Genomic DNA, 53,549 nt, shown 5'->3' on the forward strand with positions numbered 1-53,549 from the left:
TGGCTAATAGGGTGCTGATACAGGCTTCACAGGTCAGGGTAACAAGGGACCTGGAACAGGGTGAGTTGGGCAAGGCCAGGTCGCAGGAAGGTGCTCTTGGAGGGGCCTGGTGTATGTCAGTTTTCACTTCCCTTCCCACTGAAGGCAGGGTTGGAGGAATCTTGCTTGGGCAAGCTTGGGTCAGATGGCCGGAGTTCCCTCCAGCACAGACACCTGGGAACATTCATCAATGGAGAAGCCTGAGGCCCTAATCAGTAGTTAGACCAAAAAGGGACTATCATCAGTTTAAGCTGAAAGCCTCAGAAGGATTTTCAGGTAGTAGGCTCTCTCTACGCTGGAGGCTAGGAGGGGTTTGGGGACCTGTTTGAGCTCCACAAGGCCCTGACAGACAAGGACTGGGACTGGCTGACAGCATTTGGACTGCGCACGCACATGCAGGCTGCAAAGGTCAGTGTCCAGGGACCTGAAATGGGTAGGGCCAGGTCACAGCAGGGGGCTTTGGGTATCCTGGCATTTAATGCCTAGGCTTAACCCACAGAAACAAGCATATTCTCCCTGGAGACAGGGCTGGAGGAATCTGGACTGCTGGGCAGGACTGGGAGGGATGTCTCCTCTAATAAGAGACACGAGGAGTCTTAATTGCTGGAGATGGCTGACATCCCATCACGCAGCCAGTGGGGACAGACTGTCACCACGTTAAAGCTGCCACCTCAAAACTTTTCAAAGGGTGAGCTCCTTCCACTCTGAGGCCATTGAGGTGGTTGGATTCCAGGCAGAGTTCCATAGACCTAGAGATCTCTCTATAGTCGGAAGCCCTCTGATGGGTATGAAGTATGCACGCACAGGCTTTCAAGTCAAGATTAGCCAGCTGTCCCTGCACTCGGCAATGCCAGTGGGTCACAGGAGGCGGACCTTTGGGTTACAAGGCATCTGCCTAATTTCAAGCCCTAACCTACACAAATGAGCATATTTTCACTGAAGGCAGAACTGGAGTCATCTGAACTGCCTTTCTGGGGCTGGATCAGGAAGGCTGGCCTGCGTATCTTCCAATAAGAGACATCCGGGAAACTTGATGGCTGCTAAAGCTTGAGACAATAGCAGACAGTAAGTTTACATGGGGACTGTCTATGGCCCATTGAGGTGGCTGCTTCAGAATAATTTGGGGGGGGGGGTGGCTCCCTCCACCCTTGAGGCTACGTAGGTGATTGGGAGTGGGCTATAGATCCACAGACTTGGGGGACCATACTTTTGGACAGCTTTTGAAGTATTAACCATCCGTGGGACGAGTTGGTCAGGGTAGCCAGGCACCTGGAACAGGCGTGTCAGGAGAGTCCGGGTCACAAGAGCGGGCTTTTGGGGACACCTGGCATCTGCCTAATTATAAAGATTAACTTACATAAATGTACATATTCCCCTGGAGGCAGAGGTGAAGGAATCTGGATTGCCTTGCCAGTGAGGGGCCGGGAAGGCTTGCCAGTATATCTTTTAAAAAGAGACACCTGGAACCCCTATTCCTGGAGATCCCTGGGGCCTCATCAGGCAGCCAGTACAAATGGAGACAGCTATGTTCACATTAAAGCTGATGCCACAGAAAGATGTATGAAAGTGGGGACCCTCCCCCGCTGAGGCCATACAGATGGTTGGGGTCCAGAGCTTTTGGTCCTGTAGCACCAAAGCCAGGCGTCAGGGTAAGGATTATACATTTGTGAGCCGTGTAGGTCAAAGTTGACAGGGACCTTAAACAGGGCAATTAGGGGCAAGGTCAGGTCACAGGAGGGAGCTACTGGGAGTGGCTGTTATGTGCCTAATTCCAGGGCTTAACCTCCACAAAGGCATGTATTTTCCCTGAAGGCAGAGCTGGAAGAATCTGTACTGCCTTGCCAGGGCAGGGGTAAGTGGGATGGCTGGGGCACCCTCAGTAAGAGACACCTGGGTGCCCGGATGTTTGGAGAAGCCCAGGACACCATTAGGTAGCCGGTCTAAATGGGGACTGAGAGTTGCCAGCTTACGTTGGAGTATCAGGGATTTTCAGGAGGGGGGTGTGGGCTCAAGGTGGTGGGTGTTTGGCTGGAGCTTCATAGGAATGGAACACCTCCTTCGCCCATGCTGGGTGGCAGGTTGTGGACTGCACATGTGTGGGCCATGTAGATCAGGGTATCCAGTGACCTGGAATAAGACGATGTCACAGGAGGATGCTATTGGGGATACAGTACAAAGTCCTAATGTGCATGGCCCACCTACCTATTGTGGAATACTCTCTCCGAAGGCAGTGCTGGAGTGTTTCAATGGCTCTTCCAGATAGAGGGTGCCTGGCAGGACAGGCCATCCCTCCATTTGTAGAAACCTGGAAGTTCTGGTTCCTAGAGAAGCCTGGGACCACTCAGGCAGCAAGTCAATATGGGGACTAAGTGTCACCAGTTTAAAACTGCCACCTCAGAACAATTGGGGGTGGGGGGTTGGGCAGCCTTCACACTGGAGGCTATGCATTTGGAGACGTGTCTGAGCTCCACAGGACTGGAGTACCAGGCAGGCCAAGGACAGCTGGGGTGCTCATGCATAGGCTGCATACTTCAGGGTACCCAGTATCCTGGAACTGGGCAAAGTCAGGAGAATCCAGATTTTAAGAGCAGATTGTTGGAGTCCATGGCATCAGACTCATTCCAAATCCTAACCTACACTAATGAACATATTCACCTGAGGGTAGAGCTGGAGGAGTCTGGGCTGCCTTTCCAGGGTGGGACCAGCAGGTTCGGCCGGGGTATCCGGGGATAGGTACCTGGGTGCCTCCATTGCTGGGGAAGTCTGGACCCAATCAAGCAGCAGGTCCAAATGGGGACTGACCGTCATCAGTTAAAAGTTTTAGCTTCAGAAAGATTTTTGGGTGTGAGCTCTCTCTATCCCAGAAGGTAAGCATGTGGTTGGGAAAAGCCTGAGCTCTGCAGACCTGAAGGACCCCCTCAACCAAAGACTGGCTGACTAGGTATGGGCTGTGCATATGTGGGAGGCACAGGGCACGGGTATCAGGGACCTGGAACAGGTCAGTGTCTACTGCAGCCAGGTCATGGGGGGCCTATTGGGGGTACCAGGCATCTGCCTAACTATAAACCCTAACCTATATAAATGCCACATATAAATGCCCATGTTCCCCCTAAGGCAGATCTGGAAGACTCCGTATTGCCTTACTATGGCTGGGTCCAGAAGCTGGCTGAGGTGTATGCTAATAAGAAACACGTGGGAGTCTTGATTGCTGCAGAAGCCTGGGACCTCAGCAGACAGTAAGTAAATATGGGGACTGACTATCCCTTATTTTAGTGGTTCCCTCAGAGTGGGCTCTCTCTACCTTTGATGCAATGCGTTTGGTTGAAGATAGGCTTTAACTCCACAGGCCTGGAGGGTCCCAGCTGGCCAAGGTGGCTGACAGAGTGAGGATGGCTCATATGGGTGTACAGATCTGGGTAGCCAAAGACTTGCAATAGGGCAACGGCAGGCAAGACCAGGTCCCAGGGACAGGTTATTGTTAGTACCTGGCATCTGCTGATTCCAAACCCTAGTCTAAGCAAATGCACATAGTCACCCTGTAGGCTGTTTTGTTTGGGGAGGCAAATAATGCTCAGGGACTGCTTTTGTCTTTTTCTTTTTTTTTTTTAAGATTTAAAAAGTTTTTAAGTAATCTGTATACCCAACGTGGGGCTCGAACCCACAGCCCTGAGATCAAGAGTTGCATGCTGCACCAACTGGGACACTCAGGCACCCCATGATTTTGTCTTTGCCAGCAATGTAGTTGGGTTGGTTCACTGTGCGAATTTTGCAAGCCAACAGCACACAGAACAATTTCTGTTAATTAGTAATTAAAGAAATGACATACCCCAAAACATTGTTAATCACACGATCGCTCCAGGCAAGGGGAGATGAAAGGAATGGTGTAAATTTAGTTGATGTGTATATTTATATGAGTTGCTGCTTGGGATTATGGCTTAGCCAACTGAGAGCTGATGTCCAGCTGCCAGTGCAAAAGTGCAAGTCTCATGTCGCTAGAGCACGTTGCTAGCAGTGACAGTCCTGGTATTGATGGGCAAGATAATCATCCTCGAGGGGTGACTGCACAGCTCTGGCCACCGCAGGTGTAGAAGTGTTGTCTTTACCAGGCAGGAGCTAATTGCCCCACGGTCCTCAGAGAGCTATTTTACGTCAGAAAAGCGTAGCCTTGTGCAGACCGAGCACTCTCTTCTCTTCCTCAGAAATGCTCTGTATTTGCAGTCTCGTAGCCCCTTGCCACAGTTCCTTCTTCATACATTTTTATTAATAAGCCTCCAGCAAGGCCCCTCATGAGCTGAGCTCTCGAGTTCATATGGGTGAGGACAGATGAACTAACATCTTGACACCACTTACTTCATTCTTATATCAAAACAACTTTCTAACCAACTTTTTCTTGGTCTTTGTTTATGACAAGTGGATTTGAAATAGTATCAAGCCAATACACAACCTCTACCCGGTGATTTCAAATCACTTCCACACTAATACTAAGGGCCTAATGCCCAGTACAAATCTAAGCTCACAAAAATATCAGTCCACTCTGTGATTCACATATGAACTTAATCACACTCATTCATCTTTTGGGGTTATTTTTACTCAGTGCACATTCTTGTACACCATAGTTTAATGACCAGTTTAAGCAACCACATTCCTAATATTATCAATAGAAACGTAAAGAACTCTCTACCATGGTACCATATCCAACTGCCAAATGAGTAAAAAACTTTCTTAAACCACTCAACTTCCTTGACAAGCACATTTCCAAGTAGAGATTATTTTTATAAAGCTCCAGGGGGCACAAGCTTGCATAGTACTGTCAATTGCTGTAACATCAGAATTCAAACCTGTCATTATTTTAGGGATGCACATTTTTGTTCTTTTCAATTCCTGCAAAGTTATTTTGACTTTAGTAGTCTCATCTTCCAAATGTGCCATATTTGTTTTAAGTTTTCTAACGTATGATTTCCATTTATTTATTTTAGTAATATACTTAGTAATTTAGTGTGAAATATTTCCCTGGTTATTTTAATAGTTCTCTTCTTTTTTTTAAAAAAATTACTGTTTGTTTATTTTTGAGAGAGAGAGAGAGAGAGTGTGTGTGTGTGTGTGTGTGTGTGTGTGTGTGAGTGGGGCAGGGGCAGGGGCAGAGATAGAGGGAGACACAGAATCCACAGCAGGCTCCAGGCTCCAAGCTATCAGCAGAGTCTGATGCAGGGCTTGAACCCACCAACCCACGTGAAATCATGACCTGAGCCAAGGTCGGACACTTAACCAACTGAGCCACCCAGGCACCCCTAGTTCTCTTATCTTCTATTGACTATAGTTACATCTTTTTCCTTCTGTTTTTACATTCATTACCTGTTCTCATTTTACACATCTCAGCATGTTTCATGTTCCTTATTTCCCCCTTAACTCCAGTAAGTTAGGGTGAGGTTTGCCTTAGAGTGTATTATCCTGGTCCAGTTTCCCATATTATATATAACTGGTAGAGGAAGTGTCAAGGCCATAGCCACAGGTACTTGTACCATAGGTATATCCAAAGTCTAGTAATAATAAAGGTATTTTTGTTTCATTCCAACAAATATCCCTAGGAATGTGTTTTCCTTCTATCATAAGGGGGCTTTCTATGTTCTCTAGGCTCCAATCTCCCTTTTGATATTGGGGATCTGTAAAAGTGTCATAATCTAATGTCACGTTCCCTCCTTTAAGTGCCAAGAGTCTCATTTCACAGTTGCCCAGAAATCACAGCCATTAGGATTTGCCATTAGTTGCCCAGAAGTCCAGCCATTTCTGGTTGGATTGTGTTATGTCAGACACATAACAGTGTTCCAGGTGTACGATTTAGTGTTTCAGGTGTACAACAGTTCTATACATTACTTAGTGCTCATCATAAATGCCCTCTTAATATTCTTTACCTGTTTCACCCATCCTCCCACCCACCTCCCGTCTCCATAGTTAAGGGTCTGTTTTTGGTTTGTCTCCTTTCTTCTCTGTTTTGTTTCTTAAATTCCACATATGAGTGAAATCACATGACATTTGTCTTTCTCTGATTTATTTCACTTAGCATTATACTCTCTAGATCCATCCATATTGTTGCAAATGGCAAGAGTTCATTCTTCTTAATGGCTGAGTAATAGTCCATTGAGTAATAGTCCATAAAGAAGTCCACACCTTCTTTATCCATTCATCCATTGATGGACACTTGGGTTGCTTCCATAATTTGGCTAACGTATATGATGCTGCAGTAAACATGGTGCATGTATCTTTTAGAATTAGTGTTTTCATATTCTTTGGGTAAATACCCATAATGGAATTACTAAGATAATTCTATTTTTAATTTTTTGAGGAACCTCCATGCTGTTTTCCACAGTGGCTTCACCAGTGTGCATTCCCACCAATAGTGCATGAGGGTTCCTTTTTCTCCACATCCTTGTCAACACTCGTTTCTTGTGTTTTTCATTTTAGTCATTCTGACAGATGTGAGGTGGTATCTCATTGTAGTTTTGATTTGCATTTCCCTGATGATAAGTGATGTTGAGCAACTTTTCATGTGTCTGTTGACCACCTGTACGTCTTCTTCAGAGAACTGTCTTCATATCTTCTGCCCATTTTTAATCTCATTGGGTTTTTCTCTTGGTGTTGACTTATATAAGTTCTTTATATATTTTTGATATTAACCTGCTATTGGATATATAATTTGCAAATACTTTCTCCCATTCAGTTGATGGCTTTCATTTTGTTGATGGTGTCCTTCACAAAAGCTTTTTATTTTGGTGTAGTCCCAATAGTTTATTTTTGATTTTATTATGAACCTAGGTTTCCATATACTTGGGGTATAAATCTGTGGTGTGAGATAGAAGCCTTGCATATACCATGAAGGATAATAAGTGTTATATGCTAAGTTTCCTATGTGTCCTCTATATACCTTACAATGTGTCCATGCTCTTTTAAAGTCTGGACGTAGAGTCCATGGATCTATTCATTTTCCAATAGGTCAATATTGGTTAAATAGTGTAAATTGGGATTATAGTAAATCATCTATTTTGCCCTATTTATATTCAAAGATATAATTGCCCATTCTGTGTAGTCAGTATCTCCTCTTTTATGAAATACTAAATCACAAAGAAAATCAGGAATTAAGTTGGAGTTATTTCAACAGTTTCTACCACATATCCAATGTTTCATTCAACTCAGTAAGAGATGATACGATATGCGATGTTACAATACCAACAGCCAGTTAGTAGTTCAGCCCAATCTTTATCCTCTAAGTCAGTGTCTAACGAGGGTATCGTTCAGGATCCTCCTTGACTCTTGTGGAGATTGAAGTGGAGGTTTCTACTTCTTCAGCTTCTCTAAGTATTTGGTTTCTCCACTGATTGAAGATTTCCCAGGGATTAGATGATGCTGATAGGAGAGAGTGGGGTGGAGAGATTGCGGTTAGTGATGCTGGTGATGTTGGTGATACTTATGAGTCCTCAGTTGCAAGAAGGTGACCAGAATGGTGATCCATGCAGGGAGTAGAGGATGTCACAGACAATGCCATTGTATCGGACCAGAAAGCAGCAATCTAACCTGGAACTAACTTTGTCCAAATGCTATTACTGGAGCTGTTGAAGGGGTATCCATAGCTGCAATGAGAGTTGTATCCAATAGTAAGCAATGGGCAAAACATTATGGTCAGAGGTAGCATGCTGCACTAACCCACTTAATAATTTTGATAGGATTAAAGATGCATCCTGGATTCATGTCTGCAAAATAAAGACAGTGTCCTATACATTTTTAATTCTTTCATATTGTTCTTGCCATTCAAGGAAATCTATAGTTATAACGGCTATTATTGCTAATATTTCTCCAAGCATGATCACCCTGCATCATGCTTGGCTAAACATTTGGCATCTGGTGTTGATACAATAAAAGATGGTGTTTTTCACGTCTGAAATTTTTCTAGAGGCATGATGGTATTTTCTTTAATTTGAGGTAATGTGCATTTTCCTTCAGTCACCCAGTAGGTTTTATTAGTGTCAGGTGCTATTTTATTTTATTTATATATATAAATATATGTATATATACATATTTTATTTATATACATAGATTTTATTTTATAGATTTTATTTATATACATAAATAATATATGTTAAATATATTTAATATATATTATTTAATAATTTAATAATTTTTACTATATATTTAATATATTTAATATAAATATATATTTAAATATTTTATATATATGTTATATATATAAAATCAATTTTCCTTTTAATTTAAATTCTAGGTTGACAGTGCTAATGCTTGTCTTTGTGGGTGTCTGCAACATCAATTCAATAGGAGGTTTTCCATCCTTTCTATAGTTATGGTTTAGATATCTTACAGCTTCCTGATAGTTTTAGCCCAAGCTTTCATATTTAGATTGTTAGTAAGCTACCTAAGCCTTAGCTTGAGCAAGCCATTTTACATTTCCAGAGGCAGTTGGGTTATAGGGTAAGTAGAAGTTCCATATTCTTCCTTGTTCCTTAGCAAATTCTTGTCTCTGCTTTCCCGTGAAGTCTATGCCCTGATCTGATTTTACGATGGTTGCTAACCTAGCTAGCACCTAGGTTTCTAATACTCCAAGAGTGGATCTTTTAAAATCATTTTTTTCCTGCAAGGATAGGGTTCTCCTATTCTTGCCCAAGTCCCTACAGTGGGGCATGCATGTAATTATACTCGGATATAGGCAAGTGTCCTGTATAATCAATTTGTATAATTTGGGAGGGTCTGTCAGCTTTGACTTTATCTGGATCCTTCATAACCTACAAGCTTTATACTTTGCAATCCTCACATTTAATTTGAATTTGGAGTTTTTTTGGTGGGTATATACATGTGTCTTTCTCTAACCATGTTCTACAGCTGTGTGTGCAGCATGACCTGGTTGGCGGTCTGCCCATGCAATGATCCTATCAACTGGTAATGTTCAGTTATATGTTGCATTGCCCTTCTTGTATATGTGTGGTTATGCTTTGAGTTGGTTTCTTCCTTAGCAATGAATCCTTCTCCTTTTAGATTTTTGGAATCTTTGCCTCTTTAGCTGTCCAAGTGAGTTTGTCTGCTTGGTTATTAAATTTGGGTACTTCAGCATTGTCCTTGTGATGTGCAGAGACATGTGTGGAAAATCTGGAGATGTCAGCCAGTGCTATGTTCTGCCATATGTCCTTACCCCATATGTTCTTATTTCCCATTTTCCTGTCATTTCCCCAACATGTTCCTGACCAAAGAGCTGTTCCATTAGCTACTGCCCATGAGTCTGAGGAAAGATATACCTCATTCTGATTTTCATTATCAGATTATTCAATCACCTATTTTATGACTATTGAAAATATTGTGTTGATTCTCCTGAGCCTGATTGTGTCAGGTTAGACCATCATTAGTCCTGAAGGCCACAGGCTGCCCACATAATTCAGATGGTGTCATGAAGGTGATCCATTTATAAATCATGCATTGTTGAGTTCCATAGACCAGGGTGCTCTCCATTGCCCAATTGCTTGATCTTGCATAGGCTCACCCCTTGAAAATTATGGCACCATTATTGGCTTTGCTGAAATTTCCTCAGTTCACACCAAGGGTTGACCCTTCATCCATAAATTTCCTGCTCAGAACTATACCATTTCCACATTAACAGTTGATGGTCAGGAGTATTTTACCCTCTTTGTCAGGGGTCCGCTTTATCCATTCCAGAATAGGCTGTTGAAATTTAAGTTAACTAGTGTGTTATCTATTAGTGGCTATGTATTTTTTTAAAAATTTGGGGGCACCTGGGTGGCTCAGTCGGTTAAGCATCTGACTTTGGCTCAGGTCATGATCTCACAGTTCGTGAGTTCAAGCTCTGTGTCATGCTCTGTGCTGACAGCTTGGAGCCTGGAGTCTGCTGTGGATTCTGTGTCTCCCTCTCTGTCTGCCCCTCCCCACTTACACTCTATCTCTCTCTCTCTCTCTGAAGTGAATAAACATTACAAAAATTAAAAAAATTTTAACATTTATTCATTTTTGAGATACAGAGAGAGACAGAATGTGAGTGGGGAGGGGCAGAGAGACACACACACAGAATTCAAAGCAGGCTCCAGGCTCTGAGAGGTCAGCACAAAACCTGATGTGGGGCTCGAACCCATGGACCACGAAATCATGACCTAAGCTGAAGTCAGACAGCTAACCGACTGAGTAGTGGCTCTGTATTTTGTGGCCTTAGAGAGTGAGCATTTCAGTTGGTTGGTATATGTTCTTGGACCATGGAAACCTCTTAGTCCAAAATGAAGTTGGGTAAGATTTCAGGTCCTGCATTGTTTCAGTCCACAGTGACTATTCTGTAAACTCTTATGAGTATAGGCACTCTATATTTAGAGTCCTCATTAATTTGTGCCAGTATGTTAAGAAGTTTTGACAGCAGTTTTCAAATAAGGCTGCCTCTTGAGCCTGTCCATCTAAATTCCCTACTCTCGTTATTTCATAAATGTGTCTTAATCTAATCCCTATATGCGGTACGTGCTGTTTCCGGTATTCAAATAGTTCTGTCAGGTTCTGAGCTGCTTCTTTTGTGGTAGGAGTTGGTTTGCAATCTGTCTTATTTATGATTGGATTTGGTATTTTTCTCCCCGTAGAGGACCAACTTAAGCCTAGAAATTTTATAGTAGTGTGGGGTGCTTGGCCATTACTTGGGTCAATTGTCCATCCTCTGAGTGTAAGGAGTTTATTTAACTCTATTGTGACACTAGTCTATTCTTGCAAGTTATCACCATAAATATGTCCTCAATATAGGAAATGCTAATCTGTATATATGTGGTGTTTTTCATGAAAGGCCAGGATGTCTTGTGTTAGATGGCTGGGGACCATTACTGGGCTATTGTGGTACCCTAGTGAACTAATATTTTCTGCCTTCCTATGTGAATGCAGTCATGAATTGGCTCTCCTCATCAGTTGGAATAGCAAAGAACATGTTAGATAAGTCTATCATTAAGTAATCAGTTCCAGATCCAGTGTTGATAATATTTATGTTAGCACCTATATTCAGGAGTGTTCCCTCAATCTGGGGAGAGGGTTGGTTTAAATTCCTAAAATTTTCTGTAAATCTATATGATCCACCTGGCTTTTTAACAGGCCAGATTGGATTAGTATATGGTGAAATAGTAGGTGCAATAGTTTATTTAGGAGTTACTGGATGTTTTCCTTGATTTTTTTTTTTTTTTGTATGTCCTATTACCTCCATTCCAAGAACATTTTCTTAATTGGGATCTATAAGGTATTTAGCCTTAAGGGGTGGCCTGTCATCAATTCTTAAGAATCTATGTACCCATGTCCTGGGGGTTAATTTTCCTCTTAATCCTTCAACTAGTCCCTTTTTATTGTTAAAGAGTCTTCTAAATTTGTAGGATATCCTTGTGTCATTGTTACTTGAGATGCAGTATCTAACAACATGCTAGTATATATAGAACTTTTATTTACAAAAAGGGTTTTTATTGTTACGGTCAATGTAACATACATTGGATCTTGGCTTGGGCCAAGAGACAGAGACTGCTGAGTCTCTCTGGGAGACTCATGGGGTTTGCTCTTCTTTGGCTATCAGTGGTTTGCTTATTAATGGAATTAGGTTTTCTATGGGAGTTAGTGTGTATAATAAATGAGTTAGCAAGCCTATATTTGGGTTTATTTTCTATAAGTTTATTTTACTCTAAAAGGTTTGTTTCCATTTTATATATAAAATGCCACTGTATATAGTTTTGCCACTGTATATAGTTTGCCACTGTATATAGTTTTGAGGTTTCTAATGGTTTTCTATTTTTATAGTTGTATTAAATGGTGGTAGTCTAAATGGTTTAGGTTGCCAAAAGTGCCTTGTAGATTTAGGTCTATGTTTTCTATTCTGATTTGGTCTATTTACGTTAGGTGTTGGCCTTTTTGTCTATATACACGAGTGTTAAAGCCATAACCTCTATCTTGACTCAGTTCCTCAGCTGATCTTATCAAGCCAATTAGTTCTCTTGTGTCTCTGGCACCTGCAAATACTGTAAATGATGCCGTTCTATTGTGTGGGGACACAGATTTTAGACTGACCTTTAAAATTTTTCTGTTGTTTCCACATATAGCAGTGAGGATGTCTGTCCTCTATCTTAAATCATATTTAATAGTCCTAATTTCATTGTTGTGTTAGTAGTTTTCCCTGCTGTTTTCCATGGAAAATGTTTTAAGGGATAATATATTAGGTATAGGCCATCTTAATTTCCAGATTGCTGCTACCCAAGATCTTTTAAAAATAGTATTATTTTGTCCAAATGCTCTAAGGTGTCGATTCAGTTTAGCATCAGTGGTGACAGCTCCAAGTTGTACAATCTCTGCTCCCGTAAGGACCATGTTTTTTCTTCAGGTCAAAAATCTAATAGCCAGTGGGTTTCTGTGTCCATTTAAATTTGTTGGAATTCTAACTTTTGTCATTTCTTCTCTGGTATAAGCTTGCTCTTCAGTGCATCTGATTGGTTCCATTTTCTCATTTGTTGTAGTTTTGTCTGCCTTTATGGGCCTGGCTTCTAGTTATTTAAAGTTACTGGGGTCAAAAGGGTTAAAATAATCCTCATCCTCAGGTAGATTGGTGCCTTTAGGATTAGGAGGTGCCTTTTTCCTTAGGAGGAAAAGGATCTGGGTTTCTTTCTACTCTGGAGATCACTTTTTGTGCAGGCACGTTTTCTTTCTGCCTATTGGCATCTATGTTACTTAATGTTCCTAAAAAGGGTACTGGGATGTCTTCCTGAGTTGCTCTTTTTAATACAGAATATAACTCCCTGGGTTGGGTGATCAGGCCAATATCTGGAATTTCCTTAATTTTAAGTTTTGTCTGGACTGTCTTCAATAGTTCTCCAGGGATCCTCAGAAATTAATATATAAACAATTCGACCCCTAAACCACCTCTTAGGTGATTTTGGTAAAGCTAGTGAGTGAGGCATATTAATTATTGGCCTCCTGTTGCTCACACCTGTGTTTTAAATAGGTTTTATTGTAGAAACCTGCTGTTGGGGTGCAAACAGGGTATGTGTGGGCAATGTAAGTCAGGGTAGCCAGGCACCTACTGTAGAAAGTTTTGGCAGAAGCCTGGTCACAGGAGCAGGCTTTTGGGGGTACAAGTCATCTGCCTAACTTCAAGCCCTAATGTGTGTGTAGTCCGTCTGGGGAAGAGCTGGAGGAAACTAAACTGCCCTGCCAGGGTCCTGACAGGCAGACTGGCAGGTGTAGCCTCTAATAAGGGACACCTGGGAGCTTTCATTCCTGAACTCCAGAATTCATCAGGAAGCCAGTCCAAATAGAGACTGAATGTCACCAGTTTAAAGGCGATGCCTCCTCTGCCCAGGAGGGATATAGGTAGTTGGGGACCAGATGGTTCTCCATAGGCCTGGGGGGCCTGGGATTCCCAAGGCTGGCTGACAGATACATACTATGCACGCATGGCCTGTGCAGGCCATGATAGCTGGGGAGCTGGAAGAGTGTAAGTGTCAGGAGTACATATTCCTCCTAAAGGCAGATCTGGAGGAATATGAACTGCCTCGTCAGGGCACCGCCAGGCAGGCTGGTCAGGGTACCTTTCATTAAGAGATACTTGGGAGCATTGATTATTGGTTTTTGGGAGGAAATTTTTTTCTTTACCCTTCGATAGTCTTCTAACTGATCTAAGAAAGCTTAATAGGAGAAAAAAACCTCTGAAGTTTTATGTGTATACAGAGGCCTGATGATGAAATTAAGACCCAAAACATGACCACGTCATGCTTGTTTTATTCAAAGAAACATAAATCTGTAATTGACAGGACAAACAAAATTTATATTCTGGAGCTTAGTGAAGAATTCTAAACAGGATTTGGGCTGAAGAAGTAAAGTATTTTGATTACACAGCCTTCTTGGTTCTGAATTCCCTGGCTCTGATGGTTAGGATGTCTCTTTTATCTGGTATGGGGAGAGTGCCTCTCACATGGGAGATACATTTCCTGCTGTTTGGAGATAAAGGAGTGCCAGAGTGTTCTTCATACAGTAGCCAATTTTTAGTAACTTTAAATCAAAATAATCAGTATGTCAAAGGGGCACATTTGTGGGGGGATGGTGGGCAGCTGGCCTTTAGCTATGGTTTCCTCCTCTGAAATTTCCCTGGAAGTTTTGCAAACTAAAATCTAAGGTTTTGCATACTAAAATTGGTAGACTGTTCCTCTCGTTGAACCCGTCTCTTTGTCCTGACAATAGGTCAGTTCAGTTAAACTCATTTCAGGAGGCAGTGTGCAGATGTTTTCTCAAAGTTAGGCCTGTGGTTCAAGTAATCAGTAATACGTAATCTGATGAAATAAGAGTCATTTCAATGGAAACAAAATAAAACACTGGCTAAAGACTGGAACACATTATAAGTCAATTTCTAAATTATGAGGGTAGCCAGTTGAGATGATTTCCAGATGTCAGGATCAAGTATTTTTATAGGTAGTGAAGGCAGGCAATGGCATATTGGTAGATTTTTTTTTTTTTTTTTTTTTTTTGGTGTTTGAATGTCTGGTGATTTTTGTTAGTGGCCACAAAATGGCTGCCAGCACCAAGAGTATTCATACATGAAGCTGTTGTGGTTATTTCTCTAAAGTTTATATAAAGTCATTCATATTCAGTTTGGAAGGCTTCAAGAAAAAGGGAAGTTTTAGTTTTCAATGATTTCAAGTCAAAAGGATAGGAGAAAATTGGAAAAATTACTTTGAAGAGTTGTATCCAGACTTTAGAAGAAACTAGAGTAATTCAGGATCAAGTCTAGCTTACAGGTAGAAATCAAAACCTTAATAATAGTGAGCAGAATTAGAATCTGATATCCAAAAGTATGTATTATAGTTTCAATTGAAATGTAATTTTTCTCTCTATAATTACTCTCATTTCTACCAGTAATAGGAAGACTAATTTGTTTGCAAATTAACTCCAGTTTCAATAAATCTAGCTTGCTTATTTATACAAGTGCAACAAGAATAGCAATCGATCATATATGCACTTTAAAAATCTGCTTGGCTGAGGTCACGATCTCGCGGTCCATGAGTTCGAGCCCTGCATCAGGCTCTGGGCTGATGGCTCGGAGCCTGGAGCCTGTTTCCGATTCTGTGTCTCCCTCTCTCTCTGCCCCTCCCCCGTTCATGCTCTGTCTCTCTCTGTCCCAAAAATAAATAAAAAACGTTGAAAAAAAATTTTTTAAAAATCTGCTTGGCTGGGACTTTTCATAAGGAATCCCAGACTGACGTTCTAAAAGCCTCTTGAGACGAAGAGGCCAAGTCGACTACTTGCCATCATACTCCACCTGCAGTACTTGATGTTTGGGTTAATTCCTGTCTTCTTGAGTTCTCTCAAAATATCCTGAGTTTCCTACACCTGCTAGGAAGTGACCTTCATTCATCTGGTAAAGCCGCCGGGATCCCTGTAAGCAAGGTATGAGGCCAATATTTCCAAGGAGTTTTATTGGCTTCAGAAAGTCAATCTGACTTAAAGCTGTCTGGTCATATCTCAGTCTACGCATGTCTCTCTCAAATAGGACATTCAAGTCAAAGCCTTGATAACATAACCAATCTTACCAATTGTGTCCTGTCACAGAGACTAGATTCTTATTGAACACATGCAAATAAATATATTGCCCTGAAGATATGAAAATACTCCCTGGGAGTTTCTGATTCTAGAGGGATCAGGTAGGGAGAAAAAGATAAATGTTTCAATCCTGCTTACAAAGGTATAATTACCAAATTAGTATAAGTTATAATTACCTAAGAGGAGAGGTTTTCGTATATTTGGAAAAGATGAAATATCCAGTAATATTTCAAGCAAAACATAAAAAAGTAAAATTATCCTCCTCAGTTTGTTCAGTACTGTGTAACTGATTTTGATTTTTTGTTAGCAGTTGTGTGAAGCCGTCAGTTTCTTCATTAGAGTTCTATAAATCCTTACATAATTCAATGGTATGCTCTTAAAGTTATTAGAGACCTGTATTCTATAGTACCTCTCAGAATCTTTCCTTTGAATCTCTTTCAAAATGAAGCACTTTTGTAAAAATAATTCTTTATCAAAATAAAAGAAGAATTCTCTAAATTACAAAGAGTCTCAACAAATGGCAATGGTCAAAGATCTGATTTAAGTTCATTATAATGCAATAAATAAAGAAATTTGGTTATTTCTGCGATATACAGCATTTCAAGATAGTAACTAGACTTATAAGTGATAACATGGATAATATCAGATTTCCAGGAGTTTCATTCAATTTATAGAATACTTATTTTAGTAACCCATATTTACACAAATACAATTTAAGAAGGTTTAGCAACTCTTATTTGACATTGCTTCCCATGTGATTTCACATACCTAATTTATTTAATCTCTCTTTTATGAGAAGAGTAAGTATTTTGAATCGTTCCAGGGACTTGCTGAAAAATTTCAAAGATAGCTTGTGGTCAAAAGACTTCATCTAAAATTTTTCTTAATGTTTATTATTTATTTTTTTTTATTTTTTTTTTTATATTTTTTTTCAACGTTTTTTATTTATTTTTGGGACAGAGAGAGACAGAGCATGAACGGGGGAGGGGCAGAGAGAGAGGGAGACACAGAATCGGAAACAGGCTCCAGGCTCCGAGCCATCAGCCCAGAGCCTGACGCGGGGCTCGAACTCACGGACCGCGAGATCGTGACCTGGCTGAAGTCGGACGCTTAACCGACTGCGCCACCCAGGCGCCCCTCTTAATGTTTATTTTTGAGAGCGAGCAAATGAGAGCAAGAGTGTGAGCAGGAGAGGGGCAGGGAGAGAGAGGGAGACAAAGGATCCGAAGCAGGCTCCAGGCTCTGAGCTGTCCTCACGGAGCCTGACGCAGGGCTTGAACCCACACACCAGGAGATCATGACCTGAGCCAAATTTGGACGCTTAACTGACCGAGCCACCCAGAAGACTTTACTGTTGAACTTAGTTTTGAGAAGTTTGTCAAAAAATATCAAAAGGTGTGGAAATTTGATAGGATCACAGATCACTGTGACCCGAAGACTTCACAAGTAAATACAGAAAGTTAAATTGTTATAAAAATTCTTAGCTCTTTTAATATTAAATAGACTCAGATTTTTAAAAGTAACCAAACATTTGATAAAGATAAAGCATAGAACATTTGCTTTCTAGGTAGATGACACTGTTAAAGAAAAATCTCTGCTTACAATTTCTTATTGTAATCAGACCAGTAATCTAAGAACACTTTGGTCTTTTAACAGCAAGACAACAACAAAACCCACAAATTCTAGTTTTGTACCAGCTTACTTTCTACATTGACACATAGTGTTACATTCGTTTCAGGTGTACAAGAGTGATTTGACAACTCTCTATGTCGTGCTATGCTCCCCACACGTGTGGCCACCATCTGTCATCATACAGTGCTATTACAATGCCACTGACTGTCTTCCTGTGCTGTGCCTTTTATCCCCATGACTTATTTACTCCATAACTGGAAGCCTGGGTCTCCCACTCCCCTTTCCTCTTTTTGCCCATTCCCCACCGCCCTTTCTGGCAACCATCATTTTGTATGCTGCATTTATTCTTCTGTTTCTGCTTTTTGTTCACTTAGTCATGTGTTTTCTTTCTACATTCCACATATAAGTGAAATCATACGGTATTTGTATTTCTCTGACTTATTTCACTTAGTATAACATCTTCTGGGTCCATCCATGTTGTCACAAATAGCAAGATTTCATTCTTTTTTTATGGCTGAGTAATAATATACTACATGTTCTTTATTCACGCATCTACCAACAGACACTTGGGTTTCTTCCGTATCTTGACTAGTGTAAAAAATGCTGCATTAAACATAGGAGTGCATATATCTTTTCCAATTAGTGTTTTTATTTTCTTTGGGTAAATACTGGATCATATGGTCTTTTTATCTTTAATATTTTAAGGAATCTCCATATGGTTCCCACAGTGGCTGCACCAATTTTGTTCCCACCAACAGTGCATGAGAGTTCCTTTTTCTCCACATCCTAACATTTCTTTTTGATTCTACCATTCTGATAGGTATAAGGTGATATCTCATTGTGGTTTTGATTTGCATTTTACTGATGATTAGACACGTTTAGCATTTTTCATGTATCTGTTGGCCATCTGTATGTCTTTTTTTGGCAAAAATGTCTATTTAGGTCTTCTGCCCATTTTTAAATCAGATTTTTTTTTAGTGTTGAGTTGTATGAATTCTTTATATATTTTTGATATTAACCCTTTATTGGATATATAACGTGCAAATGTCTTCTCCTATTTAGTATATTGCCTTTTCATTTGTTGATGGTTTCTTTCACTGTGAAAAAGCTTTTCATTTTTGTGTAGTCCCAATAATTTGTTGTTTTTCTTTTCTTCTTCTTCTTCTTCTTTTTTGTTTTGCTTTTGTTTCCCTTACCTGAGAAGACATATCTACAAAAATGTTGCCAAGACTGATGTCAAACAGATTAGTGCTTGTGTTCATTTCTAAAAGGATTTTATGGTTTCAGGTCTCACAGTTAGGTCTTTAATTCACTTTCAGTTTATTTTTAGGTATGGTGTAAGAAAGCAGTCCAGTTTAATTATTTTGCATGTTGCTGTCCTGTTTTCCCAGCACCATTTATCGAAGAGACTGTCTTTTCCCCATTTTATATTCTTATCTCCTTTGTCATAAATTGACCATATAAATTTGGGTTTATTTCTTGGCTCTCTGTTCTGTTTCATTGATATATGTGTCTATTTTTGTGCCAGTAACATACTGTTTTGACTACTACAGCTTTGTAGGAGGTCTTGACATCTGGGATTGTGATATCCATTTTTTTCTTCTTTTTCAATATTATTTTGGCTATTCAAGGTTTGTTGTGGCTTCATACAAATTTTAGGATTATTCTAGTTCTGTGAAAAAATGTTTGTATTTAATGATCCTTTAAATGTATTGTTGAATGTGGTTTGTTAATATTTTGTTGAGTATTTTTGTGTCTGTTCATCAGGGATATTGGTCTGTAGTTTTCTTTTTTTTGTAGTGTCTTTGTCTGGTTTTGGTATTAGGGTAATGCTGGTCTTATAGAATGAATTTGGAAGATTTTCTTTCCTTTTATGTGTTTTTGAATACTTTGAGAAGAATAGTTATTAAATCTTCTTTAAGTGTTTGGTAGAATTCACTTGAAGCTACCTGGTAATGGACTTTGGTGATAGTTTTTCAATTACTGATTCACTTTCATTACTAGTAATTGATCTATTCAGATTTTTTGTTTCTTTCTGATTCAATTTTAGTAGATTGTATGTTTCCAGGAATATTCAGTTCTTCTATGTTGTCCAATTTGTTGGCATGTAATTTTTATAGCAATCTCTTATAATCCTTTGTATTTCTGTGGTGGTGGTTATTACTACTTCATTTCTGATTTTATTTTTTTCACCTTTTTTTTGATGAGTCTGGCTAAAGGTTTATCAATTCTATCTTTTCAAAGAATCAGCTGTTTTCATTGATCTTTTAAAAATTGTTTTTCTAGTCTATTTCATTTATTTTGCTCTGATCTGTATTATCTCCTTCCTTCTACTAACCTTAGGATTTGTTCTTTTTCTAGTTACTTTAGGTATAAGGTTACATGGTTTATTTGGGATTTTTCTTGTTTCTTGAGGTGGGACTGTATCCTTTTATAAGTATACTTTGCTCTTAAAATTGCTTTTGCAGTGTTCCAAAGATTTTGAACTGTTGTTTTCATTTTCATTTATTTCCATGTATTTATTTCCTCTTTTAATGTTTTCATTGACCCCTTGGTCATTTAGTAGCATATTGTTTCCACATATTTGTGTTTTTTCCATTTTTTTTCCTTGTGATTGATTTCAAGTTTCATACTCTTGTGGTCAGAAAAGATGTGTGATATAATTTCAATCTTCTTAAATGTATTGAGATTTGTTTTGTGGTCTAATATGTGATCTCTCCTGGAGGATGTTCCATGTGCACTGGAAAAGAAGGTGTATTCTACTGCTTTAGGATAAAATATTTTGTCTATCTCTTAAAGTCAATCTGGTCTAATGTGTCACTCAAAGACACTGTTTCTCATTGATTTCTGCCTGGACAGTATACCCATTGATGTAATTGGGATGAAACGTCCCCTAGTATTTTGTATTACTACCAATTTCTCCCTTTATGTCTCTTAATATTTACTCTATTTAGGTACTCCAATGTTGAGTGCATATTTACAATTATTATGTTTTCTTGTTGGATTGATCACTTATTATGTAATGCCCTTCTTTGTCTCTTGTTTCAGTCTTTGTTTTAAAGTGTATTTTGTCTGGTATAAGTATTGCTACCTTGGTTTTTTGGTTTTTTTTTCCCTTTCATTTGCATGAAATATCTTTTTCCATCCTTTTACTTTCATTGTGTAGGTGTCTTAGGTCTGATGGAGTCTCTTGTAGGCATCAGATAGGTGAGACTTGATTGTTACTCCCCCTTCCATCACCCTATGTCTTTTGATTTGAGCATTTAGACTATTAACATTTAAAGTCATTATTGATATATATGTACTTATTGCCATCGTGTTGTTTTCTGGCTTCTTGTGTGTGTGTGTGTGTGTGTAGATCTGTATTCCTTTCTTTTATTGCTCTTTCCTTGTGATTAATTTCTGTAGTGTCCTGTTTGGTTTTCTTTCTCATTTTTTTGTGTATCTATTAGAAGTTTGGAGTTTGTGGTTACTGTGAGATTTATATATAACATTCTAACTTTATAGCAGTCTATATTAAATTGATGGTCACTTAAGTTTGAACACATTCTAAAAGAACATTTTTACTACCCTTCCATGTTTTATGTGTCTGTTGTCATATTTTACATAATTTTATTCATAATTTTCTTCTAATTATGGCCTTTTCTTTTTTCCTTAAAGAACTCCTTTAACTTTTGCTTGTCTGGGAAACTCTACCTCTCCTTCACTTCTGAATGGTAACTTTGCTGGGTGTTCTTGGTTGTAGATTTGTTTCTTCCAGCTCTTTGAATATATCATGCCACCCCCTTCTGGCCTGCAAAGTTTCTTCTGAAAACAATCAGCTGGACAGCCTTATAGGGTTTCCCTTGAACATAACTTTTTGCTTCTCACTGCTTTTAAAATTCTCTATCTTTAACCCTTGACCTTTTTTTTTTAATTGGGCAAAGAACTTTATTAACCTTGTTTCAAACTTTATTTCCAGGCTTCTTCAGCTTAATTAGCTGCAAAGAATGAATTGTGTGTAAGTCAAAACCGAACAGAGCTGCAATGTCCAAGGGGCTTGGGTTTAAAAATATTAGCTATCTATATTAATTTTAGCAGAGCCATAAACAAAATTTTAAAAAGCAGTCACAATACAAAAGAGCAGCTCCCAGTCACTCCAAGTTTTATCTTCTTCAGAAGTTGACTCAATTCAGTTTGCTTCATTCTTGGAAGATTCATCAAAATTCTCCATAAGATCTGGAACTTCATCATCCTCCTCCTCTCCTGTAGCAAGTGGCCCTTTTCTAGCTACACGTTGTTTGCACAGCACTTCAGCCAGTCTTCTTAGACTAGTCAGACTGTCCACGCCAAGTTGGTTTAAGATACTGGGTAGCATTTCTGTCAGCTGCTCTGTCTCAGCGTGGCCTGTAATTGTGAAAGTGCCAGGGTTGCCTGAACTTCGGGTTGTTAAAGTAGATCACTGCTCCTTGGTTTGTGAACACATTCAATTCTTCAATACCAGAGATATTGTTTACCCCTAACTTCTTTAAGGAAAACTGAAGTTGTTTTTTTTTTTTTTTTTTTTTTTGTATCATCTGCTGTAGCCATTCTATGAACCACCTTCTTCTTTCAGTGAGCAGCTCCCTTTCCACCAATGCACACCTTGCTTGCAGTTTGGCGACTTTCTCCTGGTTCATGATAGTTTCTTTCATCTTGCTGGAGTGGAAATAGGACCCGGGGTTGGCACTCAGGGGTCTTGGGTGGACCAGTTGGCATCAGGTACACACAGGGACACAAGATGGCCTAACTTTTGACATTTTAATTATTATGTATGTTGGTGTGGAGGCTCTTGAATTCATCTTGTTTAGAACTCTGTTCTTCCTGACTCTGGATGTGTTTTCTTCCTCAAATTTGGGAAGTTTTCAGCTATTATTTCTTCAAATACATTTTCTGCCTCTTTTTCTCTCTTCTCTGTCTGGGACCCCTATAATGTAAATGTTTGTTTACTTGATGTTGTCCAAGAGATCCTTTATCCTCATTAAAAAAATTTTTTTTTTCCTTTTAACTGTTCAGCTTAGGAGTTTTCATTACTCTGACTTCAGATCACTGGTCCATTATTCTGCATCTGCTAATGTACTGTTGATTCCCTCTAGAGTACTTTTATTTCCGTTATCGTGGTCTTCAACTCTGATTAGTTCCTTTATGTTTTCCATCTTTTTGTTGAAGCTCTTACTCAGTTCTTCCATTCTTTTCTCCAGTCCAGTGAGCATCTTTATAATCATTACTTTAAATGTCTTCTCGGGCATGTTGCTTATCTCCATTTCATTTAGTTTTATTTCTGAGGCTTTGTCTTGTTCTTTCATTTGGAGCACATTCTTCTATCCCTTCATTTTGCTGGACTTTCTGTGTTTGCTTCTTTGAATTAGATGGAACAGCTACTTCTCTTAAACTTGAGAAAGTGGTCTTGTGTATGGTCAACCCCTATGTAGATTATGTGTGCCTGGTGACTTTGGCTGGTTGGCTGGAACTGTGGCTGGTATGGGGGTCCTGGGGTATACCATCCTGGGCCTGTCCTGGTGGGATGGCCACAGCTGATGTGGGCATGAGATTGGTGGTCCTAGGGTTCTCTGTGCAGAGGGTGCCCTGGAAGGATGGATAAAGTTGAAATGGGTGCAAGCTGGAGTGTCCTGGGGTGCTCAGCAAAAGGGGGGCCCTGGTGGGGCAGCGGAAGCAGAGGCAGGCCTAAGCTGGGAGGTCCCAGAGTGCTCTGCACCAGAGATGCCCTACAAGTCATCTGGAGCCAAAGTGGTATGGTTCTGGAGTGTTCTGGCATGCTTTACCTCTCTGTCACCTTGGTGACATGGCTGGAGCTGTAGTAAACACTGCCCAGGGCTAGGCTGGTGTGCACTGCACTGGGGACACTTTACTGAGATGACTGGGACAGGTGTGGGCTAGGGGCTCCAGGCCCAAGAGGTGGTAGGCCAGCCGAGACACCTGGACGCTGCTTCCATCCTTTCTACCAAGGTGGAGAAGGAACATAAACGGTGGTACTCGCCAGCCCCTCTGACCCAGAGTTCCAACCACTCTCTTTCCATCTGGCAGAGTTCTAGGGCTGGATCTTCTATATTCTAGCTGCTCTTGAAACCACAGCTTTCTGTCAGTACCCAGGGGACCTGGGGCTGGTGTGTGGTAGGGGCCCAGGGTTCACTGAGGACATAGAAGGACAGCTATGGCTCTGGACGCTGCTTCCATCTGCGTTATCAGGGTGGCTGGGGAATGTAAACCAAGGTGCTCAGCAGCCTGTTGGACCCACAGAGTTCCAGAACACCCCTCACCACAGGGCGGGTTTCTAGGGCTAGTTCCTTTATATTCTAGTTGATCTTTGGAACTGTAGGTTTTTTTTGTTTGTTTGTTTGTTTGTTTGTTTTTGTTTTTTCTGTGCAAACAGATCTGTTCATAATCCCTTGGGTACTGTTCCTCCTTGCTGCAATCTATAGCATCAAAGTGAGAGTTCCTTTCTTCCAGTGTCTCCATCTTTCCTGCCCTTCTCTCAGTCTTTGATTGTGCAGGAGCTTCTCAGCCCTCAGTTCTTCAGAGGGAATTACTCTAGCAATAGGTGTATATTTGGTGTGTCTGCGGAGGAGGTGAGTTCAGGATCTTACATCACAATCTTAAACCAGAGCCTGTAAGTTCACTAAAAAAATTTTTTTAATGTTTATTTTTTAGAGAGTGAGCAAGCACAAGTAGGGGAAGAGCAGGGAGAGAGAAAAGGAGAGACGCAGAATGTGAAGCAGGCTCCAGGCTCCGAGCTGTCAGCACAAAGCCAACACAGGGCTCAAACCCATGAACCTTGAGATCATGACCTGAACCAAAGTTGGACGCTTAACTGACTGAGACACCCAGGTGCCCCTAAATAAATTCATTTTAATCTTAATCTACAATTCTTTTAAAGATTCCCTTTTCACAAACCTTTTATAACTTCCTCTTTTATATTCAGATTTTTGTCCTAAGTTTTTCCTTTTTAAATAACCAGCCTCATGTTAGGACGAGATTACTTTCTTTCTCCAACCAAAAATGCATTTCCATTCCTCATACCTTCTTCTACCAAAAGCACACATTTTACTAGAGATGTTTCCCTTATTTTTTATATATACTCATGTGTATTAGACTTAACTCTTAGAAGTGTAATTTCTAGTAAAATCTAGGTAGTGTGAATCTGTTACGCCAGCATTTTTTAGATTGGCAAATTTATGAATACATTTCTAGAAACATGTGCTTCTTTATAATACAATCTTTCAATGAAGCACAAAAATATTTAGTAACCGATCCAAATATATCTTTAGTTTCTCTGTATTAAGGAAGCCAAAACTAAGTAAACCTATATTCAGTAATTAATATTTAATTTTATCTTATTTGGAAATGATCTAGATATTCAATGAATTTAACTTAACTCATCCTGTAACAAAATTTTAAAGTTTCAGGTTATCAAAAACATTGGGCAACCATTGAAAAGTTTACCTAAAAGCTTTTTAACTTTACAGGTATTCAATTTACTTATTTTTAACAGCTATGTTTAGATCATCCACAAAAACTTCATGTGATTTCAGACAAAATTAACCATTCTCCCAAGCTATTTTGTTGTTGAAAAATTTTGCAGCCTATATAATATGAAATTATTTAACTTTTAGTAACTGAGCAGAGTAGATGTTTTCACTTACAGGTCTATTTTAATTAACTCAAAAACCTTAAATTATTTGTAATGCCAAATATTTACCAGGTCATATGAACCTGAAATTTATTCGGATTAAGTTTGTATCTTATTTTGGAGAGTTTATGAATACTAAATTTATACAAATGCTTGTTAAATAGAGATGTTTTACAAATTTTGGCAGTAACATCCAGGAACAAAAAAATATCCTACCTCTAAATGACATACACACATACGCATATAGACAAATACATCTCAGAGCTTTGTTTTAAAACAATATAAAACTTACCAGTTTTTGAATCGTAGGGGGAATATTAATTTACTCAGATGATTCAAGTAATTTGCTATTTTTGGAGAGGTCTTTTAGGACTGGTATTTGTCCCTGGAAGTAATCTTCTAGAAGCTGTGATCTATAGTTTGGGCAAGAGTACTAATTGCACTTTCTATTTTTAACAAGGCCTCTTTCCTTCCATTTTTTTCTTTTTCATTTTCAAGAGATTGTGGGCTGTGTTTACACTTCAAAGACACAATGAAATCTATAACTTTAAGGGACAGAGAAGAAATCTAAGTTTGTTAAGTGCTTTAAGGACAGCTCAATTTTGTTCCAATGTCCTGATCTTTTATAATATCTCCAAGCATTTTGAGAGGAATAGGTCACTTTGGGGATTGGTAAAATAGGTGGGTTTTGACCTTTTTTCTAGATTTGCAGTTCTGGTTTTGTAGGGATTTGCAAGGCAAGAACTGTAATTACAACCTGAATATCAAGGGACTAACCCACCTCTCTAACTTCTTTCTGTCAGGGAGATTGAAAAGATTTATGCCTTTGTAAAGTCTGTGTACAGCATTTTGAATACACAGTTCTGCCTTGGCTTTGAATATTGGCCTTTAGCTGATGATTTGTAGGAGGGCCTAGGAGAAATTTTCGTCATCTGTTTTCTCTGTGATGGGGTGCTGTGAATCGTCATGAATCTTTCTAATTTTTCTCTAAATTTGGTAGGATCTTCTAAAAGATTTGCTGTCCAGGGGACACGAATTTCTTTTTAGTGGGGAGTTTAGGATATATGTGCAAAGGACAATGCATGAGAATGCCTGAAGCCAGGAGAGCCTGATTGCAGAGCCCTAAAAAGTAGAAGGAATTACAAAGACCACCTTCTGCTAAATTTACTTTCTGGTTTTCAGGATTTACATGAGTAACCTGTATAATTTGGCCTAAAGATTAGGCCAGAGTGCTCTCTGTAAATCCTGGAGGAAGAAGCAGTTGGGAGGCCAGAGATTTTGAGAAGGAAACTTTACGTTGAATGTAGATATTAAAATGAAAAATCAGAAATTAGACTTATTAAAGGAGTCTGTAAGACCAGCCATTCTATAAAGCTTTTTTTCTTTCTTTAAAGGATCCATCATCTGGCCATTGATGAATAGGATCTTCTTAATCTTAATGATGACCCAGACCAATAAACATTTTTTTAATGGAAAGACCCTGAGGCAACTTTTCAGTCTGAGATTATGGACACAGAGGTGCCCTTGGCCCTCATTATTGAAAAGTTTTTGCCCGAAAATAGTATAAGAAAACAAAGGCCTTCATTGTACCAGAAGTAAGAATGGTGTAATCAAGATAGTTTCTCTGGTCTCCTGTGAAAATATGACACCTCTCCAGTCACAGACATGCTAGTCCATGACACTGAACAGGCACTACTGGAATGGTACATTCCAGCACTAACATAACAAGCAACAAAGGCTGAGATGAAAAATGTGTTTTATGGGCTGGGACCCCTTACGAGAAACTCCCCTGAGAGCTGGAATGGCCAGAAAAAGAATGTTGCTTATAACTGCGTACCTTTAAACAGCCTATTTGGCCACCAAGGTGCACTCAGATAGTGCATCCTCTGGATGATGGAGACCAGAGGGAATATTCTCACCAGTCACAAAGCCAAGCTCTCAAGTATATCAAGACAGACAAAAGGAAAAGCCTTGTGGATTTTTTTTTTTTTTTTTTCATAGAGGACCCACAGCAAAGTTTGTCTAAACAGATGCTGGTTCAGACAGCAGGACCTATACCTGTAAGGACCTATACCTGCATTCTTTCCCTATAGTAATTCTTTTTTATGAAGCAAAAAAGCGATTCCATCTCTAGGAGGAGTTGAATTATTCAAACCAAGAGTCGTCCATCAAATTTACAAGAGTTGCTAAGTCCAAGGAACTGGTTACACAAATATTTTCTTCTGCTAATCTAAAGTTAGAGAAAAAGGCCTCTCCCCACTCTTGCTTTGTCAGACACTGAAGGCAGAGAACCAGAAAGCTATTGTGGTAAAGATTCTTACCTTCTGCCAGCTGTTGATCAGTGTGTTGGCATCTCTCAGCTGCAGCAGCCTCAAAGCAAACAGTATCCAGTCTGGGAAATTTATCCCGCCCCTACGCCAACTGATGGGGTAGACCATTTTTTCTCTACCTTTAGTTGACATGAGAAGATTCACATGAGAAAAAAGGAAAAAAAAGTCAAATTATGTGTGCATAGAGGCCCTAAGAAATCAATGACGAAGGCATGTAGGTTTTACATGTTTTAGACAAAGAAATATAAATCTGTGAGGAATGGACAGGACAAACAAAACTTATGTTCAAGAGCTTCAATTAGTAAAGAATTCTAAACAAGATTTGGGCTGAGGTAATAAATTAGTAAAAGTGACACAGTTTGTTTATAGAGGGTTTTTCAGCCCTGAATAATTACCTTTTTTCTGATGAGAAGAATATCTCTCCTCCTTCTGGTGCAGGGAGGGTACCTTTCACACAGGAGATGTATTCATTGCTTTCAGGCGACAAAGGAAGGTCACTGGCCATTTTTAAAGTAACTTTAATTCAAAATAATATCTCACTGTGGAAATTTTTGCGTGGCCTTCTCTGGGCCCCTCCACTGGTAAACCTGGGACCTCATCAGGCAGCCAGACCGAATGGAGACTTGCCAGTTTAATGCTGCTGTCTCAGAAAAATTTTCAGGAGGAGGGTTCCCTCTGCCCTGGAGGCCATGTAGGTAGTTTGGGACAACCGGTACTACACATTCCTGAAGGTTCTAGGCTGCCCAAGGCTGGAACTGCACAAGCACAGGCCAGGGAAGCCCGGGACCTGTTAAAAGGCAAGTGTCAGGAGGCTGGGTCACAGGAATGGGCTGTAGGGGGTACCAGGCATCTGCCTAATTGCAAACACTAACCTACATGAATGTGCGTATTCCCCCCTGAAGACAGAGCTGGAGGAAACTGAACTGCCTTGCCAAGGTGTAGATGGGCTGACTGATGGCATATCCTCCAACAAGAGACATCTGGGAGTCTTGGTTACTGGATTTGTTCTGGAAAGTCAGTCTTGTTTCTTCCAGCAATGCCTTTAAGGGGGAATACGCACATTTGTGTAGGTTAGGGCTTAGAATTAGGCAGATGCCATGGATCCTCAAAAGCCCACTCTTGAGATCTGAACTCTCCCAACGTTATCCATTTCCAGGTCCCTGCGTCCCCTGACCTGCATAGCTGGTGTTTGCTTAGTATGCAGCCCATTAGCCCACTGAGGGTAGCTGTGGCCCTCCAGGCCTGTGGAACTCAGGCCAGTTCCCAACCACCTACATAACCTCCAGGGCAAAGGGATCCCGCCCTCAAAAATCTTCTGTGGCAACACCTTTAAACTGGTGACAGTCAGTACATATTTGACTGGCTGCTTGATGGGATCCCGGGCCTCTCCAACAATCAAGGCTCCCAGGTGTCTCTTACTGAAGGGTACCTCATCTAGTTTGCCCAGCCCCACCCTGGCAAGGCAGTCCGGTTTCTTTCAGTGATGTCATCTGGGGGAATATGCACGTTTGTGTAGGTTAGGGCTTGGAATGAAGCAGATGCCTTAGGTCTCCACGATCCTGTTCCTGTGCCACAGCCTCTCCCGTTCGTGCCCATTTCCAGGTTCCCAGCTTACCTGACCTGCGTGGCCTGGGTATTCGCAGTTTATCCCCTTCAGGTTCCTTGAGGGATTCAGTTCCTTTAGACCCATGGAGCTTGGACCTTTCCCAAATAATGGCACAGTTTCTGCTATGTTGTGGGCCCACCATGAAAATCACCTGGAAGCAGCAGCCGGTGACTGGCAACAGTCCCCATTTGGGCTTGATTTCTGAGAGGTTTGGGACTTCTGCAACCTTAGACTGAAGGAACCTCTTATTAGATGATACCATGGCCAGCACTCCCAGACCTGCCCCACCAATGCAGGCCATTAATTCAAGCTCTGCCTTCAGGGAGTGAATTAGGTTAGGTTTGCATATATACATATGTCTTTTCTTCAAGAGATTCTCTTGTGACCCAGCCTGTCAAGACCATGACTATGTTTTAGGTCCCCGGCTACCCTAAACTGTGCAACACACTCATGTGCAGTTCATTTCCGTCAGCTGGCCTGAGACACCAGGATCCCTCCAGGTGGTTGGAGCTGGGGCCTGTCAACAGCCACCTGCATAGCCTCCAGGGAGAAATAAATCCATGCCACCACCCTTCATGAATCTGAGGTGACAAATTTAAACTGGCAACATTCAATCCCCATAAACAGGTCCCAGGTTTACCTGTAATCAAGACTCCCGGGTATCTCTTAAAGCCAACCTTTTAGCTTCCAGCTTAAACCAGGGGCTTCTGTGGGAGCCCTCATTGTTGGAAAAGCCCAGGACCCGATCAGACAACCAGTCCAAATTGCGACAGACTGTTGCCAGTTTAAATCTACCATTTAATGTTCAAGGGGTGGGCTTGCTGCACTCTGAGGCCATTAAAGGGGTTGGGGGCCACCCAGAGCTCCCTGGGCCTGAAGGCTAGGTGACAGAGTGTGGGTTGTACAGGCACAGGCCGCACAGGTCAGGGTAGCCAGACACATAAAACAGGGCAATGTTGGATGAGGCTAGGTCATAGGAGGAGGGTCATGGGGGGGTATAAGACATCAACCCTAATGCATAAAGGCCTAATTATCCACAGTGGCACATTCTGCTTAAAGACAGAGCTGTGGATTTTTCAACTGACTTGCAGGGGAGGAGCTAAAAGCACATGACAGGGTATCCTCCATTTGGAGACACCTTGGGGTCCTGGTTCCTAGAGAAGCATGGGACCCCATCAGGCAACAAAAAAGACAATGGTAACTATGCCTCACTCATTCACCCTACAAAATTGCTCGAGATGATTTGAGTGATATTTAACTGCAAAGATCCCTGGAGACCTATAAAACTTAAACTCCAGGTGTTGACCTGATCACCCATTTCAGTGAGTTCTAGCCTATATTGAAAAGAACTGAGGAAAACATTCCAGTGCTCTTATTAGGAGCATTGAGTAACAGATGTAGAGAGGAAAGTGTTGGCATAGAAAGTAATCCCCAGAGCAGGAAGAAACTAGTCCCTTTTCTCTTAAGGACACTAATCCACACCCCAGGAAAAGGATTATTTTAACCCCTTTGACCCTCATAAATTTAACGAAAAAGCCAGGCCTGTGAAAACAGACAAAACTAAAACAAATGAGAATATGGAACCAATCAGAGACACTGAAGAGCGAGCTTAGACAAGAAATGACAAACATTAGAATGGAATTCTAACAAATTGAAATGGACACAAGCTCAGCAGCTATTAGATTTATGGTCCAAAGAAAAACAAAACATGGTCCTTATTGGAACAGAGATTGTGCAACTTGGACTCATTACCACTGACGCTAAATTGAAACAACACCTTAGAGCATTTGGAGAAAATAATACTAATTTACAAAGAAACTTAGGGAGCAGCAACCTAGAGATTAAAATGGCCTATACCTAATATACGTTCCCTAAAACATCTCTATGGAAAACAGGGAAAACTATTAATAATAAAATGATGGCTGTTAACTATGATTAATGATAGGGGGCAGATACCCTCACCATTAATTATGGAAGCAACAGAACAAATTTAAAAGGTCAGTCTAAAAGCTGCACCCTGCAGGACAGAGCAGGATTATTCACAGTCTTTGCAGGTGCCAGAAACACAGGACTGACTGGCTTGATAGGAACAACTGAGGAACTAAGTCAAGATAAAGACTATGGCTTACACACACACACACACACACAGACACACACACACACACACAGACAAAACAGGCTGATACAATATATCAAATCAAAATAGACCAAATAGATCTACAGTTATAAGGTCCTATTAGCCTCTGAAACCATTTAGACCACCACCCTTTAGAACAAGTTATACAAATAGAAATCCAAATAGAAACCTCAAAAACTACATACAGTCTTAGAGAAATGGAAACAACCAAACCTTTAAGTAAATAAACTTACAGAATATAAACCCACATTTGGAGTCACTAACCTATTTATTGTAAACACTAGCTCCTTTATGAAACCTAATCCCATTAATAAGCAAGCCAGGGATTGCCAAAGAGAGCAAAACCCTATCAGCAGTCTCTGTCTCTAGGCCTAAGCCAGAAGCAATTGCCCATAAGCTACACTGGCCATTGTCAAGCCTTTTGTAAATAAAAATAACTACAGTATGCCATTATGTTCTTAAAGTTTCCCAAGTAACATTGGTACAAAGATATCCTACTAATTTAGAAAACTCTTTCACAATAAAAAGGGACTATTAAAGAATTAGGAGGAAAATTAACCCCAGGGACATGGGTATCTATCTACATTCCTAGCAATGGAAGATAGATATAGGCCACCTCATTACAGCTAAATGCCGTATAGGCTGCAGTTTAGAAAACATTCTTGGATGAAATCTTGCCATTTTCGACTACATGGATGGAACTAGAGGGTATCATGCTTAGCGAAATTAGAGAAAGACAAATATCATGATTTCACGCATATGGAGAGTTTAAGATACAAACCAGATGAACATAAGGGAAGGGAAGCAAAAATAAAAACAGAGAGGGGGACAAAACATAAGAGACTCTTAAATATAGAGAACAAACTGAGGGTTGCTGAGGGATTGTGGGTGGGGGATGGGCTAAATGGGTGAGGGGCTTATGGGAGGACACTTGTTGGGATGAGCACTGGGCCCTATACATAGGGGATGAATCACTGGAATCTACTCTTGAAATCATTATACTGTTATATGCTAACTTGGATGTAAATTAAAAAATAAATTAAAAAAACATTCTTGGAATGGATGATAGGACATACAAAAATCAAGGTAAACATTTAGGAACTCATAAATAAATTACTGTGCCTACTCTTTTGCCATATATTAACCCAATATGGCCCATTAAAAAGCCAGACATATCATACAGATTTATAGTAGATTATAGGAATTTAAACAAACACTCTTCCCAAATCGAGGGAGCACTCTCATATATAGATGCTATCATAAATATCACCACTGGATCTGGAACTGATTACCTGGTGATAGATTTATCTGACATGTTCTTTGCTATTCTAATTGGTGAGGAAAGCCAACCCATGACTGCAGTCACATGGGAAGGCAGACAATACCAGTTTACTAGGGTATCACAGGATACCTTAACAGCTCAGTAAGAGCCCACAACCATCTAACACAAGACATTCAGGCCTTTGATGAAAACACAACACCTACAAACCAGCATTATGCATATTAATGATATCCTTATATGTGATAATTTGAAAGAACAGAAAGGGTAAAAAATAGAGTTAATTTAATTCCATCCATATGAATCCAAGTAATGACCAAGGATCCCAAGCTACAGTAAAATTTCTAGGCATGAGTAGGTCTCCTGAAGGCAGAAAAATATCAGACCCAGTCATAAAGAACATAGATTGCATACCAGCCAATTGAAAAGCTCAGCTGGGTACTCCATGAGGCCCTACAAAATACAGAGCCACTGACAAAAAATAAATGAATTATACTTCACACAACAGCCTATTCTGGAATGGGTAAAGCAGACTCTGGACAGAGGGAAACTATTCCTGACCATAAACTCTTATCATGGAAATGGCATATTTCTAGGCAGGACAAATGGATGGAGGACCAACCCTCTGCATAAGCTAAGCTAATCTCAGCAAAGCCAGTAATGGTGCCAGATGTTCAAAGGGTGAGCCCATCTGAGCTCAGGTGATTGGGCAATCAGGAGCACTCTTGCCTATGGCTCAACAATACACGGGCTATAGATGGATCACCTCCATGACACCATCTGAATTATGCTGTCTGTTCATGGCCTTGAGGACTAATGATGGTCTTCTAACCCCAACAGAATCAGGTTCAGAAGAATCAGCACAATATGCTCAACAAATAGTCATAAAATAGGTGATTGAATAGTCTGTTAATGAGAATCAGAATGAAGTATAACTTTTCTCAGACTAAATGGGCAGTAGCTAATGGAGTAGCTCTTTGGTCAGGAACATGTTGAGGAAATCATGCAAATGAGAAATAAGAACATATGGGGTAAGGGCACATGGCAGAATATAGCACTAGCTGACATCTCCATATTCATGACATATATCAAAAGGACAATGCTGAAGGAACCAAATAACCAGGTAGACAAACTCACTAGGAAAACTAAAAAGGCAAAGATTTCTAAAATTTAACTCTAAAAACCTGAATGATTTAGGGACTTTTGGGGAGGATGGTGGAGTAGGAGGACCCCAGGCTCACCTCATCCCATGGATACAACTAGAAAACACTCACATCAGTGTAAATAACCCAGAAGATAACCCAAAGACTGACCGAATAATCTCCACAACTAAGTGTAGAGAAGAGGCCACATCAAAGAGTGTAAGAAGGGCAAAGACACAGGAACTAAATAGACTCACTGGACTTGCTGTGGGAAGGAGGGACACTGTGGGCATGGAGAAGGGAGAGAAACAGATCCGCACACTGGGAAGCCTGCATAGGGAAGATGATTCCCTATAGCATTTGGCTTTGAAAACTAGAGGGGCTGAATTTTGTGAGTTCTTACAACCAATGGAATGTAAAACCTGGAATTAAAAAAAAAATTAGTGGGCGAGGCTCTAGGAGAGTTGGGAGAATAAAAGGAAACCTTCCATGCCATTAAAGGGACAGTACAACAAACAGGCCACAAAGATACAACATAGAAGCAGAGTTTGAAAAATTCTTGGAGCATAAGGGAGGGAGAATTGTTTACTAACCTCAAAGTGTGTCCCAGAGATACAGAAATTTCAGGGGAAGTCCCCCAGGAACAAAGGAACTGGCAGATGCCATTTCCTCCCTCACCCCCAGTATAAACACAAAACCATTTGGGGCATCCACTACCTAACTTACTAGCACTGCCAGCCTGCCGCCCCACTCCCTTGTGCTGTGCTTTGGCAGATCTTTCCTCTCTAATATGCTCTTGGCCAGAAACCATACAGGGCAGTGCCACAGGTCTGGCAGTGTGCAAACAGCCCCAATAGTGGCCAGCACCACTCCAAAGTGACTCTTTTTCCTTTTCCCCTCCCCACCCACTCTAAGTGATTCTTGCCCTAGAAAAATGGAAATATAATCACACATACTAGCCAGACAGGCCACAGAAGTGGGCTGGAGGCCCTACCCACCAACAAAAGCTTCTCAGGGGACAACACAAGGAAAGTGCCCTGCAGTTTTGTACTACTCCATCTCTGGCAAATACCTGGTCTAACTCAACTCAAGCCCAAGGTATCCCCAGACTGACCCACAAACACCACAAGGATCAAACACTGTCTGCAACAGGCAAAAAGAACCACTGCAGATGACTGAAGGAAAAAGCAGCTCAGCCACAATAGTAGAGGGTATGTATCACACATAGGAGACAACCCTGAAGCATCAAGTTCTGGTGAATAGAGGACACTGCACAAGGGCACTACAGAACCTCTTCTTTATAAGGTCATTACTTTCAAGTGCAAGAGACAAACCTCTCTTTCCTAACACACAGAAAGAGACACAGAGTTAGATAAAATGAGGAGACAGAGGACTATGTCCCAAATGAAAGATCAGAACAAAATCACAGCACGGGATAATAATAAGTAATATGCCTGATAATTTACAGTAATGATCATAAAGATACTGACTGGGCTTCAGAAAAGAGTGTAGGAAAACAGTGAGACCCTTAACAATGAGATAAAAAATAACCAATTAGAGATAAAGAACACAATAAATAAAATTAAAAATACACTAGATTGAATAAATAGATGAGACAAAGCAGAAGAATGAATGAGCAACCTGGAGGATACAATAATAGAAAGTAATCAAGTTGAGCAAGACAGAAAAAAATTATGTAAAATGAGAATAGACTAGGGAACACATCGTCATTATCAAGTGTAATAACATTTGCATTATAGGGATCCCAGAAGAAGTAGAGAGAAAGGGGGGCAGAAAATTTATTTGAAGAAATAATAGCTGAAAACTTCTCTAATCTAGGGAAGGAAACAGAAATCCAGATCAAGAAGTTACAGAGATCTCCCAACCAAATCAACCCAAGGAGGTCTACGCCAATATACATAGTAGTTAAGATGTCAAAAGAAGTAGTGATAGAGAATTTTAAAGGCAACAAGAATAAAAAAAGCAGTTATATACAAAGGAAACCCTATAAGGCTATCAGCTGATTTTTCAGCAGAAACTTTGCAGGGCAGAAGTGAGTAGCATGATATATTCCAAGTGCTGAAAAGAGGGGCACCTGGGTGGCTTAGTCAGTTGAGCTTCCAACTTCGGCTCAGGTCACTATCTCACAGTTCGTGGGTTCAAGCCCCACTTTGGGCTCTGTGCTGACAGCTCAGAGCTTGGAGCCTGCTTTGGATTCTTTGTCTCCCCCTCTGTCTGCCCCTCTCTGGCTTACACTCTTTGTTTTTGAGAGGGAGAGAAAGACAAACATTAAAAAAAAGAAACAAAGTGCTGAAGAGAAAAATAATCTGCAGCCAAGAAGACTCTACCCAGCAAGGCTATCATTCAGAATAAAAGGATAAAGAGTCTCCCAGACAAACAAAAGTTAAAGGAATTCATGACCACTAAGCCAGACCTACAAGAAATGTTAAAGGGGACTCTTAGACTGGAAAGGAAAGACCATAAGCACAAATAAGCAAAATGGGAAGCATAAACGCAGTAAAAATAAGTACATCTGTAAAAATCAGTCAAGGGAATAAAAAAAAAAGGAATATACTGTATGATGCCATATTCCTAAAGCATGGGGAGGAGTAAAGAATGGGTTCAAACTTAAGCAAACATCGACTTAATATAAACACAAAGGATGTTATATACAAACTGCTAACCACACATCAAAAACCCGTAATAGATATGCAAAAAATAAAGAGAAAGGAATCCAAGTATATCAGTAAAGAAAGCCAGCTAATCGTAAGATATGAGAGCAGAGAAAAAAATGGAGAAAAACTACAAAAACCACCATAACAAAAGTAACAAAAAGGCAATAAATATAATCCTATCAGTTGTTTATTTGAATGTGAATGGACTGAACACTCTAAGCAAAATATGTATAGTGATGGAATGGATTAAAAAAACAAAACAAAAATAAGACCTATCTATATGCTGCCTACAAGAGACTCATTTCAGTCCTGAAGACACATGTAGATTAAAAGTGAGGGGATAGAGAATATTAACCAAGCAAATATATTTTAAAAGAAATCTGGGGTAGCAATACTTATATCAGATCAAATGGACTTTAAAACAGATCTCCTTGGTGGTGGAGGCCGAAAGGACAATGGAATCCCTTCCGGATCTCCCTGAGCGTCTTAAGATGACCCTGGACTTACTGTGTGGACAGAAAGAGCAGGCCCAGCTTATTATATCATTCTGATTGTCAATGGACACCATTTGAGGGCCCATCAGGCTCTTTTGGCTGCTTGAATTATACATTTTAGAAGTTACTGTGAGGTTAAGAGATGTGTGAGGAAGTACTTTGAAAATAGAAAATTCCAGAAATACAGGAGTGCTGGCAGGAAGATGGCAGCATAGGAGGACGCTGGGTTCACCTCGTCCTGCTGACCACTTAGGTTCCACCCACATCTGCCTAAATAACCCAGAAAACTGCCGGAAGACTAGCAGAACGGACTCTCCAGAGCCAAGGGTAGACGAGAGGCCCACGGAAGAGGGTCTGCCTCCCTCCTGGTGCTGCAGGGCCCCTCCTGAAGCAGACCACCAAAGGCAAAGTGAGCTGAGTCTGCCCCTCCCGCCCCTGTGCACCTTGCGAATCCACCCCGGCTAATATGCCAGATCCCATCGAAGCAGCACCACAAGCCTGGCAGTGTGCAAGTAGCCCAGACAGGGGACACACCACTCCACAGTGAGTCCCGCCCCTGGGAGAGGGGAAGATAAGGTACACGCCAGTCTGATTGCGGCCCCAGCGGTGGGCTGGGGGCAGACATCAGGTCTGACTGCGGCCCTGCCCACCAATGCAAGTTACTCAAGACAGACAGTTTGGAGCCACCCCAGGGACTACCCAAAATGACAAAACAGAAGAATATTCCTCAAAAGAAACTCCAGGAATTAGTGACAGCTAACGAACTGATCAAAAATGATTTAAGCAATGTAACAGAAAATGAATTTAAAATAATAGTCATAAAATTAATCGCTGGGCTTGAAAAAAGTATAGAGGACAGCAGATAATATTACTACAGAGATCAAGGGACTAAGAAACAGTTAGGAGGAGCTAAAAAATGCTATAAATGAGCTGCAAAATACAATGGAGGCGACCACAGCTCGGATTGAAGAGGCAGAGGAGAGAATACGTGAATTAGAAGATAAAATTGTGGAAAAAGAGGAAGCTGATAAAGAGAGATAAAAAAATCCAGGAGTATGAGGGGAGAATTAGAGAACTAAGGGACACAATTAAACACAATAACATGCACATAATTGGGATTCCAGAGGAGGAAGAGAGGCAAAGGTGCTGAAGGTGTACTTGAAGAAATCATAGCTGAGAACTTCCCTGATCTGGGGAAGGAAAAAGGCATTGAAATCTAAGAGGCACAGAGAACTCCCTTCAGACGTAACTTGAATCGATCTTCTGCACGACATATCATAGTCAAACTGGAAAAATAGGATAAAGGATAAAGAGAAAATTCTGAAAGCAGCTAGGGATAAACATGCTCTAACATATAAAGGGAGACTGATAAGACTAGTGATGGATTTATCTACTGAAACTTGGCAGGCCAGAAAGGAATGGCAGGAAATCTTCAATGTGCTGAACAGAAAAAAAAAATATGCAGCTGAGAATCCTCTATCCAGCAAGTCTGTCATTTAGAATAGGAGAGATAAAGGTCTTCCCAAACAAAAACTGAAGGAATTTGTCACCACTAAACCAGCAGAGATCCTAAGGGGGATTCTGTGAGACAAGGTACCAGAGGCATCACTACAAGCATGAAACCTACAGACATCACAATGACTCTAAACCCATATCTGTCTATAATAACACTGAATGTAAATGGACTAAATGCGCCAACCAAAAGGCATAGGGTATCAGAATGGATAAAAAAAACAAGACCCATCTGTTTGCTGTCTATAAGAGACTTCAGATTGAAAGTGAGGGGATGGAGAACTATCTATCATGCTACTGGAAGTCAAAAGAAAGCTGGAGTAGCCATACTTATATCAGACAAACTAGACTTTAAATTACAGGCTGTAACAAGAGATGAAGAAGGGCATTATATAATGATTACAGGGACTATCCATCAGGAAGAGCTAACAATTATAAATGTCTATGCGCCGAATATGGGAGCCCCCAAATATACAAAACAATTACTCACAAACATAAGCAACCTTATTGATAAGAATGTGGTAATTGTAAGGGACTTTAATACTCCACTTACAACAATGGATAGATAGATCATCTAGACACAGGATCAATAAAGAACCAAGGGCCCTGAATGATACATTGGATCAGATGGACTTGACAGATATATTTAGAACTCTGCATCCCAAAGCAACAGACTATACTTTCTTCTCGAGTGCACATGGAACATTCTCCAAGATAGATCACATACTGGGTCACAAAACAGCCCTTCATAAGTTTACAAGAATTGAAATTATACCATGCATACTTTCAGACCACAATGCTATGAAGCTTGAAATCAACCACAGGAAAAAGTCTGGAAAACCTCCAAAAGCATGGAGGTTAAAGAACACCCTACTAAAGAATGAATGGGTCAACCAGGCAATTAGTGAAGAAATTAATATATGGAAATACAACAATCCAAACGCTTTGGGATGCAGTGAAGGCAGTCCTGAGAGCAAAATACATTGCAATCCAGGCCTATCTCAAGAAATAAGAAAAATCCCCAATACAAAATCTAACAGCACACCTAAAGGAAATAGAAGCAGAACAGCAAAGACACCCTAAATCCAGCAGAAGAAGAGAAATAATAAAGATCAGAGCAGAAATAAACAATATAGAATCTAAAAAAACTGTAGAGCAGATCAATGAAACCAAGAGTTGGTTTTTTGAAAAAATAAACAAAATTAATAAACCTCTAGCCAGGCTTCTCAAAAAGAAAAGGGAGATGACCCAAATAGATAAACTCATGAATGAAAATGGAATTATTACAACCAATCCCTCAGAAATACAAGCAATTATCAGGGAATACTATGAAAAATTATATGCCAACAAACTGGATAACCTGGAAGAAATGGACAAATTCCTAAACACCCACACACTCCCAAAACTCAAACAGGAAGAAATAGAAAGCTTGAACAGATCCATAACCAGCAAAGAAATTGAATCAGTTATCAAAAATCTCCCAACAAATAAGAGTCCAGGACCAGATGGCTTCCCAGGGGAATTCTACCAGACATTTAAAGCAGAAATAATACCTATCCTTTTCAAGCTATTCCAAAAAATAGAAAGGGAAGGAAAACTTCCAGACTCATTCTATGAAGCCAGCATTATTTTGATTTCTAAACCAGACAGAGACCCAGTAAAAAAAAGAGAACTACAGGCCAATATCTCTGATGAATATGGATGCAAAAATTCTCAATAAGATACTAGCAAATCGAATTCAACAACATATAAAAAGAATTCTTCACCATGATCAAGTGGGATTCATTCCTGGGATGCAGGGCTGGTTCAACGTTCGCAAATCAATCAATGTGATACATCACATTAATAAAAGATAAGAACCATATGATCCTGTCAATTGATGCAGAAAAAGCATTTGACAAAATTCAGCATCCTTTCTTAATAAAACCCTCGAGAAAGTTGGGATGGAAGGAACATACTTAAACACCATAAAAACCATTTATAAAAAGCCCACAGCTAATATCATCCTCAATGGGGAAAAACTGAGAGCTTTCTCCCTGAGATCAGGAACTCGACAGGGATGTCCACTCTCACTGCTGTTGTTTAACATAGTGTTGGAAGTCCTAGCATCAGCAATCAGACAATAAAAGGAAATCAAAGGCATCAAAATTGGCAAAGATGAAGTCAAGCTTTCACTTTTTGCAGATGACATGATATTATACATGGAAAACATGACAGACTCCACCAAAAGTCTGCTAGAACTGATACATGAATTCAGCAAAGTCGCAGGATACAAAAATCAATGTACAGAAATCAGTTGCATTCTTATACACTAATAATGAAGCAACAGAAAGACAAATAAAGAAACTGATCCCATTCACAACTGCACCAAGAAGCATAAAATACCTAGGAATAAACCTAACCAAAGATGTAAAAGATCTGTATGCTGAAAACTATAGAAAGCTTATGAAGGACATTGAAGAAGATATAAAGAAATGGAAAAACATTCTGTGCTCATGGATTTGAAGAATAAATATCGTTACAATGTCAATACTACCCAAAGGTATCTACACATTCAGTGCAATCCCAATCAAAATCGCACCAGCATTCTTCTCGAAGCTAGAACAAGCAATCCTAAAATTTGTATGGAACCATAAAAGACCCTGAATAGCCAAAGTAATTTTGAAGAAGAAGACCAAAGCACGAGGCATCACAATCCCACACTTTAGCCTCTACTACAAAGCTGTAATCAAGACAGCATGGTATTGGCACAAAAACAAACACATAGACCAATGGAATAGAATAGAAACCCCAGAACTAAACCCACAAAAGTATGGCCAACTAATCTTTGACAAAGCAGGAAAGAATATCCAATGGAAAAAAGACAGTCTCTTTAACAAATGATGCTGGGAGAACTGGACAACAACATGCAGAAGGATGAAACTAGACCACTTTCTTACACCATTCACAACAACAAACTCAAAATGGATAAAGGACCTGAATGTGAGATCGGAAACCATCAAAACCCTAGAGGAGAAAGCAGGAAAAAACCTCTCTGACCTCAGCCACAGCAATTTCTTACTTGACACATCCCCAAGGGCAAGGGAATTAAAAGCAAAAATGAACTACTGGGACCACATGAAGATAAAAAGCTTCTGCACAACAAAGGAAACAATCAACAAAACTAAAAGGCAACTGAGGGAATGGGAAAAGATATTTGCAAATGACATATCGGACAAAGGGTTAGTATCCAAAATCTATAAAGAGCTCACCAAACTCCACACCCAAAAAGCAAATAATCCAGTGAAGAAATGGGAAGAAAATATGAACAGACACTTCTCTAAAGAAGACATCAGGATGGCCAACAGGCACATGAAAAGATGCTCAACGTCGCTCCTCATCAGGGAAATACAAATCAAAACCACATGGGGATATTACCTCACGCCAGTCAGAGTGGCTAAAATGAACCAATCAGGAGACTATAGATCCTGGAGAGGATGTGGAGAATGGGAACCCTCTTGCACTGTTGGTGGGAATGCAAACTGGTGCAGCCACTCTGGCAAACAGTGTGGAGGTTCCTCAAAAAATTAAAAATAGACCTACCCTATGACCCAGCAATAGCACTGCTAGGAATTTACCCAACGGATACAGGAGTGCTGATGCATAGGGGCACTTGTACCCCAATGTTTATAGCAGCACTCTCAACAATAGCCAAATTATGGAAAGAGCCTAAATGTCCATCAACTGACGAATGGATAAAGAAATTGTGGTTTATATACACAATGGAGTATTACGTGGCAATGAGAAAGAATGAAATATGGCCCTTAGTAGCAACATGAATGGAACTGGAGAGTGTGATGCTAAGTGAAATAAGCCATACAGAGAAAGACAGATACCATATGTTTTCACTCTTATGTGGATCCTGAGAAACTTAACAGAAATCTATGGGGGAGGGGAAGAAAAAAAAAGACGTTAGAGAGGGAGAGAGCCAAAGCATAAGAGACTCTTAAAAACTGAGAACAAACTGAGGGTTGATGGGGGGTGGGAGGGGTGGGGAGGGTGGGTGATAGTTATTGAGGAGGGCACCTTTTGGGATGAGCACTGGGTGTTGTATGGAAACCAATTTGACAATAAATTTCATATTAAAAAAAAACCCAAAAGACCCCCCAAAAAACAAATGGACTTTAAAACAAAGATTAACAAGAGACAAAGGACATTATATAGTAATAAATGGGATAATCCAACAGGAAGATGAAACACTTGTTAATATTTACACACCCAACATGATAGTACCCAAATATTTAAAGCAGTTAATAACAAACACAATGGAAGTACTTGAAAGTAATACAATAATAGTAAGGGACTTTAAGACCCCACTTACATCAATGGCTAGATTATTCATACAGAAAATCAAGAAGGAAACAGTGGTTTGAATGACACATTGGACCAGATGGATTTAACAGATATATTCAGAACATTTCATCCTAAAGCAGAAGAATACACTTTCAAGTGCACATAGGACATTCTCCAGAATAGATCACATATTAGCCTACAAGTTAAATCTCAACAAATTCAAAAAGATCAGTCATTCCATGTATCTTTACGACCACAGCATTATGAAACTAGAAATCAGCCATAAGAAGATTTTGGAAAGAGCACAAATACATGAGGTTAAAAAAAGGCTACTAAACAAAGAATGGGTCAACCAAGAAATCAAAGGGGAAATAAAAAAAATACATGGAGACAAATGAAAATGAAAATGAAAACACAATGGTCCAAAATCTTTGGGTTGCAGCAAAAGTTGTTCCAAGAGGGAAGTTTGTAACAATACAGGCCTACCTCAAGAAGGAAGACAAATCTCAAACAACCTAGCCTTACACCTAAAGAATTTAGAAAAAGAACGAACAAAATCCAAAACCAATAGAGGGAAGGAAATAAAGATTAGAAAGAAACAAAAAAGAAACTAAAACAACAACAACAACAACAACAACAACAACAACAAAACCCCACAATAGAACAGATCAATGAAACCAGGAGTTTGTTCTTTGAAAATATATATAGAAAAAAATTGATAAACCTTAAGCCAGACTCATCAAAGAGAGAACTAAAATAAACAAAATCACAAATGAAAGAGAAATGACTGACACCACAGAAATACAAAAGATTCAAGAGAATATTTTGAAAAATTATATGCCCACAAACCAGACAACCTAGAAAAAAAATGGAAAAATTCCTAGAAACAGATAACCTTCCAAAATTGAACCAAGAAGAAGTAGAAAATTTGAACAGACCTATTACTAGCAATGAAATTGAATCAATAATCAAAAAACTCCCCCAAAATAAAAGTCCAGGTGGCTTCATAGGTGAATTCTATCAAACATTTAAAGAAGATACCTGTTATTCCCAAATTATTCCAAAAAATAGAAAACTTCCAAATTCATTGTATGAGGACTGCATTAACCTGATACCAAAACTAGATAAAGACGCTACAAAAACAAAACAAAACAAAACAAAACAAAACAAAAAAACCCAAAAAAAACTACAGGCCAATATCTCTGATAAACACAGATGCAAAAATCCTCAACAAAATATTAGCAAACTGAATCCAACAATATGTTAAAAAAAATCATTCACCATAATCAAGTGGAATTTATTCCTAGGATGCAAGGGTGGTTTAATATTCAGAAAATCAATCACTGTGATGCAATCATATCAATAAGAGAATGGATAAAAACCATATAATTACTTCAATAGATGGGAAGAAAAGGAATTTGCCAAAATACAACATTCATTCATGATAAAAACCCTTAATAAAGTGGGTTTAGAGGGAAACATACCTCAACATAATAAAAACCATATAAGAAAAAAACCCCACAGCTAACATTATACTCAATGGTGAAAACTGAGAGCTTTCCCCTTAATATCAGGAACAAGAAAAGCATGTCCACTCTCATTACTTTTATTCAACATAGTAGTAAAAGTCCCAGCCACAGCAATCAGATAAGAAAAAGGAATAAAAGGTCTCCAAATTGGTAAGTAAGAAGTTAAACTTTCACTATTTTCAGATGACAGGATACTATATATAGAAAGCCTGAAAGAATCCACCAAAAAAACCTACTAGAACGATAAATGAATTCAGTAAAGTCGCAGGATACAAAAATCAATGTACAGAAATCCACCGCATCTCTATACACTAATAATGAAGCAACAGCAAGAGAAACTAATAAAATAATCCCATTTATAATTGCACCAAAAATAATAAATAATAAAATACCTAGAAATAAACTTAACCAAGGAAGTAAAAGACCTGTACTCTGCAAACTGTAACACACTGATGAAAGGAAATAAAGACACAAACAAATGGAAAAATACTCCATGCTCATTGATTGGAAGAACAAATATTATTAAAATGTCTATGCTACCCAAAGCAATCTACATATTTAATGCAATCCCTATCAAAATGCCAATAGCATTTTCTACACAACTAGAATAATGCTAAATTTGTGTGAAACCAAAAAAAAAGAAAAACCCAAGTAGCCAAAACAATCTTGAAAAACAAAACAAAGCTGTAGGTATCACAATTCTAGATTTTAAGATATACTACAAATCTGTAAAAATCAAAACAGTATGGTACTGGTACAAAAATAGACACATACATCAGTGGAATAGGTTAGAAAGCCCAGAAACAAACCCATAATTATATAGTCAATTAATATTCAGCAAAAGAGGCAAGAATATACAGTGGGAAAAGGACAGTCTCTTCAACAAATGGTGTTGGGAAAACTGTACAGCTACAATCAAAAGAATAAAATCAGACCAGTTTCTCACACCATACACAAAAAGAAACTCAACATAGATTAAAGACCTAAATATGAGACCTGAAACCATAAAAATCCTAGAAGAGAGCACAGGTTGTAATTTCTCTGACAGCAGCTATAGCAATATTTTTCTAGATCTGTCTCCTGAGGTAAGGGAAATTAAAGCAAAAAAAAAAAAAAACTATTAGGACTATATCAAAATAAAACCTTCTGCACAGTGAAGGAAACTATCAACAGAAGTAAAGACAACCTACTGATTGGGATAAGATATTTGCAAATGACACATCCAATAACAGGTTAGTATCCAAATAAATGAAGAACTTATATGACTCAACACCTAAAAAACAAGAAATCCAATTAAAAGTGGGTGGAAGATATGAACAAACTTTTCTCCAAAGTGGATATACAGATGGCCAACAGACACATGAAGAGATGTTCATCATTCATCATCATGGAAACGAAAATCAAAACTGAAATAACACCTCAGAACTGTCAGAATGGCTAAAAAAAAAAAAAAAAACATAACAAATCTCAAGAAACAAGTGTTGGCAAGGATGTGAAGAAAAAGGAATGCTTGTGTACTCTTGGTGGAATGCACACTGCAATATGAATTCAATAGGAGTCTTTCCATCCTTTCCATAGATAGCTATGCTTTAGACATTGTGTTTTTTTAGTCCAAGCTTTGCTATCTAGATTGTTAGCAAGCAACCTAAGCTTTTGCTTGAGCAAGCCATTACACCTTTCAGTGGAGCCAGAGGCAGTTGGGTTGTAGGGTAAGTAGAAGTTCCACATCATGCCTTCTTCCTTAGCACATTTTTTAAAATGTTTATTTATTTTTGAGAAAGAGAGAGTGACAGATTGTGAGATGGAGAGGGGCAAAGAGAGGTGGAGACACAGAATCCGAAGCAGGTTCCAGGCTCTGAGCTGTCAGCACGGAACCCAATGCAGGGCTCAAACTCATGAGCTGTGAGATCATGACCTGAGCCAAAGTCTGATGCTCAACCAACTAAGCCACCCAGGCACGCCAGTAAGAAACGATTTTAAAGATGTTTCTCTAACTGTAGGTTGTCAATGTTGCAGTTAAGATTTGGTTGGTGCGGGGAATACTCTTAGAACACCTATAATCTCAGGGCAATGCCTGTCATCTGAGATAACACACAACCCAACCAGAAGTCAAGTAGATATCACACATCCTAATGGCTGTGATTCCTTGGGCAACTGTAAAGTGAATATTCACACTTAAAGGAGGAAGTATGACATGGGTTACCCCACTTTTGTGGTTCTGCAATATCAAAAGGGAGAGTGGAAGCCACAGAAAACCCCATTATAATAGAAGGAAAACCTGTTGCTAGGATGTGTTGTTGGAACAGAACCAAAATACCTTTATTCTACCAGACTGTGGATACACCTACAGTACGGGTATCAATGACTGTGGCCCTGACACCTCCTTAACCAGAAGGAAACTGGACCAGAATAGTATTCTCTCTCTTACTGTAACCTATTGGAGTCAAGGGAAAGGCAAGGAACACAACATGATGGGATGTGTAAAAGCGAATCTGACAATAGAAGAAAAAAAGATGTCGTTTGTGGTCAATGGAAGATAAAGGAACTATTAAAATAACCAGAGAAATATTTCCCATCGAACCTGCTAAAATCTAATAAATGTCATAAGTGTAAATGTAACAAAAGTAATCTAATAAATGCAAATTCTACATTAGAAAACTTAAGTAAAGGGGCACCTGGGTGGCTTAGTCAGTCAAGGGTCCGACTTCGGCTCGGGTCATGATCTCACGGTTTGTGGGTTTGAGAACTGCGTCTGGCTCTGCACTGACAGCCTGCTTGGGATTCTCTCCCTCTCTCTCTACTCCTCCCAACTTGCATGCGTGCACCTTCTCTCTCAAAATAAATAAATACACTTAAAAAAAAAAAGAAAACTTAAAGTAAACTTAAGTAAAGCCACACTTGGAAGATGAAAGAACCTGGCAGGAACTGAAAAGAGAACAGAAACACACATTCCCTAAAATGATGATAGCCTTGAATTCTAGTGTTATGGAAATTGAACATGTACTTGATAGTGTTATGCAAACTTGCACCACCTGAAGCTTTATAAAAGTGATCTTTATTTAGAAACATATTTGTCAATAAAGTTAAACAGGGTGGTTTAAGAAAGTTAAGTTTTGGTAATTTGGCAATAGGATATGGAACCATGCTAAAGTGTTGTTATGATATGGGAACATGGTTGCTTAAACTGGCTATTAAACTATGGTGTAAAAGGATGCACGTCAAATAAAAATACTCCCAAAAGATGAATGAGTGTTTGTGATTAAGACTGTAAGTGATGTAGAATCACGAGGTGTGATGATATTTTTGTGAACTTAGATTTATACTGGCTATTAGGTCCTTAGTATTAACCAATGTGGGAAGGGTTTGGAATCATAGGGTGGATATTGCGTGTTGGTTTAATATGATTTCAAATCCATTTGTTTATGACAAACATAAAAAAAAAAGTTGGTTAGAAAGTTGTTTTGATATAAGAATGAAGTAAGTGGTGTCAAGATGTTAGTTCATCTGTCCTCACCCATAAGAACTCGATAGCTCAGCTCATGAGGGGACTTGCTGGGGGCTTATTAATAAAAATGTATGAAAAAGGAACTATGGCAAGGGGCCACAAGACTGCAAATACAGAGCATTTATGAGGATGAGAAGAGAGTGCTCTGTCTGCACAAGGCTACGCTTTTCTGACGTAAAATAGCTCTCTGAGGACCGTGGGGCAATTAGCTCCTGCCTGGTAAAGACAACACTTCTACCTGTGGCGGCCAGAGCTGTGCAGTCACCCCTCAGGGATGATCATCTTGTCTCTCAACAAGCACTTAGCAATGTGCTCTAGGAACATGAGACTTGCACCTTTACACTTGGAGCTGGACTTGGAATTAGGCAGATGACACGTACTGCCAATAGCCTGTTCCTATGACTTAACCTTGCCTTCCATTGCCCTGTTCCCAGGTTCCTGGCTACCCTGACACTAGGCATGAGCAGCTAGAACCCACCAAGTGCTCTTGGCCAGCTGGGGCCATCCAAGCCTGTGGATCTAGGATCCATCTCCAACAACTGCATTGCCTCAATGATGGAGGAAGCCCACCTTCCAAAGATTACTCTGAGGGGACCATCAAAATGAGTGACAGTCTCCACAGGTACTTACTATTTTGGGTGATCTTGGGTTTCTGCAGCAATTGAGGTTCCCAGCTGTCTCTTTTTGGGGGACACCTGGGCCAGCCTGCCCAATCCAGCCATGGTCAAGCAGTTCAGATTTCTCTAGCTCTACCTTCAGTGGAAATATGGGCATTTGCATAGGTTAAGGCTTGGAATTAGGCGGATGCCAGGTACTTCCAATAGTCCCCCAAGTTTGTGTCCCAGCCTTTCCCACCATTGCCCTGTTCCAGGTCCCTGAAGAGCCTGACCTCCAATGCTGGGCATGAGAGTTAGAACCCTACCAACTGATCTTGGCCAACTGTGACCCTCCAAGCCTGTGGATCTAGGGTCCATCCCCAACCCTGCAGGACACTGTCCTGTTCCATGTCCCTGGTTACCTTGACCTGCACCTCCCATGTATGTGTTGTTTGTACCTTGTCAGCCAGAATTTGGTAGAGAGTGCTGACAGGTCTGTGGAACTTGGGCAATGCCCATTCTTCTGAAAATTCGTAAGGTGGAGAGCTTTCTCCTTGCAAATCTTTTTCAGGCAGCAGCTATAAATTGTTGACAAACTGTCTCCATTTGTACCGGTTGCCTGATGAGGTCCAGAACTTCTCCAACAATCAAGGTTCCCAGGTGTTTGTTACTAAAGGGTGCCCTGGCCATCCCACCTTGCTGCACCCTGGCAAGACAGTCCAATTAGTCTTGGTTTGCCATCAGGGGGAATAAGCCCATTTGTGTGGAATAAGACTTCAACTTAGGCATTTGCCAGGTAACCTCAATAGAGTGCTTCTGTGACTCTGTCTTTGATGCTCACTCTGTTTCAGTCCCCCAACCACCTTGTTCTGCATGGCCCGCACATGAGCAGTACATGTCACTCAGAAGCCACCCATGTGTAGACCCAGTGCTCCAAGCCTGTGGAACTCCAACCAGACACAAACCACCTCCACCACATAGCTTCCAGCATGGAGAGACCTCACCTTCGAAAAATGAATCTGAGCTGAAAGCTATAAATGGGTAATAGTCGCTCCCCATGTGGACTTGCTATCTGATAGGTCCAGGACTTCTCTAGGAAACATGGGCTCCCAGGAATTTCCCGATAGCAGATACCCTGTCTTGTTTTCTACTTCTTGGAAAAGCAGTTGTATACCCACACCACCTCCTTCAGGGGAAATATTCCATAGTGGGTCCATAGTCCTTCTGATTAGACTGATGTTTTACAAACTCAAGAGCCCACTCCTGTGCCCCACTCTCTCCTGACATTTGCCCTATTCTAGGTCCCTAACTACCCTCAGCTGCATGGTCCACACATCTACAGTATGCCCCCCTTCAGGTGCTCTTGGGCAGGCCTCCAAGCTATGGAGGTAGGGTCCACTCCCGTTCCCCAAATCTGCACTCCTTCAAGGATGGAGAAAACCCAATCCTCAAAATTGCTTTTAGGCATCCACTGAATGGGCAACAGTCCAGCCCCATGTGAAATGACTGCCTCATAAGGTCCCAAGATTCTGCTGCAATTAAGGCCCCTAGGTGTCTCTTAATGTTGGATGCCCCAGCCAGCCTGCCTGACCAAGTCTTCATAAGGCAGTCCAGAATCCTTCAGCATTATCTTCAGAGGGAATATGTACATTTGTGTAGCTTAGGGCTTGGAATTAAGCGGATGGCATGAACTCCCCAAAAACCCATTCCCATAACCAAGAGTCTTCCAACACTTGCTCTGTTTCAGGTCTCTACCTCAGCTGACCCACATGGCCATGCATACTCAGTACCCACCTAGTTTGCCAGCTTTGGGCAGCCATGGACCTCCAGGCCTGTGGAGAAACACCTGCATAGATAGCAGGCTCAAAGCATCTTCAGATGGAGAGCAGGCAGTGACAATCTGACAGAGTTTCCTGGTTTGTAGTGTGAATGTCTCTGGTGATCTTTTGGAGTGGCCCATAGAGCAGCAGGCATGAAAATTATATATGGGCTGCTGTGGTGATTTTCTTGAAGTTTATATAAAGTCATTCATATTCGGTTTGCAGAGCTTCAGGAAAAAGGGAAGTTTTGGTTCTCAATGATTCCAAGTCAAAAGGATGGGAGAAAATTAGAAATGTTATTTTGGAGAGTTGTAGCCATGCTATGGAGGAAACTAGAATCTGGGATCTAGTCCAGTTTACAGGTAGGAAACAAAACCTCAAAGACAAAAGAACCATGATCTAATACCTACAAAGCTGTGTTACTGAGACATAATTTTTCTCTCTGAAGTCACCCTATTTTCAAAATTAGCCAGATAAAGTCTTATTTATAAAATAAGTTTAGTTTTAGTAAACTTGATCTGATTATTTGCAGCAAGAACAGCATTTGGTCATAAACACTTCTTAAAATTTTTGCTGGAACTTTTCATAGAGAAATGTCAACAGTCTCTCAAGACTAAGAAACACAGCTGTCAGTCTTTATCTGCAATACCTAAAGATTCGTGTTACTCCCTCTTTTCATGGTCCTCAAAATATCCTTGGGTTCTTGCCCCTGCCAGGAAATGGCCTTTACTTACCTGGTAAGGCTTCTGGGAACCCTGTAAAGCAGGGTGTCAGGCTGTTTTCCCAGGGGCTTTATTTGGCTCCAAAAAAGCCAACCTTAGTTCCTTAAAGCTGTCTGGTCATATCTGAGTCCATGCATGTTTCTCTCAAATATGACATTCCTGTCAAAGCCTTGTTAATATAACCAGTGTATCTAATTGTATCCTGTTGCAAGAAAAGCAGATTCTTACTGAATGTATGCAATACATATATTGTCATGAAAATATAAGGATACTGTTTCTGAGTTGAATTCTGAGGGATCAGGTTGGGAGAAAAAGATAAATGTTTCAGTTCTGCTTACAAAGGTGTAATTTACCAAGCTACTGTATAGCAGTTTAAAAATTTTTTCCTTAAATCTGGAAAAATTTTTTTTTAAAACTTAGTAATGTTTCAAACAAAAAGTCATAAAAATCTTAATCATTCTCTTCAATTTATTTTGTCCCAAGTAATTCTTGTTTTGCTTCATCCTGTTTTTCCCATTAATTCTGGAAGTTTTTACCAACTTCAGTTTTGTGATATTTAAATTATGAGACACCTATATTTTTGTCTTTTTCATGAATCTCCTTGAAGATGAAACATTTCTTCAGGAACATCTTTGCAAAAGCATCCAAATAAAATATAACTGTCTGTAAATGATACAAGACTTAGTAATGGCCATGGTTAAGGATCTGATTCAAGTTCATTACAGTGCAATTGACCAGGAAATTTGGTTATTTCTGTCACACAAAAAGAAGATAATTAGATAATTAAAATTATAAGAAATAACGTATCAGGACATACCAGATTCTTAGGAGTTTGATATACTTTCTAGAACACTTATTTCAACAACATATATTTACACAAATATAATCAAAGAAGGTTTAGCATCACTTATTTGACAATGCTTCCCATGTGATTTAACATACCCAATAGACCTAATTAGTTTAATATCTCTTTTTTAAATGAGGAGAACAAATCCTTTTAATTGTTCCAGGGACCCTTTATAAAACCTCAAAGTTAGTTTGTTGTCAAAAGACTTCATTTTAGAATTTGATTTTGGAAAGTCTATTAAAAAATATCCAAATTTGAACACTTGATTAAATCTGATCACAGAACATTATGAAACATTATTTATTTAACCAAAACGACAATAAAAGATTTCAAAGGCAAGTGCAGAAGTTTACCTAATTGTGAGCAAAACTTAGATCTTTTAATATTAAGATGACTCAGTTTTCTTAAGTAATCAAAGACCTGATGGTAAGGATACCATGAAGCATGAGAAATTATTTTGTTAAAACATAGTCTTTGTTTTCTAGGCAGATAATTTAAAAAGGTAAAAAACAAAACAAAAAACCTGTTTACAATCCTTTATCAAGAGGAACCCAATAATTTAAGAAAACTGTTCTTTTAACAAAGAGTAAACCCAATTTTCACTTTGCACCAGTGTACTTTTGAATATTAAAACTCATTTACTTAAATTTATTCCAATCTTAGCCAGCCTGACCACTCATAAAATTCCTTTGCAAAGATTCCTTTTCTAGAAATCTTTTACAACTTCCTTTTTTACACCTAGATTTTGTCCCATGTTTTCCCTCTTTTCTAACCTCTAAGACAAAATTACTTTCTTTTCCCTCAAGAAAAATGTATTTCCCATACTTTCTTCTACTGAAAACATACATCCTACTTACATATGGAGAGTTTTCCTTATTTCTAGTGGCTTTAACCATAAATATTCTTTGGAATTTTTAGCCAGTAGAAACTTTAATGTCTAATGAAATCTAAGTAGTAAGCAATTGTGAACTATTTATTATACCAGCATTTTTTTTATTGGCAAATTTATGAAAACGTTTTATAATTTCTAGAAATGTTTATTCACAGTAAATCTTTTAAAGCAAAAAAACATGTTTACTAACAGACCCACATTTTAGCTTTAGTTTCTTTGTAATAGGGAAACCAAAAGTGGATAAACCTATATTCAATAATTAATGTTTCATTATTTTATCTTATTTAGAAATTCTGTAGATATTCAATAAATTTAACTTATCACTTAGCAAAACTTTAAAGTTTCATGTTATCAAAAATGATTTTGGAGCTATTCTTAGGCATGTATAGAATAAAATATAGTTGTTGCTAAAAAGATTATCTATAAACTCTTATTCCACTCACTTTATCTAAAACATTTGCTCCCAACAATTATGTCTTGATCACCCACAAAAACTTCACAACACATTAAACAAAATCAGTTAGCATTCTGCTACTTTTGCTGACAAATTTTGTAATAGGGATAACATGAAGTTATTTGCTTAGTAAACCTGGGTAGGATAAAAGTATTATATTTAATGCTGATAACTCCAAAGACATGTCTATTTTAATTAAACAAGTAAACTTAAATTAGCTTTAATATCAATTATTTTCCAGATCACATAAACCTGAGATTCATTTGGATTAAATTTCTATTTTATTTTGGAGAATTTTTATGAAAGCCAAATTTATATAAGCACTTAATTTTCTTTAAGCCAATTAAACAGAGCTCTTTTACAAATTTATTACGGTAATACCACCTGAAGGTAGGAAAATACCATATCTCTAACATATGTGCATTCAAATACATCTAGTCAAACACAGAGATCTTATAGCTTGCTTTAAAACAATATAAAACTCACTAGTTTATAAATAACAACTGGAATAAATTAAGTATACTTGCTCAGATGGCCAAAGTCTTTTACTATCTGTGGAGAAGACTTCTAAGATTTGTATTTGCCCCCGTAAGTAATCTTAAGGAGGCTGTGCTGGAGTTTGGGTACAAGAGGCCTTTTAGCAGTTTGGTTTTTAAAAAGGTCTCTTTACTTTTTTTTCTTCTTCAGTCTCAAGTGACTGTGGGATGTGTTTACAGTTCAAAAGATTTATAACTTTAAGGGAAAGA

The 53,549-nt window shown here is 39.5% G+C and overlaps 1 long non-coding RNA gene and 1 pseudogene across 2 annotated transcripts; both read right to left on the reverse strand.

The window, feature by feature from the left end:
- Positions 1 to 7,270: 7,270 nt before the first annotated feature.
- LOC131495513 (uncharacterized) lies at positions 7,271 to 52,568 on the reverse strand. 2 transcript variants are annotated; one of them, XR_009253996.1, is made up of 5 exons: positions 49,863 to 52,568; positions 48,103 to 48,225; positions 27,253 to 27,380; positions 25,224 to 25,476; positions 7,271 to 7,437 (listed from the first exon to the last, which is right to left on the reverse strand). It is a non-coding gene; the product is annotated as an uncharacterized LOC131495513 (long non-coding RNA). The 2 variants fall into 2 exon arrangements; XR_009253995.1 differs by lacking the exon at positions 7,271 to 7,437 and adding an exon at positions 23,674 to 23,920.
- LOC131495512 (transcription factor BTF3-like) lies at positions 20,607 to 23,623 on the reverse strand (annotated as a pseudogene).
- Positions 52,569 to 53,549: the final 981 nt, after the last annotated feature.

Source organism: Neofelis nebulosa, chromosome 15, assembly GCF_028018385.1.
Source record: "Neofelis nebulosa isolate mNeoNeb1 chromosome 15, mNeoNeb1.pri, whole genome shotgun sequence".
Lineage (NCBI taxonomy): Eukaryota > Metazoa > Chordata > Mammalia > Carnivora > Felidae > Neofelis > Neofelis nebulosa.